Source organism: Crotalus tigris, unplaced genomic scaffold (assembly GCF_016545835.1).
Source record: "Crotalus tigris isolate CLP2741 ecotype Arizona unplaced genomic scaffold, ASM1654583v1 scf7180000023617.9722795, whole genome shotgun sequence".
NCBI lineage: Eukaryota > Metazoa > Chordata > Lepidosauria > Squamata > Viperidae > Crotalus > Crotalus tigris.
Window position 1 is genome coordinate 6,415,208 of NW_024100081.1, and position 72,089 is coordinate 6,487,296.

At 37.9% G+C, this 72,089-nt stretch overlaps 1 protein-coding gene and 1 long non-coding RNA gene across 6 annotated transcripts; one reads left to right on the plus strand and one right to left on the minus strand.

The window, feature by feature from the left end:
- Positions 1–5,679: 5,679 nt before the first annotated feature.
- Positions 5,680–37,714, minus strand: SLC5A9 (solute carrier family 5 member 9). Of its 5 annotated transcripts, none has more exons than XM_039319890.1 (15): positions 37,551–37,714; positions 35,213–35,415; positions 32,226–32,297; positions 25,153–25,257; positions 21,695–21,859; positions 20,954–21,059; positions 20,283–20,363; positions 18,702–18,907; positions 17,228–17,363; positions 16,320–16,427; positions 16,067–16,217; positions 15,111–15,279; positions 13,396–13,611; positions 10,963–11,116; positions 5,680–7,130 (listed from the first exon to the last, which is right to left on the minus strand). In XM_039319890.1, the coding sequence occupies exons 2-15, from the start codon at positions 35,339–35,341 to the stop codon at positions 6,922–6,924; spliced, it is 2,007 nt and encodes a 668-aa protein (XP_039175824.1). In that variant the 5' UTR covers positions 35,342–35,415; positions 37,551–37,714; the 3' UTR covers positions 5,680–6,921. The 5 variants fall into 5 exon arrangements, 4 of the variants coding, with proteins under 4 accessions (XP_039175824.1, XP_039175823.1, XP_039175826.1 ...); XM_039319889.1 differs by lacking the exon at positions 37,551–37,714 and adding an exon at positions 37,463–37,536; XR_005553768.1 differs by lacking the exons at positions 5,680–7,130; positions 37,551–37,714 and adding exons at positions 11,628–11,752; positions 37,463–37,536 and having other exon boundaries at positions 10,979–11,116.
- A 1,746-nt stretch (positions 37,715–39,460) lies between these two features.
- On the plus strand, positions 39,461–53,681 carry LOC120297369. The gene is made up of 3 exons (XR_005553780.1): positions 39,461–39,569; positions 41,342–41,474; positions 51,970–53,681. It is a non-coding gene; the product is annotated as an uncharacterized LOC120297369 (long non-coding RNA).
- Positions 53,682–72,089: the final 18,408 nt, after the last annotated feature.

Consider the following 72,089-nt stretch of genomic DNA (forward strand, 5'->3'; position numbering starts at 1 on the left):
TTTTAGGACCTCTAGAAGTTGCTTTCATAATATGCCTTCTTTCTAATACATGTGTACCCCATTTTGAGATGTGTGTAAGAATTATTCTGGATCTTCTAATGAAACTGTTGGGGCACACTGGTGTGCATGTTGAAGGTAAGCTGCATCTGCACAAAACATAGGAATCAGATTTGGAAAGTCTGCCTGATACATACAGGAAATAAGAGGTTCCCGGAAACTCAGTGATAGGAAGCAAAGAAAAATAGGCACTGATGTTTCAGTATGAACCAAACTGAGAACTGAGATTCTCCTTCCTTCCTTCCTTCCTTCCTTCCTTCCTTCCTTCCTTCCTTCCTTCCTTCCTTCCTTCCTTCCTTCCTTCCTTCCTTCCTTCCTTCCTTCCTCCCCTCCTTCCTTTCTTTCTCTCTCTCTCTTTTTCTTTTCTTCAGATTAAAGTAAACCAAGGCTTCTTCAACTGCTTTTTTTTCAGAATAACCTTTAAAGTTCTCCAAACTTTTTAGCCCTGAGGACTTAAAAGATATTATAACAGTAATCTTACTTATGGCTGTCTGGAAGTCTTCAGAGGCAGTGGCTATAGGTTAATAAAAAATTGAAACCGATACTTGTCAGAGCTTCTAGCAGAATGTTTCTTCTTCCATCAGATGTAAACCATTTTGCTGACAGAGAAAATAACAAGTCCCACATGTTAAGTGGACAGAGGTTTTTTTTGTTGTTGTTGCTCTTGTGGAACTTTTCCTTGCAACTCACATTTTAAACTATTCATAGGGAAAACAAACAGTTTAAATTGATTGGGTATTGCATACACATCTGGGGCAGAAAGCAGAGAAAGCATATTTCTCCTTGCATCATTAAGTCTTTTGTGGAAGAATATGGTTTTGCCTTTTCTCACTTTTGATTGCACTTAACAGAAAGTAAATATTGTAGGAAGCTCTTCTTAAAAATAGTGCTAGGCACTTTGTTCCTAACCCTTCAGAATTGGAATTAAAAATTCAAGGAATCCAAAACTTATTTCTTCTTTTATATCTTATGGAACACCTTGTGAACTGGGATTTTCCAAAAGATGGAGAAAGGGGTGGAGAAAGAGTGAACTGATTTATATTTCTCTGCATTGGAAATGTGGGAAGATGCTTTCCAAACTGTCGAAGAATTCTGTGTTATCCTACTTTTACATTATATCTGATCATTGTGATAAAACAACAAATGGAAAACATCCATAAGTGTAGTATCAACTTGCTCAAATTGCCCACAAGATTGAAGGAAACTTTTCCATCTATTCACATGTTGGAGTTGGTTGGTTGTTTTAATGGACAATCAGAGTTGTAATATGACAATTCCACAGTTATTTACCTTCCTTCCATCATCCTTTGTAATGAGGTTCACTTTAGCAGCACTGTACTACCTTTCTGTCAAAGAATCCCTAGTCCTTTCATTGCTCTGTAGCTGCCTCCCCATTTTGTACAATTTTGTCATAGTTATATAAACAGGTCTTTGGAGAAGTGCACAACATTTATTTATTTTTCTTCTGTGACTGTGGCAAGCTGAACAGAATGCTTTTATGAGCATCATAATCTTCAAACCAAAGAGACTGTTTTATGCACACCTGTGTGTCCCATCAGAAATTGGTACTTACTATCCAGTAAAGTTGATGCAAATAAGAAGTGTTAAGCTATGCAGATAAATTGCAGGATGCAGGAAACAAAATGCTGCGAGATGGTTGCTAAATAGACAAAGAGATATTGGAAAAAAGACAAGTCAGACCTTCCTAGACCTAGGCCAGAGGTAGGCAACCTAGGCTCTTTTAGGACTTGTGGACTTCAACTCCCAGAATTCCTGACCCAGCATGGCTCAGCTTGGAAACTCTCCCTTTCCTCTCAGCATGGCTGACTCAGAAATTCTGGGAACTGAAGTCCACGAGTTCTAAAAGAGCCAAGGTTGCCTACCCCTGACCTAGGCTGTAGGGTATAGTTTAACTAGGCTGAGCATCTAAGGTCAGATAATCACTGTGGGAACAGCAATGAGAAAAAGGAAACTGGTATGTGTGTGGGGGGGTGGGGGAGGAGATGAATAGCTAGCTTAGAAACAAATGAAAGAGCCAAACTGGAATATTGCAAGAGAGAAGAAGGAGCAAGAGAAAGAAGAAATAAAGGATGTTTGAAACCACAGTAGCAGTGTCAGGAACACATGTACTCTCTGCTGATTGAAATATTACACAAGAAGAAGAAGAAACGGAGAGAAAGCACAACCTAAAAGAATTTCAGACCATCAGTTTGCAGCTCAGCCAATGTAGTTCTGTGGCAATTGACATGTTTACCAATAAGGAGATCTCACAATGGATTTGGGATTTGAACAGCCAATGAGAGGCGGAGGGGGGGGGGAAGAAAAGTGGAGACCTGACCTGTGAAGATAAACCCTAAAGCCAGCTAGATAGAATATTAACAAAGAAAATTACGTAAGCATATCTGCAAAGTGGCTGGAGACAGGAAGAGTTGATATGTTTTAAGTCTGTACTGGGCTTTAGAAATGTGTTGTATGTCTTAGAAGCTTGTTCATTGAATAGGTTAGTGTTGTTTAAAGTTCTTATCACACTCAGGGATGTGCCACAAAGAAGAGGGAGTCAAGCTATTCTCCAAAGCACCTGAAGGCAGGACAAGAAGCAATGGATGGAAACTAATCAAAGAGAGAAGCAACCTAGAACTAAGGAGAAACTTCCTGACAGTTAGAAAATTAACCAGTGGAACAACCTGACTCCAGAAGCTGTGAATGCTCCAACACTGGAAGTTTTAAAGAAGAGACTGGACAGCCATTTGTCTGAAATGGTATAGGGTTTCTTGCCTGAGCAGGGGGTTGGACTAGATGACCTCCAAGGTCATGTCCAACTTTATTATTATATAATTAAACCTGGGTTTTCTACTGTTCATGTGTCTGTATGCTGATTCTTAAATATATAATAAAAGTTGTACAAAATCCACAATTAGAGGTGAGATATTATTCCTTTTTAAAATTAGATTTCCCCCAAGGGACAGTAAATGTAATAATAAGTAAATTATCATAACTTTTTGCTGCCAATTAGTAGTTGTTCAGATGTTTCCAGCCCAGATATGGTGCCCTGTGCTCCCTTGTCACTTTATTTTCATTTCTTAAACTTTTATTGCTATGTTGCTCCCCTTGACTTGCAGATACACTTGTGCTCTTTTTTTGCTGAATTCTTGGACTGCAACTGCCATGGGTGCATCTTCTGACTTCAGCTGGTCTCTTCTCCATGGATTTTTATTTTATTTATTTATTTATTAAAATTTATATGCCATCCATCTCACCTACAGGCGACCCTATGTAGTTCACAAACAAGTAAAAGTAACAAGATAAAACATTTATGATATTAAAATAATAAATACTAACATAAAAATAGACTTAAAATTCACATAGACAGCAAGGATGGGAGCAAGATACATGGGGTGGGGGTGGAATAGTGTCTTATCTCAGACCATTAACCACTTCCAGTATGATATACACCCCCCCTCAGGGCCTAGGCCAGGATTAGGCAACCTTGGCTCTTTTATGACTCGTGGACTTCAACTCCCAGAATTCCTGAGCCAGCATGGCTCTTTTGGAAAGCCAAAAGAGTGGGTGTGGATCTTAGCTCAAGGGGTACAATGTTCCCTTGGGCAGGAGTCTCAGCAGAAGAGGCTCTTCTTCTCCTGGAATTTGCAGGAGAAGACAAGACGTTACTTGACCTCATGGAGAATCTCTGTACCAAAACTCTGCACTGCCATAGAGCCTTTACTGCTGGGTTATTATGTCACAAAATATCCCGAAATACTCATAGATATATATAGCATAGCCAATTGCCAATTTAATCTCTGAATAAAACTGAGTATTCTAAAAAAAACTGGGATGCATATCAGTTATAAAAATGGTCTATTAATAGCACAAAGTCTTTTATATTTGAATGAGCGTTGAACACATTTTGAGTACTGGACAAAATAGCTTGCAATGTTATAGTCATAAGCGCCTTAACTGATAAGCTAGTATTTTATTAATTTTCTGCGCATTTAAAATAAAAAACAAAGAGCAATTTACGGACTTGCTCTTCATCTTCCTTATTTTTTTGCTAATTTGTTTTGCTTACGTGTAGTAAAAAAAATTGCCTAACCAAGCACCTAGTTTGAATGAAATATAACACAATAACATTTTAAAAAATTTTCCCAATGAATTAGTGTAGTGACATATTTGTAAGAGGTTTGTTGTTAATTTTATTTCTTTTTGCTCAGTCAGCCTGACAAAAAACAAACAAACCAGCAAGCCATTCATCTTAGTGTCATGGTTCCGACAGATGAAACTCTTCAAAAGAACTTCAAGGCATTGTTTACCTTAAAGAATCTTTTATTAGAGTAGCATAATATTGGCACTACATAATTGAAGCCAAAAACTGAATTCCTCTCCCCTGGGCACATAGTATCAAAGCACAATTCCCTCCTCCAATTAACAGTCATAAATCACATTTCCCAATTAGTTTGAAGTGCGGGCTTCCTCTCCAGTTCTCCAACCGGCCAATTCTTTATCAGCTCTGGGCTCAATAACCTTGATTCTCACGCTAAATTTAGTGTTGTTATGTCTAGCTAGACTCTCAATCACACACACCCCTCCCAGCATCATCTAACTCTAAAAGCAAAAGGGAAAAAGATGGCTACATTTCCATCTGTTGTCAATGCAAAACATCCGATGTTAGCAGCATTGACAGTTTAAAAGAAGAACTTTTTTTCCCGGAGCAGCAACGAATGACCTTGATAGATTAGTCAGGAAAAGAAATGATAATCATTTGTTGATCGACATAGCCCTAGAAGCAATGATTTGTAAAGAAATATAGATTGGGTTCATTAAAAATGTCGGCTGCCTATGGATTCGGTTATCAGTTATAACTCAAAGCACTACAGTTGTTTGCAACATACACGTCTCCTATGCTGTTGATAATTTATTTTCTGAGAAGTATAGAAAAGCATAAATATACATTCAGGTGCTATGATCCACAAACACCTGCCTGCAGCTGGAGTCTGAAAGTAATATGCTGTTAAATTGATAAATACTGAAACATTGTTTGCTATGCTGATACAAGCAGAGCTAGGATTGAGTGCCCTCTGAAAGAATGCTGCTATTACTGCGGCTGGACAGCATGAATCCAATCTATTAACCTTGCAGCATTCCCACATGATTAAAATTTGGATGCTTGGCAACTGGCCTTCATTTATGACAATTGCAGTATCCCAAGGTCATCTGATCAAATTTTGCAATCTACTGACAAGCAAAATCAATAGGGCAAGGGTAGGCAACCTTAGCTCTTTTATGACTCGTGGACTTCAACTCCCAGAATTCCTGAGCCAGCCATGCTGGCTCAGGAATTCTGGGAGTTGAAATCCACAAGTCATAAAAGAGCCAAGGTTGCCTACCCCTGCAATAGGGAAACCAGATTCAGTTAACTACCATGTTACTAACCTCACAACTGCAGAGATTCAACTTAACAAGTGTGGCAAGAAAGACTGTAAAATGGACCAAATTTACTTAACTGTTTTGCTTAGCACTGAAAATCTTGGGTTCAGTTATGGTCATCAGTCAAGGAGTACCTGTAATCACATTTTGCCCTTTTTTAAAGTTATTTTTTTATTTTAAAAAATCTCATCTTTTTTTTTCTTTTTCTTTTTTTCTGCACTTTCCGCACTTTTATTTTTTTCATTTTTCATCTAGCTGGGTTTATATTAGTTCTTACTGTAGTTAGCCACAGGAGAGTAAGCTGGCGTCGCACCAGAGAGCAAGATGAGTGGCTCTCCCTGCAGCATCACCTGAGGCCCCTCCCTTTCTTGAACTGCCTTGCAAATGGGCAATGCAACTGGGAAGGTTCAGAGTCGTCAGGAATCTGCCTGCCTGCACAGAGCACTAACTCAATTTCTCCACCAAAGTGGTCCCTATCTATCTACTTTGCATGCTGTTCAGTGGACAGAAGCTGAGGTGAGTAACAGGTTTAAGTCAAACACCTGTCATGCAGTGCTTGACTTAAACCACCAGAGCTAAAACCATTTTCAGCATCATTAAGCCACTGAGCCACCATGTCTCTGTAGAGGAGTGGTTGAGAACTTACCATGGTGATTCTGGAGACTAAATCAAAAGCTACCCTCAGGTCAGAAATGAGGATCCAAAGCTGTACACAGGAGACAAAAATTTATAGTCTGCAACCTTTTGCATTTGTGTCACTAGCTCAGTAGCAACAATAGGTTTAAAAAATAGCAATGTTACTGCAGTGGACGAAAGCAATTTCATCATACCTGCTGGAGGAAATTCTAGACAGGAAAATATTATGTCACTACGCGTTCCTTCAACTGCATTATTGTAGTTCTTTTTGAGATTTTTTTTCATGTGAGCTTTGTGGCTCCAAGGCAATTCATGTAAATATTGCCTTTATACTACTCTTTATTTCTTTAGAGGAGAGGCTTATTTGTGCCAAAAGGGTTTAGAACAATGTATTACACAATGACAAGAAATCTCTATAAGAACACCTTTGGTATTTGTTTGAAGTTTATCTTGTTTTACAATAACTCTTTGAAGTAAGTCAAGATTGTTTCTTACTTCAACCACAGAAATATGGAGTTAAAAAACTAAAAGCTAAAACTATAAGCTGACATGAACAGGAGAGATTGTTTTTTCTACAAGTCTGAATATTTTGTTTGTAATTTTTTGAAATTAGGCCAAAGGCCAAATGAAAGTAAGGCAGGCCTTGGGTTGCAAATCATTACTAATGGTCCATTTACTGGTCTAAACTCTAAACAACAATTTATAACTTATTTCTTCAAAGTATGTCCATTTTTATCATTTAGCAATGTGCTGTTCTTTTAAACTAAGTCTAATCTTTTGAGTTTCTTTAGGAGCCTACTCAGCTCATCCAAAGTAACCCCATAAAAAGATATTGATAGCTAAAAGAATAACGGCATTGCTATTACAAACAGCTTTCCACACTGTCTCTTCCTTGATGTCGGTGAGCTTCTTCTGAGTGGCTGCTTCCTCTTCCCTTGTTAAAGTGGATTTAGGATTGACAGAAATTCCACAGAACCAGAAATAAAGTTTTTTCCAGAAAGGATGTTTCACTTCTGCAAGAGAGAAAAGAACAAATTAATATGCATTGGGTTTTTTTTCTACATAGTACCACTGGAACAGGCATGCAACATGTATTTGAAAAACAGCATACAATAGCAAAGGATGGATATGAACAGATGAAATTATATGTAGTCCTCAATTTATGACCACAATTGAGTCCAACATTTCTGTTGCTAAGCAAGGCAGTTGTTAAGTGAGATGGGCCCATTTACAACCTTTTTGCCTTAGTTAAAGCAAATTAGTGCAGTTGCTAAGTGAACTTTGTGGTTGTTATAAAATCTGTCTTAAAATTAACTTTGCTTGTCAGAAGCTGGCTGGAAAGGTCACTAATGGTGATTATATGACCCTGGGACAATCCAAAAAGTTGACCACTTCTCCAGAACAGTGTTGTGCCTACTCCATCAGCCTACAAAGCAGAAGGAAGAAAGAGTGGGAGAAAAGTGGTTCATAGAAAAAGGCTCCCTCTAGTTTCTGTCCTGTTCATCATTGGATTGAACCTTCCATAAAGAGCTTGTTGCCTTGACTGATCTTTACTGGAGAGAAAAACACAAACCTCAGTCTTATCCTCTGTAGTACAGAACATATAAGGAAAACCCTAGTTCTGAACTACTTAGTTAAGAAGGGCAACTAAATCCTGGATTCTTGTCATTCAATCTCCTTTCAGCAAATTCTCTCCAGCAAATTAATTGTATTTACATTCTGATTAGTCTCAGCTGCAACTGCTTACAGAGCATTAACTTTGTGTTAACCAATTATGAGGGTCTCTAATTTTCCATGCATGCTGGCTTTGCACAGTCACAAGGGAGTAGGACTGTTGTGTGCTCTCCCACCCTTTGTCTCTCTTGACTCCTGCCCTTTTAACAGTGTCTGCCTGCCAAGAAAAGCCTCATCTGCTGAAGATCTGCATCTCTCTTGGGGTGGGCAGATGAGAAACAAAGAAGCTCCCATATCTTTCCAGAACCATTTATAAGAAGAAAGTTGATTGAATGCAATTCTTCTTATGTGTGCATATAAAAAGGTCTCTTTTCTACACAGCTGCTAAACACAGAGGTTCCTTTACCATCTATCTTATTTAACCTACATATTTCCTACCTAAAAGAGGAGGAAAGAAAGGAAGGAAGGAAAGAAGGAAGGAAGGAAGGAAGGAAGGATATTGCCTAGAAAAATAATGAGTCAACCTATCTTTGAGTCATGGGCTGATATAAAATTGTTTAAGGAAAACTCTATATAATCCTCAGTGATATCCAGCTTTGGGGAATCCCTAGTTATTTGACTCTTAAGTATACATTTGTCATGAAAAAACCTCATATTTCAGCATGTCATTTTTTTCCTGCCTTCTTGCCAGTCTTAACTTCTGGTTACTGTCTGGATAAGTCCAAGCAGTTTTCTTGGCCACATTTTCAGAAGTAGTTTGCCATCCCTTTCTTCCTAGGGCTGAGAGAGAGTGACTGACCCAAGGTCACCCAGGTAACTTTGTGCCTAAGACTAGAAGTCATCCTCTCCTGGTTTCTACTCCAGTGGTCTTAACTTCTACATGAAGCTGGCTCTCTTCTATGGATATTATAATTGCTAATTGTCAGTTTTGTTCTCATTTCCAAGAATCAAGTTCCTCTGCCTTCAAAAGCTGCATAAGCAAGACACTAGAAGCCTCCACTGAGGGATATATATGTTAAAATGTGTGAGTTATCAGGCATAAAATCATGATAGAAGGTCCATCCCTTTTGAAGGTATGCTAACATTGAGTCCACAACCAAAACGGGCAGGACTTTGTAACACAAGACTTTATAACTGAGGACTTGTAGACTTCAGTTCCTAGAATTCTCTACCCTGGTTTAAAATCGTATGATGGAGGGATGGGTACTTACAAAATTTTGACCTGTTAAGCTGCTATAAAAATGGAAACTCAAATGGAGCTTGTAAGAACTCTGTGCGAGACTAAAATAAACACACCCACATACAGTCTTGTTGTAATACAATATTGTTTTTATGAAAAGTTGTTACATTTCTTTTACAGTTGGTGCTAATAACCTAATAATCAAGATAACTGTTGATCCTCAGATGTGAGGACAGATGAAATGGATTATGTGCAAACAAAGGTGACAAATAATTAACAACTTTAGTCTCAACAGCTGCTTCAGATGTGAATTAAAGTGCCCAACTGGAACTTCAGATTATAAAGTCTGGTTTCCTTGTCAAATTTAATTCTTTTGATTCTCCCAAAATGAAGAATTGCAGACTGTAATTAAGATACCTCTTTCTTACCTCACTGTACTTCTGTTAATTTACTTACTTCAAGCAATTGGAATTTAAAGTGTCCATAAACTTTCTTTAGTTCTCAGACACTAAATGATGGGTCAGGGAATTCTAAGTGCACAATTTCATGAATGAAAAGTCACTGGATGTAAGTACAGATAGTCCTCGACTTACAACAGTTCGTTTAGTGACTGTTCAAAGTTACAACGGCACTGGAAAAAGTGACTTATGATCATTTTTCACACTTATGACCAATGCAACATCCCCAGGGTCACGTGATTTACATTTGGATGCTTGACAACTGACTCACATTTATGATGGTTGCAGTGTCCCAGAATCATGTAATCCCTTTTGCAACGTTTTGACAAGCAAAGTCAATGGGGAAATCAGATTCATTTAACAACAATGTTACTAATTTTACAACTGCAGTGATTCACTTAACAAATGCTGCAAGAGAAGTCAAAAAATGGGGCAAAATTTCTCAGCAACATAAATTTTGGGCTCAATTGTGGTTGTAGTATGAGGACTATCTGTATTTGACCATCTAAGATCAGCAAGAACTACAGTGGGGATTGGAAAGCTGTTGTTTTATGTTAAGTGTTTATATACCACCAGCCATTTACTGTATCCTCAATATACAAAATGGAAAACTACATTTGACAAGTAATATAAAAATAATATTTAAAATATGCTTTAGGGTGGCGAAGAAATGAAACATATACTTTCCCATTATCTATTCAATCTATACACTGAATATATATGAAAATGGAAGCTGGGTTGAAAGAAGAAGAACATGGTTTTAAAATTAGAGGAAGAATCAGTAATAGTTTATGCTATGCCAATGACATTACTCTCAGAGCCAAACATACAAAGGATTTCAAGGCTCAAGTAACAAAATAAAATCTACACGAATTGCCATAATTTGCTCTGGATTTGGGCTTTGCCCTATTATGTCCTATATTATGGCTTCATAGGACCTGGGGGGAAAAAACCCCTCTATCCTATAAATCCCTGTGTAATCTACAAATCAGTCCTCACCTTTCTGGCACCTTCCAGATGTGCTATGTAATGCACCTAGAAAAACTTTTGCAATATTTTATTGGCTAATATTATATTTTAACAGATGGGATAAAATTATGGAAATATGCTTTCCATTCATCTTTGGTCAATTGTGTTAAAGAACATACTTCTTGCCTCCTGTGGATTCTGAAAAATAAATACTAGGTATAAGAACATATCACTTGAGATTCAATTGCTATGGGTCCCAATGCCAGGATAATGTCAGTGATTGTCCCTCTGCTTTGGTTGATTTTACCCTGAAGATAATAATTGCCTCATTGTTAATATTCTGGATGATTGTGATTTTTTTTAAAGGGGGATTAAGAGACTGATTAATTTTCAAGATATGTGGTCTCATGAATTAGTGGGGATAAGTGGTTAGGATTATTGCTATTGTTTACTTTTGGAAACGAGTGGGGAGAGGAAGGAAGGAAGGAAGGAAGGAAGGAAGGAAGGAAGGAAGGAAGGAAGGAAGGAAGGAAGGAAGGAAGGAAGGAAGGAAATTTTACATACCACCATGTTCTTTGTCTGTTAAATCTATGTTCTCTGATGATGAAATCACTGAATCCTCCTTTTGGGAAGTAAATTCTGTATTTTGATGGGTGCAATTTTCCATGTCTTTTTCTGGAATTTCACTGTATCTAGTCCACCATGTTAATCTGGCAAGCTGAATAATTGCAAATTACAAAAAAGAAAATAAAAGTTACAGAGCTGTTTGAGTGATGGTTTGACAAGGAAGAATACAACTTAGGTGACTATCATTTTGCATGGATAGGACAGAATATACTTGAACTGGCTTTGTAAATGCTTAAGCATAATCTTATATAATTCTACTGAGTTATAAATTCCACTGAAGCCATTGTCTCCTAATATCAAATCAATGTAAAATTGTATCTTAGAAAAAGGCACACATATCACATTTTTAATGCAAAAATGGGGTCCAAACAAAAACTGTCTGTAGTTTAAACTCGGGCATGCAGACTGGAATTAGGTATCTTATATTTTAACCAAAACTGCTAAGAAAGATGGAAATATAACACGCAAGAATAGTTGATACTATTCTGTATAGCTTTTCAAAAGCATATAACTTTGTAATTTGTTTGGAGTGTATATTTATTTAAAACTTCACCTTGATACATGCATTGGAAACTATTTCTAAAGCTAAGCTATTTCTTTACCTTTCCTTTCTTGGCATTTCTACAGTTTCTAAAATTACTGCTGTAGTCTTTTTATTTTATTGAATGGCCAGACATCCTTATTCTGCCTATTCTTTGCTTCAGATTGCGTCCTCCCAAAGTTGCTTCTGTAAAAATATATGGACAGTGCAGGACCTCTACATAATGAGTAACTCTCAAAAGGTGCCTTATAAAAGAAGAGTAGTTTAAATAGTTTGAATCTCAGGCATAAAATATAGAAGATGTTTCCAGTTGACACAAAAAGCTGTATAATCTTCCAAAGATTTATTTCTTTATTTAAATATTTTCAAGCAAGGTGAGCATCAGGCAAGGCTAATCTTTCTTGTCACATTGTGCAAAATTGCTTTGATCTGATGATTCACATCTTTCCTAAAGAATGTTTTCAGGAAGGCTTTTTTGGGTGTGTGTGGGTGCAATAGGATTAGAATAAAGTGAAGATGGAGGATGTAGAAGGAGCTGAGCAAGAACAAAGGATTAAAACTTTATTATCCACCCAAGGAAAGGTGCTATCCAAGATAATGCACAGAATGATTCTGCGTTCCATTTTCTCTAGAACAACAATCCTAGGAGGACTAGAAGACACAATCTTCCAGTTTCTAGATCAAGACATTAGCCATTACATCAACTGGACTTGTCTGCTTTTATCTTCCCCCTTCCCTCCCCGACTTTTTAGAAGAAGATGCAAATCATTTCATACCAGTTTAAGTCCAACAAATGTTTATGACTGTAAAATACACTTATTTATTCTATTTGCAATAGATTCATGGTTGGTGCTCAGATTAATGGTATAACCTCCCTATATATGGTATCCCCTAAAATTTCCTGAATAGGCATAGACAACCGTTCAGAACAATGTCAAAACTATGAAAGTTTATATTTACATCATAGGATTGTACTCAAGTACATAAGGAACAGAGTTAGCATTACCACTGTAACATAGATTTCATCTGCAGTCTGTTCCCCCCCCCACACACACCTTGACGTTGCCTATGCGGAGAGTAAATATATATTTATTTATAAAACCACTGGTCCCAATTCAGTTGAATCAGGTAGATCTTCTGATTCAGTTTGAGAAAATGTGGCACAATCTGAATGTTCTACTAAGTCTACAGTTATCGTAACAGATTTTCTAATCACTGATAGCAGGATATGGAAGTTTCCTATATTGGAAACAAACATCTAATGAATCACAAACTCACTCCATAAAACCAGTGATATTTAAATGAAATATTTAGGTATTTTCTGGAATAAAACTTTCTGTGTCTATTTTAAAGCAGCCAAAGAAGTAAAATTCTTTGTTAGTAAACTTTGATTGTACAATGTAATTGAGATTGGTTTGGAATGAAATGCTCTTTCAAAATGCCAGAGCTCCAACAATATTAATCTTCTTAGCTCACAAGATTGATGCTGTCTCTACTGAAATACGAAAGAGGGTTCAATTAGAACCATTACATTTTACATTTCCTGCTCAGCTGCCTGTTGTAATATAATTTTTTATCCATTGTCTGCCTCGCTTCTTGATAACATGTGCATTGTGCATTAGTTGCTTCACAATATGGAAACCAGGCTGTTCTCCATTTCCATTTACACACACACACACACACACACACACACACACACACACACACACACACTTTGTAGAGCAAGAGTTTACCAAAATATTACTATCCAAAACACAGTGCTTGCTCTTAAGGCAGCAGAGGTTAAAAATAGATTTGAAACAATAGATTTATGCTAGAATATTACTTACATTTTCTTCTGGAATTGGTGGTGTGCAGAGGCTCACAAAGACTATAACAGCAACTGTGAGTCCAAACAGAATAATAGCAAAGTACAAATAATGAACATCTTTTAATACAGATGGTCTTTGATCCTCCTCACCACATGAGGGTGCTGTGTAGATAAATTCCATAACCATCCGAATAAATCCCACTACTAGTCCAAACATTAAGCCCCAGAAAGCTCCCTAGAAAAAAATACGGGGAGATAATGTTACTGACATAAATCTTGGTAACTTCAAGCTTATTTACAGGCTTCATTACTGAGTTTACAGTGAAAGAGGTCTAAGATTTTCTTTACATACTTATTTTTGGGGTAAATTTGATTTAAAGTGTTTTTATTTAAAATTAAACAAAATTTACAGTGTTAAAATTTTAACAGAGAGATACTTATGAGAGCCACTGTTGTCTCAAAACCAAATGGTGATATATATAAATTTAATAGAGCTTCCAGATCAGGAGTGCAGGATTCTATACCACAAATGTTGTATCTCTTTACTGCCATCTAGTAAGAATCCAGATGTTTTAGCCCAAATATAATAGACGTAAATGTAGAATGACTTCTATTAAATCCCTATTTCTAAGCCATTTATTTAGCAGATTCTTTTATCCATAATTATTGAGAGATTTACTAAATCTGGGTTGCAAAAACTGCATGGCAGCAAGATTATTAGAGTTTTTTATATCATTTGCTGTTATCTAATGCTATTAAGAATTTGACACTCCAAGTCTGTATGAGAGACTATGATAAATTAAAGGAAGATTTAAAAAGATACAACAATAGGTTTTGTTGGAATCTTGATCAAACAACCAGAAAATTACTTTAAACATCTAACAGTAACCTAAAAGGAGGTACCTATCACTGGTTCACTTTGTTCTTGTGTTTAAGTTGTTTCTTTTTGTAATTTATCTTCTTTATCAAAAATAAGACAATAGTTTACTTTTTCCTACCCAGTCTACATCAGCTGGGCTTTATTTTGTGTAGTCAATATTTGATACAGGTTTTTCCCATCTACTGAACTTTTGTTGCACACCATGGGTTTGAGACATGCACAGCTATTGTTCTTAAAAAAACAAAGGACATGTTATTTGTAAGGGAGGGGTTGCATCATGACATAACTGCTTTGTGATTATTGAGTCTCACAGCAAGTTAAGCAGAAATTGACTTGTGGGGAATTATGAACTTAGGTTGACTTGCTGATATAAGGATATAAAATTCTAAGAAGAAAAGCTATTTATTAAGTTTATTGAAAAGAGACTAGTGAAATAGCACTTGATTCCTGTGGATAGATTTCCCACATAATTATATAAGGCTTGAAGTCTCAAATCAAAGGAGATTTGATGGCTGGAAGATTAAAAGTAGGGAAATTCTGTCTCAGAATAAGAATTACTTTCTAAACTTTGGAGGAAAATAATAGAATGTAATTCTTTATAATATTTCTTTCTCCTCCCCCTTTCCATTCCTTCCTGAGCCTGTCACTATTTTCCATTAAACCAGTAATCAAAGTCTTAAGAATCTTTATAAAGTGAAACTGTGCTCTAATGGGACTAAATTCCAAAGATGTTGCATTCAGGAGTCAATATAATTGTAATGAATGGTCTTGTCTGCCCTTAAAAAAACTATGAAATGATGACATTGGGAAGATACTATTATTCATATAAACCTTCTCATTGATTCTGTACTTACTGGCTCATTGATTCTCCTGCAGAAGATTGCTAGGATAAACAGAGCAGTGATGGGTGGCGCTAGGTAACTGGTTATTGACTGAATATAGTCGAAGAGCTGACCGCTATTGGCTGTCTGGATGATGGGGATCCAAAGGATGCTAATGGCAACAAGAATCAGAACAAACACCCTGAGACAACAAGAGAAAATACAGTTACTTTTCCACAACTTGAACAATCTAGTTTTTTTTCACTGCACCTCTTGGAAAATAAAGCAGGAAGGGAAGCATTGCACTGCTGGACAGAAAGACTTGGGGAAAACTGAACAAAAGACTACTTTAAAACTTCAGATACAAAGATATTTCATAGCTTGAAAGGGAGAAAGGGGAGGAATTTTATTAAAAGACATATACAAAGCTACCGTCCAAAATCATTACTTCACATCCCATAAATGTAAGGCATCTGCTGCGACTATGAAAATTTATATACAGAAGTCATTTTCAACCCTGTAGGGCTTTCCCTTAAAAGCAGATAATTAACTTCCCACAATGCAGAACTGTGAATGGAGATCAGAGGTTGTTAGTTCTGGAGGGCAGTGCTTGATATGGTTATCTGCTTCGGGATCAAAGGCTTTGTGGTTCTATTTGGGCTGCTTCAGTTTTTATTTAAAATGGAGCACAAAGCCTTGCTAGGATTTATACTTGGTTCTATGAGAGAGGCTTGCAGTCTTGTCATCACTGTAGAATTATTTAGTCTCCAACAAGATTTTATCAGAAGTCTCTGTGAAGAATATCTGGCAGATGGATACATGAAGCTGCAACAGAAGCAGCGAACCAGATGTGGAAGTATATCATGTGGAGCTGAGCGCATCAAATTAATCTTGTCAAATATGCTACCCTCTAAAAGTTTTGGATTTCAACTCCCAGAGCCCTAACCATTCAGGTAAGTGCACAAAACTCTAGGAAGAGGAAAAATTACCTTCCAACAATCATAAGTTCCTGTTCTGTAGCCTTCTTACGAAACCGCTGCCAGATATCGATGGCAAAGAGAGTGCTACTGCTGTTGAAAATAGAGGTAAGAGAGCTCATCAAGGCAGCCATGATCACAGCAATCATGAGGCCACGGAGTCCTAAGAAACCAAAAAAAAAACCTGAGTTAGCTTCCATCTTCAAGTAATCCCTAATCTAGCCAATTCAGAGTCTCCCCTCTTTGTAAATGAAACGGATCTTACCAACTGGCATGAGTTCCATTACCAGCTTAGGATAGGCAATGTTGGAACATCCCACTTTAGTGCCACAGACTTTTTCACAGATTACTGGATCTACACAGCCCACTTCATCTGCAGTAAGGAAACAAAAGCATTGTGATTCAGCTTTACAAATATCATGGAGAATAAGAGCCCAAAGGACAAAGGTCTTTCATACATTCAGTGTTCAGGCCATTCACTCCATATTCCTTAGCTCAAATGTTATGAGTTTTTCATATTTCTGTCTACAACAGAAGTGGGGAACTCTGGCCCCTTTATGACTTATGGACTTCCAATATTCCTGAGCCAGCATTGCTGGGAATTGAAGTCCACAGGTCATAAAAGAGCCATAATTACCCCCCCCCAACAAGGTGACTACAGATGTCAGTTTATAAGATACTTACGGGACATGCTTGTAATATTGGTCTGAAAGGCTTCTAACCAGAAAAACATTTGTTTATTAGTTCTTCACCTTCCTAGGACATAGTTGAGAGCAAAGGAGAAAGCAGGACAAAAATATTTGGGAAATTTTGATTATGGAGACTTCGTAAAAAGTTTATATTGAACAGGTACACTAAACCTTCCAGGAAGAAATAAAAGTCCACAGTTGAAAATAGCCTTTTATTGCCAAATATTTCTAGTGCAATTTTGGGGGTGCTCTGGAGACTGGATGTGGAGATATGTGAGTTTCCACAAAGCATTTTTTTTGGTTTCTCCCAGGAGGGCCTTTTCTTACACTTTCAGCCAAGTTTGATATTCCCATGACTAAACACCTAGTAATGTTTGCTCTGCCATGTGGGGATCCAATTCTCTAGATTATTGACTGCTGCCCAGTTAATAAAAAATGATGTCTGAAGGCACACATGACTTTCCCACACTCAGAAACATCTTACCTGGAAAAAGAGCTCTGCTAATCATTCCTGGCATGACAATAAAAAACATAGGGAGGATTTTCAAATATCCACCCAATACCGATCCAGCTTTTGCATGAGAGAGGTTCTTGGCTGAGAGTGACCTTTGCACAATGACCTGCAAGGAGAAACTCGGTGGTAATGGTTTGTTTCACAACGAAAACAAACTGAGCTGCCATTTTAATTTAACTAATGGAAAACTGTCCAATCACCCAAATTTAAAAATTTCTATAGAATGCCCTCTGCTTGTGAAAGACAACATCTAACATTAAGAGAAAGTATCTGCCTAATAAATAGGTAGAACATACAAATATTTAAAAACACATCATCAATTCAGTTAAAATGTAGGTAGTCCTCAACTTAGAACCACAACAAATTTCTGTTGTTAAATGAGACATTTGTTAAGTGAGTTTTGCCCCATTTACGACCTTTCCGGCCACAGTTGTTAAGTAAATCACTGCAGTTGTTAAGTTAATAACACAGTGCTTAAGAGAATCTGGAATCGCCACTGAGTTTGCTTTTCAAAAGGTCGCAAAACAAATCACAAAACCCCAAGACCAGTGGTGGGATTCGGTCGGTTTGCACCAGTTTGGCAGAACCGGTAGCTAATTTTTTGTTGCCCAGACCCAGAATGAACTTCCAGAAGCGGCATCCACCCAGAGAACTGGTTGTTCACACATTTGAATTGCACCACTGCCTGAGACACTGCAACCATCATAAATATGATTCAGTTGCCAGGCATCTGAATTTGAATTAGGTGACCATGGGGATGCTGCAAGGATCATAGGTATAAAAAAAGGTCATGAGCCACTTTTTTCAGTGTTATTGTAGCTTCAAATGGTCACTAAATGAACTGTTGTAAGTTGAGGACTACCTGTATACACATTTTAATTTAGCATTTAACTACATATAAATGAATTTGTTCCAAGTGTGAATTTTAACACTCTGAACCGATATACTTGACTTCCCTGCTAGCTGAAGTAGACATTGTTTCTAATAACATCATTACACAAATGGTATTTGGCAACATCAACACAACAGAAATTTGAACCTGAAGTGCACTGCACTAAGGTCCATTAAATCAAGGTTTCACTGTAATGTCTGTTTGATGCAGCTATGAAGATGAATTTGCTTCTTTAACTGTAGTGGTCCCAAAGGTCAGAAATTATATTTTGTATTTCATTGTTTCTCTCTCTTCCTGCCCTGCAACAGAAGGCTTTATCCTTCCTTTTTCTAAAATCTGAGGGATACAAATTATTCTTGGTGCTGTAAGCGTAAGGAAGGAGAGCTCTCACATCCTGCTCATGCATCTTTACTGAGAAATTAAATGGCACTTTGATTCCATTGTAATGTTTTCCATATGTATTATTCAGTGGGAAGCATTGTTAACATCCTTCTACAGAAGTGGATCGTCAATCTAAAGTTCAAGGGAAAGGGAGAAAGAGATTTATTTTACCTGATCAGTGCACCAGCACCAGAGAGCAAGAACTGAGAGGCCAAATAGAAGCCCAGGCCATGGAATATCCCCAGTGATGGGATCTCTCAACATATGGAAAGCATCTTGCCGTGGCAGGTGGCATGTTGTGTTTGGGACAGTGATGTTAGGTATTGCCTGACTGTACTTCTCTTGCAATCCTTCATACCACCCAACTTTCTCAAAACCTGTCAAGAAAAAAAACTCCTATTTTGTTCACTCATTCATTCACTCATTCATTCGTTTATTTCTGTTTTTCCCTCCCTGTGTAATTGACTCTCTCAGAGCCAAAATAGAAGCTAACTTTGTTATACCGTATGGCCTTTTGTGATTAGTTTTTCTTTAATAAATACCTCACATACATGGGGTGATGGAGGGGAGATGTAACCATTTAACTTTAAACTTCAACCAGTTAACTTGAATCTTATCTGCCATTCAAAATGGGAGGCATTTTTGGTGTGATACGTGCTCATTGAAAAGTATGGTTATAGTTTAAAAGAGAAACACAAATTATAAATAGTGCAATATGACACAACAAGCCAAATGTTTAATTTTACACATTATATAAAAGTAACAACATTACAAAAATTATATTATATTAATTTTATTTAAATTACATTTAATTATAATATAATATAATTTTAATGTTTAATATTACTACATTGTTAGAATTTCTGAACTATTGGATATCTAATTGCTACAGTGCTGATAATTGTCTGCAGTCTGAACCATGAGCATAATTTCTTTCCTGACCAGACCTTCTGATCTGATGAATAAATATTTCATGGTGACATTGTTCCAAATTTTGAAGCATTACAGCGCCACACTTGTTTGATCAGTACTTGGATAACATAGGACTTTATACCCATTTAGATCATTTTGTAAAAATGAGGTAAATTAGGCTGAAGGAACCACTTTGATTCAGGTGACCCTGAAGGGTACAGATAAACCCCCGGTGGTCTCAATGACTCTCAGAGAGCCAACGGTGGTGCTGTGGTGGTGCATGGTTAGAATGCAGTACTGCAGGCTAATTATGCTGACTACCAACTGCAAGCATTTTGGCAGTTTGAGTCTCACCAGCTCAAGGTTGACTCAGCCTTCCATCCTTCTGAGGTCAGTAAAATGAGGACCTAGATTATTGGGGGAAATATGCCAACTCTGTAAACTGCTTAGAGAGGGCTTTAAAGCACTGTGAAGTGGAATATAAGTGTAAGTGCTACTGCTATTGCTATAATGGCAGACCGACTTTCAGAGTGCTAACGGTCAGATAACTGCTAAGGAATATAAATTTCAGTCAGAACTGAAGAAGCTTCTTGGATGAGAAGTGAAACATATTCAAGGAAAAATACCGATAATGTCTAGTTGCTTTTTGAGAAACACCTTTAGGACAACCATGACTTGGAGGATTGAGAATCTCCATAGATATTCCAATCAGAAGATGAACTAATTTTTGCATCACATACTGCAATCCTATGATGCCCTATTCAAAAGCAAAACCCAATAAATCTATACTATTTTAGAAATAAGGATAAGAAAGTAAGCAGCACAACTCCTTCTTCTTACTTATGAACATAAGAACCAAAGCACCAAGTACTATGATTACAGTTTGTAGAGCATCTGTGTATATAACTGCAGTCAAACCACCTGCAATATAAAAAAGAGAAACAAAGGACCAATTCAGCCATAAATGCTTCTAAATACTGATGATCAAAGTAGCATATTCACATTAGCTATATGCTATGTACGTTGTAAATAACTATGTACATTCATTTGAATTTACTTTGACATGAAGAAAGCTAGGAAGCTAATATCAGTTTAGTTCCATTATTCTATTCTCATTTACTTTTATTCAGGCTAGGACATCCATGGTAGAGGGTAAAAAAAGTCAAGATGTCAACCATGACCACAAATTGTAATCCTCCTTCTTTTTCGATCATGCAAACACAAACTTGACATTTTTTTTATTGCCATCCCGGTCCAGGGATGCTCCTGAATTCTGGGATAATGATTATGATAGTCTTTCATGGTGACTTTCATGGTGAAAAAAGTAGGAAAATGGTGCATTATTCTGAATTATGTTGATAGCTACTTCAGAACCCGGCCACTACTTATATCTTTTCTTTTTACAGAGTGTTCTCATCCAATGTAACCCTTGGGCTCTTTCATAAAAATAAATTAGTGCTGACGAGGATCAGTTGTTCATGTACTGTTATACAGCTAGGCAGCATAGTTACCTGCTATGGTGTAGATAGCTGTCACTACTAACAAGATGACAGTAGAGAGATAGAGATTCCAGCCTAGGGACACTTGGATAAAAAGTGCACCAGAAAAAATATCTGTCTGAAGCAAATGGAGAGAGAAAGAGGGGGGAGGGAGGGAGGGAGGGAGGGTAGGAGAGAGAGAGAGAGAGAGAGAGAGAGAGAGAGAGAGAGAGAGAGAGAGAGAGAGAGAGAGAGAGAGAGAGATGTTAATTGTGCTCAGTTATTGTAACTTGACTCTTGCAAGTAAAGCAGGTGTTAAAACTAGAAAAAGTGTCACTTTTTATACTGGTATCTGGATGGCATCTGTTTGCTTTGGACTCATCATTGATACAAATAACAGAATAACAGAGTTGGGAGGGACCTTGGAGGTCTTCTAAGGGGCTGCCACAAGGAAGAGGAGGTCAACCTATTCTCCAGAGTACCAGAAAGTAGGACAATGGATGGAATGTAATGGATGGAAACTAATCAAGGAGAGAAGCAACCTAGAAATTTCCTGACAGTCAGAACAATTACTCGGTGGAATGACTTGCCTTCAGAAGCTGTGGGTGCTCCAACACTGGAGGTTTTTAAGAAGAGACTGGACAACTATTTGTTAGAAATGGTATAGGGTTTCCTGCCTGAGAAGATAGTTGTACCAGGGCCCCTTTCAACTTTGCTATTGAGCATTCAGTAAACCATATATCCCAAGGCTATGATTTTCTCTTGGATACATACCGATATTTTGGTGAATGTATACAAAATGAGGGATAATACAGATAGGTAGATTTGAATCCTTTGTCCTCCAAATCTTTTCTTCATATATTCTGGCATGGTAATGACTCCAGAAGAGATGTAAACTGGTACAAATATCCAGCCAAGGACTATCAATGCCCAGGTGGCCTATCAGGAACAACAACAACAACAAAAAGATACAGCATATGCACACAGTGTATAAAATTATTTATTGCTAGAAAATGGCAAGAGAAAAATTGTGAAAACAAATAATATAAATGAGAGTAGGTAGATGGAGAAATTATTTCTTGAATGAATAGCCCATCTTCTAGAACATAAAAAACACTGAGGCTAGGCCAAAAGATCTTAATTAAGTGGATGGACAGTGCCTCAGGAAATCTAACATCAAAATGCATGATCTTGCTCACACTTTTAAAAACACATCTTCACTTGCATTAAACAATTCTTCCTCCTTTTTTCTGTTGATTTTTAGGTACAACTTCTTCTGAACTTTTAATTTATTTCTGTCAGGATTTCAAAATATAGATAAAGGGATGAAGCTTTAACATTGGACTTGGCGGCTTATACTATTAGTCTTAACACCACAAAAGCAGGTAACAATGCCTAGAAAACTTTGCTCATCTTTGAGAATCAGTCAATTCTTGAGTAGAAGAGCCTCAGAAAATCCCCGGACAGTGAGATAGATTGCAGAAGTTGAAAAATACCCCAGAAGATTACAATGTCTTCCATTTTATTGCTATGCTTAGAACTGTGTTGACTTCTGGAGATCCCTTTTTCATTCATTATCATATAAGTTACTGGACTCCAGCCTTGCTTCTTTGCTGTTCTAGTAAGTGTGGCCTTTGCTGAATGAGCAAATGTATTATTGAGTGACCTTTAGCACCAAGAGAAATAATTCATCTTAGAGACAGCTGAGCTCCAGTTTTTTTGGCAGCTGAGAAGTTCATATATCCCTCAGGACTGTGCAATGAGTGAAGTATTGTAACTGCAAGCAATGTCCGTTACTCAAAGTGTGGAACAATCTTGGCCTTCAAATAATTCTAAGACAAAGTTGGCTTTTAAATTTACTTGGGTTACTACAAAGGCAGGGGTCAAGGGTCACAATCTTGTAGGGACTTCTATGCTGGGGCAACACAATTTAACCTGAATTTGTCATGAATTTATGTTCAGTATGTTTTAAAATGCCAGTTTGAGAAGAATTCACGTCTGGCTATTCCGTGGAAAGCTGCCTTTTCTTTAGAATTAACTCTTTTCTTGAATACTCAGTAATTTTTTTTCAACTCAATGAGGTCAATTCTTTCCTTAGTTACCACAGAGACCATATAATCATTATAATCACATGGAATTGATTAAAATTAAACAACATTTGCAATGTGCAAAAGAAATCTTTAGAAAGTTTAAGAACTATGCCTCAATGAATGGATCAGGTCATATCAATCTGTTAAAGTTAATAATCCAAAGATGACATTACTTCTCCATTCAATTACATTAATTGTGTTATTACACTGGAAGCTCTGCCCCCTTTGTACATATTGTGTGACATAACACAATGGATTATATTGTACTGTTTCTAAACATTAGCACATACACTTTCTGAAATGGACAGTGAAACTATAGTACATGTAGTCCTTGTTTAATGTTCACTCACTCAGAAACCATTCAAAGTTATAATGGCATTGAGCAGTGGTACTTATAATAGGTCAGTGGTGGCAAACCTATGGCACGGGTGCCAGAGGCGGCATTCAGAGCACTCTCTGTGGGCACACGCGCCATCGCCCCAGTCCTAGGCCTTCATCTGGGTTTTATAAAACCTTTTCACTTTAGGCCTCCGCCGCCGTGTGCAAAAAAAAAAAGAGGTTCAATCAGTCAATTTCAACTTCTCGTGGGAAAAAAAAAGACCTTGCAAAGTTGGAATTGATTGATTGAACTTTTTAGTCCCACCCAGTCTGCTGTTACCACCACAGCCATGCCCACCCAATGGGCCACACCCACCCAATGGGCCACACCCATCTGGCACCCGACGATGCATATGTGGGTTTTGGGTTGCAGTTTGGCCACTCGGTCTCTAAAAGGTTCACCATCACTGTAATAGGTCCTTGTAGTTGCAGCTGTTGTTACATTCCTGTGCTCAAGTGATCACAATGTACATACTGGTAGGTGGCTTGCAATTACAACATTGTAACATCCTGTAATCATGTGATTGCCATTTGCAACCTTCACTGCCAGTTTCTAACAAGCAGACCAGGGGATCTTAAATGGTGATCCTGTGACCATCGTATGCTGTAATTGGTCCAAGGTTGCCTAAAAACAGCAATTGGGACTGCTGGAACTGTAAGTTGGTGTGGTCACATAACATTGCATCTTACAACTGTGTTGCTTAGCAACTCAATAATTTGACCAAACCTACATAGGAGTGAGAGTGAGCTTGTGGGTTGGTTTCCAAACGTTTCGTTACCAGGCTAGATAACATTTTCAGTAAAGTTTAGGGGATGTCAGTGTCAATGTTCTTCTCTTTATAAGGGCTTCGTATGTCAGTAGGTCTTGTGATGGTGAGATCACATCAGGTGAGACTCCCATCAGGTTAGGGTCTTGTAATGAATCAGGTGTGGGTGTGTCAAGTCAGGGTTCTTGTGGTGGGTGTTGTGATGGGTCAGGTGTGAGTCACCAGTGAGAGTTTTGTGGTGGGTCTTGTGATGGAGAGGTTACATCAGGTGAGGGTCAATGAGAATGCTGGTTGGGGGGCTTGCATGGGTTGGTTGAGGGTTGGGCTGGCTGGTATGTGGTTGATTTGGATTTGGAAGTGTTCATAGGCTGGTTGTAGGTGAATGTGCCATGCACGAGCATGGCAGGTGGTAGCCTGGCCAATGATTTTTGTGTTGCTCCAATCAAACTGGTGTTGTTTGGTGTTGGTGTGGGTAGAGATGAAGGATTTGGGATCGTGGTGCTAACCGGTGTTCGTGGATCCTGGTTTTTAATTGATGTGATATTTGTCCCACATACAATTGGTTGCAATCATTACAGATGATTTTGTAAATTACATCGTTTCTTTCATCCTTCTATATTTTATCTTTGATTCTGGATAATTTCTCTCTTTGGTTCTAGACAATTCCTCACTTGACACACCCACACACCTGACTCATCACAAGACCCATCACAAGACTCTGACCTGATGGGATCCTCATCTGATGTGACCTCACCATCACAAGACCTACTGACCACATGAAACCCTTATGAATAGAAGAACACAGACACTGACATCCTCTAAACTCTGCTGAAGATGTTACCTAGCCTGGTAATGAAACATTTGGAAACTAACCCACAAGCTCGGATAACGAACCTTCACCCTCCTCCTACACCCAAGCTACAGATATTCACCACTATTGCAAACTCACATAGGAGTCCCCCAAACTGCCCATTCATAAAAACCAAAGTCATCTCACATTCCACTCAAAGCCCCCAACTGCCAGTCCTCCTGCAGCTCCAGTGCCTGCTAGACCAATAAATAGGCCACTCCCCACATTGCTTGACATCAGAGATGCGCCGATCTGAAACATAAAATGTGCAAGGATGAGCTAGGAAAAATGAGCATGCATGCAGCAGTGAATAAACATAAAGAAAAATATCCAGGACTGTTCCTCTGATGGTGGACTTTCTCTGTCTTAAAAGAAAATCTGAATAACCTCTTTTGTATATCTTGCCAATCTACGGTCTATTGAAATATAATTCTGTAGTAATTCATTTTAAATCTGGGTTAAAATGAACTAATCAGAGCTAGCTTTGTAACATTCTTTTTAAAAAATAACTTCATTAAGATTTTAATAAGAAAAATAAAAATTAAGAAAAACTAATATTTAGAATAAAGAAAATAAAGAAGTAAAAAAAGAAAAAAAAGACAAAGATAAAAGTGCAGGAGAAAAAAAATGGAAATATTAGGAAGCAATTTTTGATTTTCTTTTACAGCAGTTATAAGGGTAAATGACCCTCTTATAGTATAATTACAGCATGACTCATTTTTCTATAATCTATACTTTTTATAGGCATCAAAACCATTATATCATAAGTTTATTTTTTTCTATTTGATGCAAAAAGTCTATAAAGAGTTTCCAGTCTGCATCAATGTCTTTTTTTCTGATCAAATATGTCAATTTGATTATCTTAGCAAGTTCCATCAACTTCACCAACCATTCCTGGGTTCTGTCAAGCCTTTCCATCTTTCTGCATACAATAATCTCTCTGTATTTATTGTGTATATATAATAAAAAGTTCCATAACTTTTTTTTTCAACTATCAATCAATCCCCTAAAGCAGTGTTTCCCAAACTTGACAATTTTAAGGCATGAGGACTTCAACTCCCAGAATTCCACAGCCAGCAACCCTTAAAATTGTCAAGTTTGGGAAACACTGCCCTAAAGAAACACCTCTGGTTTCAATTAATCTTTAAAATCTTCAGAATTGGTGTCTATAGCTGAGTCCAAATTATTATTATTATTTGCTTTCTTATAAATCTACCAAGCGTGGTAAAATGTTGCTCCTTGTTATTCATCGATACATCCAGATAGTTACCATGAACGAAGTTTAATTGAAAGAAGGTATTATCTTTTATTGTGCTTTTTATAAGGAAGAGCAATAGAGGGCAGTGATTGGAAGAGAACCTGAAAAACCCATGTTCAGGTATACCTTTGATCATGGAAGGTCACTAACTGTCATGGTCTCAGTCCAACATATATCAAAGGATTGTAATTAGGGGCGGGGAAACAGGAGAGAGTGCTATGTATACTACTGTGAAATCCTATATCTTATTAACAATAAATAGGAATGTGGAGTTCAGCTGACATATGTTCTGTTTCATTGCTCCCTTTTACAATTATGTTTGAAGCATATTTTTGGTCTATTGTTTTTTTCCCCATAGGATCTATAGGAAAATTGTCAAATTTGTATAGCTTGTGTAAGGATCTTTTTTTTTTTTAATACACAATCTTGTTTGGTGATGGATTTTCTTTGTTCCTTTCTTTAACTGGTAAAATGCCCCAAACATTGGAAGCGGCATGGCATTTTTTCCAAGAGGGCTTGCTTTAATTATAGCATTTCCTGATTTGTTCCAGCATAAGAACCATCTCATCATTTCATTACATTTTAAAATGCTGGTGGATTCTCTGCCTGCTGCCTATAAGGAGTTTAAAGGCAAAGATAAATGTCCACTGAATTTGGCTTGTGCATAGCATTTAGTACTATTGATCTGTTGGGCTTGATTTATTCTATCTATTCCCAGCAGAACCTAGAAAGCAATTCTCGGACATTCTTATATATAATCCTAAAGATTCTATATAGTCTAAATCACTGGTCTCCAAACTTTCTCGGTTTATCAATGTCATCAATTAAGAAAAAAAAAAGAGAGAGAGAGCATGAATCCCAAATGCATGTGCTCTTATTTATTGATATATTACTTGCACGCACTATTGTATATATATTGATATACTGCATGTAGTGTAAAATATCCCCCAAATACATATATTTTATATATTCAGTTCACTATCAATACAACTTAATTTCCTACTTTTTAAAATATAAACATTAAATGGAAATAGAACATTCTAACATTTTCTTCCTGCATTCCTGGACCATGTATATAAATTTAATCAATCAATAAAATAAATAATTGTACACCCCACTTTGGAAACTATTGATCTAGACAGCTGAAATCAGTATGGAAATTTGTAATGTCAGTTCAAGCACCTATCATGGGCATTTAAAAATTGATTAGAGCCTTTCAAATGCTTCCTGGGTAGCACCCCTGGCCAAATAGAGATGACTTTCAAGATTTCCGTCAATAAGGCACCCCATTCATCAGATTTATAATTCAATTATTAAAACAATTTTGGGGGTATTTGAGAGAAGGGATGGGGATTAAAAAATGTCCACATGGTAGGCTTGATTCTATAATAGAAGCCCTATCCCTTTTACTATTTTGTAGCACACGTTAAAAAGAGATGAATCTTCAATCACATGGTCATGTCTACCATACTGAATTTCTTATCTCCTGCTAGCTATACATACTTTAAAACTGGTTGGCCTCCTAAATATAGAATATATAAAGTCTGGTGCTATCAAACATTTAACAATAATAAAGCATCATTAAATAACACTGGGACAAAGATGGCACAAATATATTGAAAGCAAACATGCTGAGTAATTATTTGGAAACAGAGACAGTAAAACTACCATTTTTCAAACAATCAACAGGCAAGTCACATGACTATTAAGGGAACATACTTTTCAAGTCACTGAAGATCTGAACAGGAAAAATTGGTCCTGCTCAAACCATTTGAGAATTTGACAAATCTGCATGAATGCAGGGTTTCAGTATTACCCAAAACCTAGGTCAGACCAAACCTCATAAGCCAGAGCTGCTCAGAGAGGGAAAAGAACTTGCTCTAAGCTTTTGCAGGATTAGTGCCCTCCTGCCTCCATTTCTGTATATAACTTTTGCCCTATTCAGCAATATCCCAAGAGACCCACCATGATGATTAGCTCCATAAACTTCTTGATGGACCCATAAGAATCAGGAACTTCTCAAGCCAAAATGTTTGTGGATCTGGAAGTGCTACAGTATCTGTTCAATGAAAATAGATCATTGGGCAAATATTTAATCAGGATGGTTGATGCTTCAGTTTGTTCTGCTGTGAAGACAATGCTTCCTTAACAAGTAATAAAGTGTCTAGTTTAAGGAGCAATACAGAAGCATGTCTCTTAATAGTATTGCCCCCAACAATCTGGGTCCTCATTTTTACTGACTTAGGAAGGATGGAAGATTGAGCCAACCTTGAGCCAATGAAAATTGAACTGCCAAACTACTGACAGCTGGCAGTCAGCCAGTGATGGAGCACCTGAAATTTCCAGAGGTAAGCTATTCCTCTTATTAATTGCTCTCACTGTCAGGAAATTTCTCTTCACTTCTAGATTGGATCTCTCTTTAATGGTATTCCACCCATTACTTCTTGTCCTGCCTATCGGGTGCTTTGCAGCATAGGTTGATCCTTTCTTCTCTATGGCAGCCTCTCAAGTACTGAAAGACTGTTATCATATTACCCCTAGTTCTTTTCTTTGTTAGACTCCAGTGTTTCTCAACCTTGACAATTTTAAGGCATGTGGACTTCAACTCCCAGAATTCCACAGCCAGCATTGAGAAACACAGGACTAGACAAGGTTGAGAAACACAGGACTAGACATACCTTGTTCCTGCAAAGTTCATCATATGTTTTAGCCTCCAGCTCCCTTATCATTGTCTCTGCACTCTTTCTAGAGTCTCAACATCTTTTTATATCATGGTGATCAAAACTGGATACAGTATTCCAAGTGTAATCTTACCAAAACAGTATAAAATGATACTAACCCTTCATGTGACCTTGACACTATCCCTCTGTTGATGCAGCCTAGGACTACATTGACTTTTTATTATATGTATGTATACATGCAGGATGGGATATAGGTGTCCATAGGGATGCAAGCATACATAGGGATTTAAAGCTACTTGAAGTTGCTTGGTATGACTGAGGTTGTTTTAAAATGAAAGTTCAGATATTTTGGACAAATGGATTATATGTTGATGCTTACAATGAATCTTGTAAGGATTATCTGTCCAGTCCTTTGTTCAAATGAAAAGAAATATGGCTGTCAGAGATTAATTTGCTTCTTAGAGGTATAGCATCTCATCAATCTTTCATAATGAATAGTTAGTTTTTTTCTTTTTAAGAATTAGAAACACAAAGCAACACTTGGTCTTCTTTAGGGCAGAGCTCAATTAGTTGGGAGAGGCTAAAAGTCAATATAGGGTCTTCACAAAAACAAATCAACATATCTCTTCTGGAACTCTATTCTCATGAAATTTGCCTTTTCCCTCAAGAAATTTAATCTAGCAAGGAAGTTGTTCGGCATAGCTGGCTTCCTGTCAGCCTTTTAAATTTGCCACAATATTACTGTAGATAAACGAGAGTTTAAATATCACTGGAGCATAAAGCACATCAAAACTTTATATATGTGTATACATGTAATTCTGTGTCTATTAAAGGCACGGGGAAAACATTGTCTAGAATTTTCAGTTAATGTAACCCAAAGTTGAAGTTCAAGGCATATTCAGCTTGCAGTTAAAAACTCAAAAGATCTACAGCATTGTATTTTTGAGGGAGGGTGAAAAAGATATTTATCCCACTGACACTTATTTCTCTGGGCCTTTAAATTACTGTTATATTACCTTTTTGAGCCAAAGAAAATGTGTCCTTCAAAAGGTTTATGCCTTTGCAGTGAATCATTTTAGAGATTTAAATCCAAGTGGTTTAGCACAGAAAGCTACAATCTTTATAAAGTTGCTCAATAAATAAAGAAGTTATTAGACAGTGGGAAAAATATATTTTTGACCTCATTTCAGGTAAGAGAACAGTAGCTCTTCTGAACCCGAGGGATGTTTATTTTTATTTTAAAAGAAAAATCTTGAAAATCTCCATTATTCCCTTGTGGCTTTACTAAGTTTCCCCTTATCCCCATTCTTTTTTCAAAGCTATGGTGATCATATTTTAAGAGCCAATAATTCTTTATAAATCCCAGGTGGCATTGTACATTCCTTTGTGTACAAATATGAAATTTAGCTATTTAAATCCTCAGTTGGCTGCCAGCAATATAATGCTACTTGAGATAAAGTTTTTCATTGTTTTCCTTGGTCTTACTGCATTTTAAATAGGCTACTTGAGTGACAATGGATTTGATTTCCCCCCTCTTCCCAGTCTGGACATTCCAGACTGCAACAAGGCTATGATTTGCAGAGTTGAATGTCACTTACTTGCATATATACTATAGCTACTAATATCTAAGTTACCTCTTTTTTTTACTTCTTCTTTTTAATTAGTGTAACATAGGGTTCCCCAAAGTAATTAGTGTAACATAGAGTTCCCTACCAAGCAGCACAGTGACCTACAGGTGAAGATGCTTGCCTCCCACTCGGTAGGTTGAGAATTCATTCCTAGGCAGCAGCAGATGTCTCTCTATCAGGGTGCAAAGAAAAACTATCTGCTGTGAACTCCACATAGGGATCAGGAAGGGCATCCAGTCAGTAAATGCTCAGCTCCATTCAGTTGCCCTGGCTCCACCCCAAATAAAGGGATTAAAGGGGCATAAAAATAGTGATTGATATTGATTCCCAAGGGTCAGTGGAATCATCTGAGGGGGTCAATAAATGTCTGGGAGGGTCAAAAGAGGGTCAGTTAATGTCTGGGTGATCGGCAAGTCATTTATAAATGATGGAAGGTTGATTGGGAGGGTGTCTCTGTAGAGCTCGATGCCAGGTGAGGTCGCTAGCAGCAAGATAGTACTACCCAGGGTTGGATAGTCAACCACTAGCGACAGCAGCTTTAAGTTGTCTCTGTGCATTGTTGCTGACCTTGTTTTTCTATTATTATTATCTGCAGTAGTCTTAGTTAAAGTTGTATTCATTAAATTATTTTCATATACTAGTAGGCTTTATTTAATGACAATTGGGACCAGCAACTCCTTCGCTAAGTGAAGCAGTGGGAAATGACTGTGACTGTACTTTGCTTTCTTCCACTCCATTCCACCACCCTTTGAAGTGTTCAGCCCAGAGAGTCAGCAGGCACACAATGGGGAATACATTTGGCTGTTTGCACAGTGTACTCAAGGCTGCCAGAGACACTACATTCCTTTCAGTGTGTATTGCAATATCCCCATGGTCATCTGATCGTGATTTCCACTGCTCCATCCTAACTTCCCGCAAGCAAAGTCAATGCAGAAGTCAGCTGGAAGTCAGAAGTTGGTCCCACTCCCCATGCTGTTTTGCCCACCTGTGTGTCATTCTATTTATCTCTTTAGGTAAGTAAAAATTGACTTATTAAATTTTGCTTGCCACTACAATTATTTTTCTGTTTAAGATACATACTCTTCTTAGATGATCTTGGAATCATACAATATTGGGAAAAATATGGTCAGCCTAAAATTTAATGTTTTTTTCTGGTCACATCAGATTCCGCTACCTTTCTCTCAAAGGATGACCCAAGAGAACACAGGGTTGTCTAGCTTATGTTAAAGACAGAATCTGAACTTTGAAAAAAAGGTAGTCTGTGAATCTGTTTGAGTTTGTTGTTCTGTTTTCTTTTAGGATTTACCTGTACTGACTGCCATTACTATTTAAATGCATAAAACAAAATTAAAACTATACTGGTAGTTATATGAAGGAAGACTGTTTTTTTTTTTTATCATGTCTCCACCTCTTGTGCTTAGAGTTAGAGCTGCCAAAGAGTCACTTTATTGGGGAGATAGAATGGAATGGAACGGAATAGAATCCAGGTTGTAAAAATCTAAATGACCATGAGGTCAGTTAACACTACTTTTCTGTGTCTCAACTGCCACATGATGGGCATCTAATTTTTTTTTTCGGGGAGGGGGGTAGCCTTAGAATCACAATTCTGATATTTTCAAAAATATGTAGAACTAATAAAGTATTTATACTCACAGGCCACCATGTCATGGATCTTCCAGCCAAGAAATAGCCTCCAATTGTTCCTCGACTGGCCCGAAAAGAAGACTAAAGAAAAAAAATACTGAAATAAGGAAAATACTGGCTTGGATTTTAAAAAAATTGAATGATATGACATTCACTGAAGCAGGAAGGAATTACAATTACTTTTATAAAAGGTTTGAAATCCTTTATGGACTTTTTGCTACAACATGGATAGAAATGAACTGGTGATTTTAGAATTTATTTATTAAAAATGTTTGCTTAAGTAAAGAAGGTGTCAGCTTTCCCAGATAAAGTAGATGAGAAACATGGCCAGATAATCTAATTCTACTTTATTGTATAGCTACATTAATAGGATCTTGCAAGTCTGAAAAGACGATGGTCATTTTTTCAGCCTAAGGGTCAATCCTGAGTCTCTTGCTCTGCTCACTATGCAGCTATGGGCTCTGCTCCCTCTTATCTGACTGTTCCCTGGACAGCATCTCTTTGCTCAGTTTTCCAAAGTTATTCCCATATACCATTACAGAAGGAAACTATATCATATATAATTTGGGTGGGTGAATACGATAATTATGTTTTTAACTGCTGCAAAGAAGATTGGAACTCATTTCCTTAGATATTTTTCTTTTGCTTTTTTCTTTTGCTATCTTTCACCTTTTTTGAATTCTTTTATACCTTCTTTTTTCCAACTTTTCCTTTGTTTCTGGAATTTTTAAAAAACCTTTATAAAATCTTCTTATAATAAAATTACTTCTAAAAAAGGAAGAAATATTTAACAAAATAAGAGATTTATTCCATTCCTTCTCTTTTTATATCCCCCAAAGTGTCTAGGTTGTGAGCCTCTCTGACCAAGGTGGTTGGCACTGGGGCTACATTTAAACATAGATGGGACAGCTCTGAGCTGAAGAAGCTTCTTGAATGAGAAGCAAAACATCTTCAAAGGAAAACAAGAAAGTCCAGTTGCCTTGTGAAAAAGCATCTTTCGGACAACTAGGACCTGGATGACAGAGAATCTCCATAGACATTTTAGGCACCAGTGGGTGGGGGTGAATCAAAAAGATCAAGATGGTGTATGAAACTATGGGATAAAAGCTCCACTGCTTTTTTATGTGCAACTACAACTGCATAGCTGTTTTGATCTCACTGTTGACTTCTCTGGCTAAGGTGATGTTCCACAAGTGTCACAAGTGAGATTTTTTTCTTTATCCTCCTTGGAGTTGGATTTTTTTACTTTTTAAAATCCCTGTTAAGTTTATTGTGGTACTAAAGACAAAAGGGATATAGATATTGAAAATAATGGGATGGGGGTATCATATGCAGCTTGGAGGCTTAACCCTTGCTGTATAATCACCTTCCTTCCCCAAAGAGACTTTTCAAAGGGTATTGGCAGTACAAGTAGAAACAAAGATAGAAAAATATTTCTGGATGAAATTCTCTACAAGGAAGAAGTGCAGAGAAATATATAGAACAGAATCATGTGTTTGTTTTACCTGCTCCACCTTTTTCCTTAAACTTTGATCTATTGATTTATTTATGAGTCTTTTATATAGTCTCAACTGTATGCAACACAAAGCAGGCATGCTTCAGTACCTAGTCCTTGCTATGGACACTGGCATTCAAGGTTTTATGCCAGAACACAGCGAACCTGAGAGCAATACTGTCTTCAAGACTGGCATACAATACATTCGTTATGTAAGGAATTAATAAATTCACTACTATAAGTTAGCATAGATGGATTGTGATTTAACCACTTCAAAGTTTGTATACTAAATGCAAAGTTAGAGAGAGAAGGTTTGCATTTATCAGATGCTGGATATGAAAGAGACAGATATGGCTGCTAATACTCTGAAGGCAGAAAGTTGGAGTGATGGATTCAGAAAAGGGCAAGGACAGTCTTTCAATGACAGAATATCTCATTTGTATGTAGAAGCCCTCAGGCTCAATTGCCCAGCATTTCCAGATAAGAGTTGATAACCCTTGCCCCAAAACCTTGGAGGCTATTGTTAGTCATTGTCAGCAATAGGCTAAATGAATTAATGGGCTGATTTGGTGTAAGGCAACTTTTACTGATCTCATCCAGGGCCAGCAACTGTTCTGAAACATATTGTTACTATTGTGATTGCTTGTATAAGGTTCTAGAGCAGTGGTGGCAAACCTATGGCATGCATGCCAGAGGTGGCACTCAGAGCCCTCTCTATGGGCATGGACACTCTCTCCCCAGCCCCGCCTTCCCCTGTGGCCCCCTCAACAGCAACCCCCCTGGAGGAGAGTTGCCCTAGGGCATGGCCCGTGTGGAGCAGCGCAGCCAAGGACATGGCAGTTGGGCAGCAGGGACAAGACTCTATCCTCATGTCCCATTGAATGTAGATGATGCTGTGGCCACCATGGTGCTGCAGGGCCACCTGGGCAATCTGCTGCAGTGGGCTATGGAGGCGGTGGGTGTGAGCAGGTGGGGTGGGGGCGGGCGGGGCGGAGCAGTTTTTGGATACTTGGTCTCTAAAAGGTTCACCATCACTGTTCTAGAGCAACATCAAGTGACATGTCGCAATGTATCATGACTTTTTTGCCATTGCCAGCAATGGGGTGGGTGTGGTTTTGCTATGATGCATCTGGCCCGCGGGCCAGCAGTTTGACACTCCTGTTCTAGAGGAACAGTGAAAATAAAGAACACTGTGGAGAATATTCAGCTATCTTTCATATCTGTGGTATCAGGAGAAAGGTGTATAAATTCACCTGTGAAACAAAACAGTTGTCTATGCAATAAATAACATAAATAAAAAACCTCCCTTTTGCAAAGAGAATGATTTCTTTCCAGCTAGGGTTTGTGTTAAGAAGGGAAAGTCATCAACCTTAATGCAGCTATCAGGCCCAAAAAACATCAGGAACAAGAAGCTGTGACTTTCTGCATAGTATTGTCCACCTAAAGGATACAGACAGACAGAGCTTCCCTTATTGCCAAAATGGCCATTTAGAGGACTTACCCATATTCCTACAGCTAGGACAAAGATGAAATAAATGACGACAACAACAATGTCAGGAACTCCAAACGCAAAAGTCTTTTCTTCAGACTTGTCATTGAGTGGCTTAGATGGGGCTGGTGTCTGGCTCATGATTGTCGAAAAGTGTTGGCTGTTGCCTCGACAGTTTAGACTGGACTTTGGCACGTTTTTCTTTATTACTTTCCCTTAATAAATATTAACAGATTTGAGAAAGCAAAAGTGTTAATGAAAGAACTAGGAAATCTATCCAAACATATCAGTTCTGGGCATTTGACAGCCTTCAGCTTTACTGAGCCCATGATACGGATCTGGGTTATGTTTCTGGTACTTCTGTAATGTGAGGATTAATTGTAGAATTTTTTTTAACAACTAAGAAAATTGCCCACAACTCTATCTTGCCTTATGTGATAATATGTTGGCATTTCTAATATGTTTTAGCAGTTGTACAACCTAAGTTTCTAAAGCAATGTTGGAGAAATTAACATTTGGAAATATTTAAATAGGGAATAATGAGGGGCTCAACCATGGAAGTAAATCCATTCAAAGCATGGTTCAATATTTGAAATGAACCAATAAATTAACCTGCTTCATTCAAGGAAATTAAGACATAATGTATTTTTTCTATTTTGCTCTTTCCAGACATCCCTTTTTACAGGGTTAGGATTATCCCACTAAAAACAATGAAGAAAAATTCCACAGTTTGTACTGGAAATGAAGATAGATAGAATGCTGACAAATGAATTATACTCAAATTCTGAAAAAAAACCCTGCCGACCATTCAAGATGATAGCTATGTAAGGGATTGTGAAGATCCTTTGTCACATACAGTGGCATGGTGATGTGTAACTAGTCAGATCCAAAACGGGAGACTTTGAAGGGGAAGGGTGCTCAGTGCATCTTTGGGCACCACCTTAAGCTTGTTTCTGGGTTCATACAGCAGCTGAACCAGCAACTCCCCCAAAACACTGCTTTGGATACAAATAGGTGCATATTCCTACAGTGGTGCAAATGAAGCATTTCTCTTCAAATCATTAAAACAGTTCCACTTCCCCCTCAGGCTTCTGCAATTATTTTGGCAGCTGTTCCCAAACAGCGGGCATGGTCACTTTGCTTTTCATTTATCCCAGCCTTCTTGAACTCACAAAGTTATATTGTCTCATTGAACTCAGTGGGATTTGATTTGTAGTGAATAAATATTAGAGGAGTAAGTTATAATGTACCCATCCTAATAAAACAATTTCAAGAAACCTTTTAGCAATGGTGCAACAAAAAGCCGTATGCATTAAGATAGCACCATCTTGTGGGTGTAAAGCAGAGAAAAGAAAGTTTAATATACAGCCAGAATTACTTTGCTTTGGTCAGTAAAACATTCATGTTTTTCTCTTGTATTCCTGTGTCCAGAATTAATGGCTATTGGAGATGTGTTGAGGATTTTTTCCATTTAATCTTTAACAATGTTCACAATAATAGAAGCACATTACCAGCTGTGGAAAAACTGGCAGTGAGGGAAGAGACAATCTACAAATTCAGCAAAAATAAATGCGAGTAAGCTGAAAATGATCTCATCCTGACAGCCTATGTAGCATCAAACTGGCTTATACCTGTCATTATTCAACTATCCACTTTTTTTAGTACAAGAAAAATAACCAAATGTTTAATCTTTTTCTCTCTCTCCCTCCCTCCTTCTCCCCCCCCCCAAACTATTAGATTTTTAGGAGAAAGATACAGTTTTTAGCCTCTTGATATCTGAATCAAAAACAAACATTCTGCAAAGTGTAATAAAAAAACAGTCAAGTTGGCAGCTGCCATAGTATGATTAAAACAACACATAAAATACAGGTGAAGTCACAGTTGCCATCTTGGTGTTTGGTGCTTACTGGTATCCTGAAGACAGTCCTGAATTTAATTTAATTCTAGAAATGACAGAAAAATTTAGAACACTATTTTTCTTTTGTGGTCTTCTCATTCTGCCCTTCCAAATGCATCATTAGAGATACAGAAGATTAACTGAGACCCATCTAACTCACCTTCATATTCTTTGTATAGTAGAAATGACCCTAAATCTTTGTATCATCCTACAAAGAATGCTATTAACTAAAGTATACTATAATCCTGGGACATTTGCAACTGACCCTTCCAGTTTGTTACAATGATAAAAACTTAAATACCATTCTTAAGCATAACAGAAACATGAGAACTGTATGCTTTCTTTAAGAAATTGAAAAATCCAACCTTTCATCCTGACACTTGCTTCATCATCATCATCACCACCACCACCACTACCATCATCATCACCATCTGTTCCTGACTAGCACAATACCTTGATCTCTTTTCCTTCCTTTGCTTGGATGTTTTCTTCTCAGTATTATGTCTGTCTTGCACCATCTCAGTTTTGGTTCATGACAAAGTGAAAGTAAGCAATAAGCTGGCCTGGGAATCCACCTTTACATTCCAGGTTATGCGCTCTCCTTCCTGGTACACCCTCCTTCTCTCAGCTGGGTTTCACAACTTGATACTTGGCTGAATGACATTTGCTTTGGCTTGCCTTATTTATCATACGGTGCTAACTTCTGTCAAAATCACCCACCCAGAAAAACTGGCCCTTGATCATTTCAGTCAGTGTGCTCCACCTAAGACTTTCAGCTTTGCCTGGTTGCATTTTATTTCAAAATAGTAAGAGAGCACCTTTAAAATGAAAACATTCAATTTAAATGTGATTCTAAATAAACAGGCAAAATAGTTGAGATTGTCTTAGAATTCAAAGCAAGTTTGAGACATTTGTATTCTGGGAGAGACAATTCTGAGAGTTGAAGTCCACGAGTCATAAAACAGCCAAGGTTGCCTACCCCTGCTCTAGTGCATGGGTGTCAAACTCGATCACATCACATTACGTATCCTGACGCATCACAATGTTTTTTACCTTTGCAGGGCTGGGGTGGGCGTGGACTGCTCGTGACACATCGGCCTGCAGTCCTCCAGTTTGACACCCCTGCTCTAGTGTAATACTTCAGAAATTGGTATTACAGTCAGCAAACAGCTGTTATTAGTAGAGTATAAATACAATACACACAGTTAAAAATGAAGTTACAAGCAGTATTGACTGCAGTATTCAGAAATATTGTTAAAGCAATGTAACATAATACAGAGTAGAAGGTGTACGTAAAGCCTGTTTCATAAAGCATGGAATAACATTCTATTTTCATCAGTGCTCTACAATATCTCCCAAGAGAAAGCGTACATTTCTGAACTAAAATGGAAATTCCCATACAAAATGTCTCTTAGGTATTCTCAGTGTTATGGAAAAACTGAATCAAGAGTTAAGATAGCCAAAAGAACATTTTTATAAGCAACTGAGACTCCGAGAAATCCTTGCCTGGCTCTACTGAAGCACTGCAATATACTTATCCTAATATGAATTGGGTTAGGGAGACACATTGGCAATTGTATTTGAACACATAAATGGATGATGTCGTCTTGAGATTGTCCCTGATGCATCACGAAAGCAGCAACTTGTGTTTTTTTTGTTCCAGTTCTAAAGTGGTGTTTTCAAGCATTTCTGGCACAAACTGGGCCATACAATCTATAGCACTACATATCTAAGTATTCCTTGGTGCTGCTTGGCTCCTATTATCCCCTGGAGACCACTATGGTTATTTCTCCACCTAGTCTCTGATTTTCAGGGCTCTTGGCAATGGGAGAATCAGGACTCACCCACTGAGCTAAATAACTCCTCTTTTCTACTGCTCTTGCCAGACCTAATAGCAGATACCTCAGTTATCTAAACTTAGAGGAATGTCAAGAGAAGTTGTGCATCTTGGGTGGGGAAGCATCTCTTTAGCCATTAGTAATTCTATCTGACAATAACATTTTACAAAATCATGTAACTTTCAAAGGGAGGAAGTGGTATAGTACTTGAATTTGTGATGGGGATTCTTTGATGAGAAACAGGGTATAAATATTTTCCATCAAATGAACAAATAAATAATTGGTACTATCAGTCGGAGGATTTATACACAGTTTCAGCCACTGAAATATATAGCTATTCTCAACTGATTTCGTGTGCCTACTTATAAAGCCAGGATGTCAACAGAGTCTGTTCTTGTTTTTCTGGTTTCTCCTGGAAAGGATTTGACTATAGCTTATGAGGAAATATGCTCCAGTCAAAATCACTTCCTGGTAAAGTACAAGAGTGAAAGAACAGGTCTGCACGTATTATTTAATGCATTCGCCTTTTCAGCCTCAAGGAACTCATAACAGTAATTTAATAACTCTCATATATTCTTTTCCCTCTCTTGCTCTCTCCATTTCCCTCATGGATACACAGAGGCAAGTTCTATAGGTAAGCAGGGATATGAAAACTGTTTCTCCAAACAAATCCATTTCTTAAGTCTCTACACCACATTGGTTTTGATTAAGCCTAACCCTAACTTTAAGGTATATCAGGCAGAACAAAAGAAGTCTAATAGTAGTCATCATTTTGGTTATTTCTAATGAACCATCTCTTGATTGTGTAGATAATAAGCCAAAAGAATCCAAATATCTATCAAATCAGGTTCAAAAAAAGCTTAATGATGTTCTAATGTAAGATATTCCAGCCTATCTTTGAGTGGACTTTAAAACATTGTCCTTTGATGTGCTTAATTTATAGGCAGCTTTGTAACTTAACTCAGAATTGCCAATTGCAAAAAAAAAAAAACCTCAAAAGTTTAACATGTTCTTGTTTGTAGCAATTCACAAGTCTTTTTCTGAACTCTGCTTTTTGGCTTTTTCAATTGTTAAAATTTATTATAGTATACTTGAGTTTATGGTTTTATTTGCACTGTAAGTGTTACATAATAAGAGGAAGGCATAAGAAGAGTTTTGCTGGATGAAGAATTCTCTATAGACAGAATGTCCTTTTTGAGGTAGCTGGTACTTAAATTATGCTGCCTGTAATCCAGAAGGCAATATTTATCTATCGTCCGTGATTCAGAATCCCCTATTGACTCATCCGCTTTTCACAATTCTAAATTATCAAAATGTGCTATCATTTTTTTTTTAAAATAATAAAATCCATGTAATCTGTGATCTTGTATTATGCATGTTTGTATATGTGCGAGTGTAAGTTTATATACTGAAAAGTGAGGATTGGAAATGTGAAAGGTTTCTGATAAACCCAACCAATTATCACATAACCTTAAGAAATAGCATGTAAACATTATTATGCTACAAAAGATTCATTTTCCTCACAGGGAAAAAAAATGATAGTGCTGTAAATCCAATTAAAACCAAGGCATAGCCATTCTGCTCCACTGAAATCTCAAGCTTGTATGTTCTAATGACACTTGGTTCTTTCTCTGGAACTTGATTTCAATTGCATAATTATCGCTTTCTTTCTCCATTGAGCAAGAAGCAGAGCAATTTAAAATCAGAATCCCAGCCTGGATCTGAAACCAAACTACTACACTGAGCACCAGTGAGAATGAGGTGGAAATTAATTCATTTAAATTCGCAGCAATTTCAAACTGAGACCAAAAGACCCCCATGTGAGGTTCTGTGCCACTTTGTAGCATAACCTTTATTAATTTTTTTTCCTTAAACAACAACAAACTGTGTCTAACATTTTCTTCTTTTGCCCAAGATGCCACCTCATTCTCAGCATGCTTTAGAATTTTCTTTTAATGGAATTGCTTTCAGCAAGCTATTTAAATTTTATCACAATATAGTACACTTTTTCTTTTACTTTTTTAAACTTTCTTCTACCACTCTCCCACCTTCTTGGCTGTGCTTGCTTTCTGAAGGTAACTTTAAAGGAGATTTTGCATGTTTTGTTTTCCTTTCAGATTTAATTTAACCAGTTTGGCTGCCGATTAATTGAGTAATGACTGTACAATTAAAAATCAAACAGTCACTCTTTTTCTGCTCTAAGATTAAAGTAAGTTTAAGGAAGCCACATTCTACCTAGGAGAAATTTTCTATGAATTTCTCCTAGGTAGGATGTGGCTTTCTTAAATTTACCTTAATCTTAATCTAGTTTTCTATCAAATTGATGAGGAATGGATTAAAATGCAGAGTAATGTTTGGCATGTCATAGTAGTATATTTATTTCCTTGTGTTTCCTTGTCTTCTTAGTGAGTTCCAGAATGTATGGATTCTATATGCATCCCAGGATTCACAAAGTTCTTTAATTCTGGGCCCCCAAATTATGCTTAAAATGAAGACATTATTGCAAGCTCTTCCTTCCATTGGTTCTGTCCTCACAAAAGTAAGTTTGAGAAAAGGATCTTTAAAAATGCATTTAAACATATTTACACCATAAGAGCCCTGGTGGCACACTGCTTAGAATGCAGTACTGCAGGCTACTTCTGCTGACTGCCAGCTGCCGGCAGTTCGGCAGTTCAGTTCTCACCGGCTCAAGGTTGACTCAGCCTTCCATCCTTCTGAGGTCAGTAAAACGGCCCAGATTGTTGGGGGCAATATGCTGACTCGGTAAACAGCTTAGAGAGGGCTGTAAAGCACTGTGAAGCGGTATATAGGTCTAAGTGCTGTTGCTATTGCTATAAAGTCTGGAATGGCTGCCTAGATATTTCATACACACTGTGGCATTTTTAAAACTAACTATGCTTTAAGAAATTGCTTGGGTGCAAAATGGACCACTGCTTTCAACAGTCAGTTAAGCTAAATGGATGAGATAATCCTGTTGAGGGATCATGTATGTAACAGTGGATTCTCCAATCTAACTTACTTTGCTGGTGCACTGCAAATTTTGACTCACTGATAACATAACAGCCTGACACAAATCTAAAAAATTATAATGCTATCAAGTGAATTTGCCTTGACTTGTATAAAAGTACTGGGAGTCAATTGGAAAATCTGGCAAATTACTAGCTTCAGGCTCTAGCATAATTATCACACTAGGAAGATGATACTGGCTGAAGACATGTCACTCACTGTCTCTCACACAAAAGCAATTAGAGCAATTTAAACGATTTCTCTCAGCTCTTTTTTCATGAGGACATGTTCTAACTGGGGAGATGACAGAGAAATCCTACCTCTGGATAAACAACTACAGGATTTCTTGGCACCATATGTCTCTGCACCAAATACACACATAGTTAGCATGAGCATGAAAATGGCAAAGACTAATTACTATCTTGCCAAGTGAGATAGGGCAAGACAGATACCCATCATGATTTGGGATTTAGCAGAAGGCTAGAAAGCATTTCTCTCAAGGCTAAAAGACACTTTTATCTCTAATTATTTCTAACTATATGCAGATGAATATATATGAAAACAAATATTTGTGTCAACTCAGGCACCATCCTTCTAATGGCATTCTTTGCAAAAGCCTTAATGCTCTATTTCAGATCTAGAGATAGCATTTTCCAAGGTTGGTTTATGCAGCTGCCTTAGATCCAAGAAAAGATTGAAGTGGGCAAGCAAGAGCATATCTCCACCAATCTGCCTCTGAGAGGGTATTATGAATTTGCCTTGAGCTGATGGGATTTTTACATAAGCAGGTCTCCCAAAGAGTTACATACCTCCATGTTAATAAAGGTAGTTCTCAACTTATGACCACAATTGAGTCCAAAATTTATGCTGCTAAGTAAGACTATTGTTAATTGAATTTTGCCCCATTTTATGACCTTTCTTAGCACAGTTGTGAAATGAATCTGGCTTCCCCACTGACTTTGCTTATCAGAAGGTTGCAAAAGGTGATCATCCCAGGACATTGCAACCGTCATAAATATGAACCAGTTGCCAAGCATCTGAATTTTGATCACATGACCATGGGAATACTGCAATGGTTGTAAGTGTGAAAAGCGGTCAAAAGTCACTTTTTTCAATGGTGATGTAACTTCAAACAGACACTAAATGATCTATTATAAGTCAAGGACTACCTGTATACAATTAGATTTAACCAATGTGGTCTTTTGTTAGCCAATTGGATAGCTTGGTCTAAAGGGAATATTACTGCATGATGATGTTTATATCTACTCCTTATAAATACCTATGTAATTTTTTAATCCAGGTTCTGTGGATATTCCTTTTTGAATACAGAATTGTGCTGTTTTTCTGGAATCAATTTGCTTTGCTAATCTGAAACACTCCATAGGGGTGGAAAATTCAAGCTGGGTATTGCATTGGATCTCTTAATTCTTAAAACAGCCCCGAATTTTCCATAAATCAGTGCTCTTCTTGAATAAGTGAAAGGCATATGCCCACCACTGTGTTAAAATACTGCCATCACCTTCTTCAATCATAGAAAACAACATTAACATTACATTTGTTGTTCTGATTTTATTTATTTATTCTATTTGGTTTATATGACTGCCCTTCTTACCTAAGTGATCCTGGTTGGCTCTCAACAGTTAACACCAACAATCTAATAAAAACAGATTTAAATAGATGTACAAAGATACCAAACCACCAACAGCTACATTAAAATAACCTTGATCAGTGCAAAATCCAGTACTGCATCAAACTCAACAGAGCATTGTAAAAGCTCTCAACTATTACAGACAATTGTCAGGCATGATGGCACAGCCAAGTCTTCAGGGCCTTTCTTAAAAGCCTGGAGAATCAGGCTGTTCTAAGATCTGGAGGAATAATGTTCCAAAGAGTGGGCACCACAGCAGAAAAGGTTCTCTTCCTGAATTCCACCAAATGATCCTCCTTTGGACATGAGACTCATAAAATGCACTTCCCCTGCTGGACCTGATGGGATATGTAATTGGAAAGAAGTAGTATCTCAGATAGCCTGGTCCCAACACATAGGGGGCTTTATAGGTTATTGCCTCCACCTTAAATTGAACCCTGAAGCATAGTGGCAACCAAGCCAGCTCCCAGATTAGTATAAGCATATCCTGATCAAATGCATATAACTGCCCATGCCACAATATCCATTATCTCTATTCTCAGTAGTTACCTTTTACCCTCTAGGTGGGTAATGGATTAAAAAAAATCTAAAGTGTTTAAGCACTGTCTCTGGATAGTGTCCCAATAAGTGGAAAATATAATACCAGCACATATCTTTATTATTTAACATATTAAAGTTATATAGCTGTCAATCTCACATTTGTGATTCTTAACACTATTTGATTGTTATCAGTGATATCACAACAATGTCATGGGCACGAGGATGACATTACTATAAGAATTGCTAGGCCATAATAGTGCCATGGTTAGGTGGGTATGGTTAGTGTTAGTGAACCGAAACAGATCCACTGAGACACATGGTCTCTTTTATGATAGATTGAGCCTCCAGCATTCCATGCTTGTTCAGAAAGATCATGGGTTGATCGGCATTTATTTCTGAGGTTTTTATTTTAGAGGTGTGAAATCCAAAACTAATGATTTAGACCTGCAGATGATCTACAGCATCTTAAATGGAGCAAACCTGCAAGTTATGTAATCATTATGTAAATAATGTAACAGTTAAATTATGTAAATAAATAAACAGTTAAAAATTACTCAGGAAGTAGGTATACTTGTTGAGCTTTTTTCAAAGAAAGTACGGCAGGCAGGCAGGCAGGCAGGCAGGCAGGCAGGCAGGGAGGGAGGGAGGGAGGGAGGGAGGGAGGGAGAGAGAAAGAAAGAAAGAAAGAAAGAAAGAAAGAAAGAAAGAAAGAAAGAAAGAAAGAAAGAAAGAAAGAAAGAAAGAAAGAATAGCTACAGCGTTCTTTGTATCTGTAAGGCTTGCTCTGTTTTGTTAAACAGCAGCCAACACAATGACCATTTATTGGTTCAGTATAGTAATGTTGAGAGCAGACTAGTTTTTCTTAAAGGTTAATGATTTGATACTTCTTATCTAGTATAAGATCCTTTCAAAACAATTAAAAGCCATTTTTTTTTAAAAAAAAACCCATCCAACCTGTATGGGCTTGAACTGAAACAATATCTGCTAGTTAAACATATGAAATCCTTATGTAAGAAGAAGGAATCTAGTGGAAAAGCAGTGGAAATCAAAGCACTCAGCATCAGGAACTAGAACTGAGAATATCTCTTTCCATCTACAGTACATTATGGAGAGATTTTAATTATCATCTCTTTTCTGCTGCAGAAGAAAGAGAAATAGGAGTGGTTTTCTTTGGTGTTTTTCCAACAATTCCTCAGCCAGCCAAATACTAGGGCAATCCATTTGACAACTGAATTGTTAGTGGACAATAAGGATGATCAGTAAATCTAAAAGTCTTGTTTGAAATGAGTGTTGGTGCCAGATCATATTTTCTGAGTAAGCAGTTTCTGGCAATAAACTTGTTCAGATTGATTTATACAGCAAATAAGAAACATTTGAAAAAAGTCCCGTTTGTTTCTAGAGTCCAAAGGTAATTTTCATTTGTGTGTGCATTTTTGGGGAAGAAAATCCTACCTCTGGATTTGTATCCTTTGTATCACATGAATCTGTAGTTTGTGCCATAAGCCAGCTGGTTAAAAAGAGTTTCCATTCCATTCAAAGCCTATGTTGGTAGTTCAGCTAATCTCAGATTTAATCCAAACTGCTTCAGAAGCATGCTGGTTCTTCACTGGATCAAATCAGAATTTCTCTGCAGAAAGCCAACGCTTTGCAATTTCTGATTATAATTCCTGGAGACCAAGAAATATTTATTTATTTTATCAAATTTATATGGACAAGTATCCCCTGGAAAGTGCTCTGGGTGCTGTACAACAATCCAATAAGCAGCAAAACAAATAAAGCAGCCATTACATATATCCATTGTATAATAATTATTATAAGAGCTTTTACTGGTATAAAAGCAGAACCGGGAATAGGGAAAGAGAATAGTAGATGTTAGTAATAAACAAAACATATAGTTGTAATATGTTGTCTGCTTGACCAAAGTGTATGAAATATAGGTAAATAAAGCAGCCAATCATAAATGACTAAATGAGAAGTTTTGCTTGCAAGACAGATTTGCCTTGCTAGGGGTTCAAATAGTGTTCACTTCATTTTGATTCTTAAAAAGAAAATGGTGAACTTCTCATTTTGCCATTTCTTGGCAGAACTAAAGGACCTTTTCAACAGGGTTGCATTTTAGGGAGAGAATGATGCTTGCCAAACTTCAGACAGGGGCAGGAGTTCTGAATTTGGAGATTTTCTAAGATAAATCTGTCTCCTTCTAATAACAGAAGTCATAGCTGTGCCAGGAGACCAACAGTAGCTCCTTCCGATTAATTACAGGCCCAGGTATTCCAGCCATCAGGGCTAATAATAAGGTGACCAACCGTCCTCCTTTTGGGAGGACAGTCCTCCTTTTTTGAGTTCTGTCCTCCCTCAAAAAGTGTCCTCCTAAATGTCCTCCTTTTCCATATACTGTCCTCCTTTTGGGAGGACAGTCCTCCTTTTGGGAGTTCTGTCCTTCCTCGAAAATGTCCTCCTAAATGTCCTCTTTTTCTATATTTGAACACTTATCTGCAGGGCTTTTTTTCTCTCATAGAACGCTCAGAAGGCGTTCCGGGACCTTTTTTTGATGTTTTTTTTCAACTTTTGCCTGAGCTGTGCTACTCCCCCTATTGGCTTTTGAAAGCCAATAGGAATTGCTGCTGAGCATGCCAAAACACCCGGGCGTCAAACTTTGCACGTGCAAGTTGCAGGAACTTTACACCCCTCACTGCTAACCAATTACACCATCTCCTACTTAGTTCTGCAGATAACTGGAGGAGACTGGAGTGGTAAGTTTCTCTTGATCTTCCCTGTTTGGTTCTACACAGGGATGCACAGGGTAGGCGGTGGTGCTGGGGGGCGGCTGGGGGGTGGCTGCAGGGCTGGAGCCAGCGCAGCTGGTGCTTTGCGAGCCGCAGGGCCAGCTCTATGGGGATGCGCAGGATGGGCAGTGGTGCTGGGAGGCGGCTGGGGGGCGGTTGCAGGGCCAGAGCCAGCATGGCTGGTGCTTAATCTTTGCAAGCCGAGGGGCCGGCTCTACAGGGATGCGCAGGGTGAGCGGTGGTGCTGGGGGATGGCTGGGGGGGCTGCAGGGCTGGAGACGGCTCAGTTGGTGCTTTGCCTTTGCAAACTGCATAGCCGGCTCTACGGGGATGTGCAGGGTGGGCAGTGGTGCTAGGGGGTGGCTGGGGGGGTGGCTGCAGGGCTGGAGCCAGCGCAGCTGGTGCTTTGCCTTTGCGAGCTGCGGGGCCGGCTCTATGGGGATGCGCAGGGTGGGCGGTGGTGCTGGGGGACGGCTGCAAGGCCGGAGCTGGCTCGGCTGGTGCTTTGCGAGCCGCAGGGCCGGCTCTCTATGGCAGGGCAGCGGTGCTGGCGGGGCGGCTATGGGCGGGGGTGCAGCGGGCAGTTGACCTTCCATGGGCTGCGCCAGCTGGTGGTCTACACAGTGCTGACCTGCGCTGCCACCACCTCACCCTGTGCACCTACATGGCCATCCTGGAGCGCCTGGCTCACAGCACCTGCCTCCACCGCCCACCCCCGCGCAATCCAGCCGTGTAGATTTTTGGACAAGTAAGAAATCGAGATTGAATGTTGATACTCTAGCTGCAGCACTTGCCGTATAATTCAATATGAAGGATATTTCTTGTTCAGATATTTCCAATATATTGTTAGAAGATGATACATTGACAAAAAACATTCATTCAATGGAAAAGTACTCATTTAAATAATTAATAGGCATGTAAGCATAATTACAATATAAAATGTTATTGTTACAAATGTTTTTTATTATGCATTTATCATATTATAGTGTATTCTGTATTATTTTTGCAATAAATACAATGTTTATTTTATTTATGATATTTTTTTCTTCAATTTATTCATGTCCTCCTTTTTGTTGTAAAAAAGTTGGTCACCTTACTAATAAGACAATTATCGATTTGGTGAATTTCTTACAAGAATATGTCTCTAACATAGGCTTCAGTTTTTGTTCAACAGAGACTCTAGAGTGATAAAAAGAAAGAGGAAGAGAAAGGAAAAGAAAACAAAAGCACAAAATGACAAAAAAAATTAAGATGGCAACTAAATCTGCTAGATAGAAGCCCTGCCCCTGCATGGCATATAAAGCCATGGTGGCACAGTTGTTAGACTGCAGTATTGCAAGTTGACTCTGCTCACTGCCAAGAGTTCAGTCCTGACTAGTTCGGTTGACTCAGCTTTCCATCCTTCTGAGATCAGTAAAATGAAGACCAGGTTGTTGGAGGCAATTGCTCTGTAAATTGCTTAGAGGGGGCTGTAAAGCACTATGAAGCGGCACATAAATCTAACTGCTATTGCTATAAAAGAGGTGGGGTGTCAGTCACATAATTGCATTTGCTATCTTGATTTTTTTTGACCTCTCCATCTCATAGGGGCTACAGTACAACTGAATGGCCAACAACTGTCCACCATTGGACTTTTCCAGGCAATTGTTTCTCTTCCTTTATTCACTGAAAACTAAGAATCCAGCAGCAATTGCTCAATGTCATATTTTGTATATCACAACTGAGCCTTCTTAGTGGTGCTTCTCTTTTATGGAACGTCTAAACCAGGGGTGTCAAACTCAATTTCACTGAGGGCCACATCAGCATTGTGGTTGTCCTCGGGAGGGCTGGGTAGGTGTGGCCAGGGTGGGTGGAGCCTACTGGGTGGGCATGGCTGGAGTGAGTGTGGCCTACTGGTGGGCATGGCCAGTCTTCATCATTCGCATCAAGGGTGCCTGTGGGGGCCTGGGCAGGAGTGAGACAGATATGAAGGTCTCTGACAGAAGGGGATGGGACTGGGGCAAGCGCCAAGGCATGGTCCACTGGAGGAGCCTCACTGTTCTTCTCAGGCCATGCGAGGGGGGGCTTTCCGGAGCCCTGGGCAGCAGAAGTCAAACACTCAGCCTGGCCCTCAAGCACCCACGGCACCAAGCCCAGCCCCACTTCCCCAAGGGAGCCCAGCTGCACTTACCTCCTCCTCAAGGCTGCTGCTGCTGTGCTTGCTCTCCTTAGCCAGGTTGTTCATGATGTGTATGAGGGCAAAGTCAGAGGGAGGCCCATTCCCTCTCCATGGGAGGAGACCCAGCTTTATATCCAAAGCTTCCTTAGCAATAGGATGGGAGACCCACAGGATAGGCCAGGAAGAGGGAGCAAGGGGATGGTAAAAGGGCAGCAGGGTAGGACTCAGACAGGACTTCCCTCCTACCCTCCCTCTCTTTCCTTCTTTCTTTCCTTCCTTCCTTCCTTCCTCCCTTCCTTTCTTCCTAAGAATAGAGTGGTGGGAAAATATTTGAGATGAGGGAGGGAGAAAAACAGGCAACAAATGCACCTGGGAGGTGTCACCCTTTGTGAGGAATGAAAAAATACACCATTGTCTGAAAGTGGCCAGCACATGGCCCTTGCCTACTTCACATATCTGGCTTGGTGGGCTTTGGGGAAGGGGAAGCCATGAGCAATGTGAGAGCCGATGTTACCTGCGCAATGCCGCCCAGCCCCTAACTTGCCTGATTTCGGCAGGCAGCGAGGCGCTCTCCTCACAGTGCCAATAGGCTGAGCCAGGCAGCGCGAATCCGAAAAGAAGCACGACGCCACCCTGCCCCCAGCCTGCCCGGTTTCGAATGGCAGCAGGGCACTCTCCTTACAGCGCCAAGAGGCTGAGCCAGGCGGTGCAAAGCTTGCCAGCTTTGCACCTTGCTGCCTTCTGAAATTGGGCAGGCTGGGAGCTGAGCGGCAGCATGCTTCTTCTTGGATTCCTGCCACTTGGCTCAGCCTCTCGGTGCTGTGAGAAGAACACCCTGCTTCCTGCCGAAACCCCTCCCCTGGAGCCCATCAAGCCGGATATGTAAAGTAGGCGAGGGCCATTTGCTGGCTACTTCCAGGCGATGGTCCATTTCTTCATTCCTCACAAAGGGTGACACTTCCCCAGTGCGCACCCAGGAGGTGAGGCCAATGCGGCAGGGGCTGGTTCCTCGCTGTTTCCAGACGGCCTTGTGGAGCTAAGACTGAATGCGTTTCAGCATAGATGGCCACCACATTGGCTCCTGGGCGGCCTGGGCCAGGACCAAGGCGGAGGGGGCCATTCCCTCACTGTTTCCAGGATGGCTTTGCGGGCCACATGAAACCACATCGCGGGCTGCATCTGGCCCCCGGGCCTTGTGTTTGACATGTCTGGTCTAAACTATCACTTTCCTGCTGGGTTTTCTTAGAGCTGTAAAACATGACTGTCTGACAGCATAAGAGAAACTCTTAAGGTTTGATCTTATGGATAATACTGCTATTGGTTTTTTGAGGTTAACACTTGGATGCTTTAATTCCTTTTTCTGATTAGTGTACACTGTTTAGAGCCTAACAAATGGAGTGGGGAGGAGAATGTAGAAATTTTAACAAGTTTGCAAACAAACAAAAGGATTAGAATCTATATGGGGAAAAGATCCAGATTCAGTTAGAACTATGGCTCAGTCCATAAGATTTGCCTTTCTCAGGAATATTCATAGTCTAATGATCCTTAATGGCATGTATGCAAAAACCAAAGCCAAAACCAAACCAAAACGCTAATGACAGCAATATTGAATGACGCTGCTAAATATCTCTGTGGAAGCTCAGAAAAAAAATGTATTTTAAATGTTTTCAGTAAAGTTAGAGATCTATTTCACTCACAGCATAGTTCTGTAGGATGCTGTGCTGACCTTATTCCCTGGATGGCTGAGCAGAGATGATTGCATGCCTTGTTGCTTAAAAGTCAGGTAATTAAATCAATGTTTGATTCTACCTTGAAAGAATGATGTGCAGATGAACTCTCTGTGAATTGCAAATTGCTTAAAATTAAACAGTTGCTTCTTGATACAAATACTTTCGTGCCTTGAAATGATTTTATTGTGTAATTAGGCAAAAATAATAATCCGACAGCTATTTCTTTGACTTGGAAATGGCTTGGAATATTTTTTTCCCCTAAGTTCACCAGAAATAAAGAACATTGTATGAGCATTAGTATATAGTTTCATAAAATGAAGCTCCATGTTCTATATTTTCATTGTTTAGGATTTCAGTGTTCGGAAAAGAGTGGCTCTTTAGCTAATATCGGCTAAGGTAATACTAAAATCAAATTTAATGACTTATTATTTGAAGTTCTTGGATTAAGAAAACAAATATTTGATATCACTTTCAGTTTTATGTCACAGGGAGACTAGCCTGGTTTTTCAATTAAAAAATTGGACTCAAGTCTAAGGACAGAGGTTCTTTCAAACTATCCAAATCTTTTAAAAATTCCAACTCACTTTAAGATACAAGCACAGCAAAGGATAGGAAAGGAAAGAAAAAGAAAAGACACTCCACGGTGATGATTCTATCCCAATCTGTTTGGTAATATCATCCATATTGGTCTATTTTGCCACAAGAAAACATTAGGAAATCCTTTCATTTACATTTTTGATCTCCAAAGCATTGGGTCTCGTGCCAGAATGGATCCCAGTTTCCGCATAGGTAGATTGTGTTTCTGGGTTGAATGGAATGCTCCAGAGCTGGACTGTTCCCACCTGGCATGTTTGACACGTGTCTAGGAATAAATGCATTCGGAATTCTTCATTATCCTGTTGCCTGTTTCTGTCTTGTGTGCAAAACACTGTGCCTGTTTATTTTTGTCATATGCTTCAGTTCATTTCTCCAATTCCACTATTGTTGAAAAAGTAAACACTAAGTTACACCACAAGGTAATAGAGATAAAGTGAGGCAGCTTCTCCTGGGCCTTTTTCTGTAGATGTTTGGGGAAAGAAACCATGGTTCTCCTGTGACCTTGTATTTGTTTTTCTGTTGAATATAGAATTGTGGATAATATCATCTGCCTTTCTCTTCTCGCCTAGATGTCATTGCCCTCAGATGAGGTGGAAGATGGCTTCTACCAGAAACCTGAGAACTCTCTAGTTGGTTCCTATATATGGAAAAAATACAAGGGAGACATCACCTGGCATTCTGCCTCAGTCATCAAAATATCACAAGATGCCTTTGGACAAAAGAAATGGAAAGCTTCAGAAAACAATGCATGCTTTTCAAAATTAATTTTAGAAATGTTTATCCTTAAGTGCGGCAAAAATGTATCTGAGGAAATCCTTAAGGGAAGAGGTCTGAGGTTGACAACTCTATAATGTGTCTTGTTCTTGTCAGCTCCAGAGATTGGAAGTCTCAATCCTCCTAATGGTATTTCTATTCCCGGTGCTAAGAAAGGATTAAAACTTCCTCATACTCATACTTCAGTAAACTTACTGTAATCAAAGCTACAGTAGAATTGAAACTGATTCTATAATGATTGGATTGCAGACTTAGAAAACTTTTGGGATGGATGGATGCATCAACACTTGGCTTCAAATAGGCATAAAATTTCATACTCATCCCCTGCGGTACCTTTTGTTTGTACAGCAAAGAAACCTAAAAATATTTCCAAAGTGTGCTTTGGGGCATTTTGCAGCCTTCTGCTTATTTATTTTTCTGTGTTGCTGTTAGTTTAATGTTACTGACAAAACTGCAGTAAGTACAGGGTTGAGACTGATATCCGCCAGGGCCCTTTGCAAGAAACAGAGTGGGAGAATTTTTTTCAGCTTTCCCAAGTTTCTTTCCTTACATTTTAATTCTCTGTGTGAAGGTGGTCCTTGACTTATGACCATTTATTTAACACCTGTTTGAATTTACAACGGTGCTGAAAAATCTGAGTAACAATAGATCCTCACACTTACCGGTTGCAGTGTCCCCATGGTCACCTGATCAAAATTTAGGCACATGGCAATTGGCATGCGTTTATGACGTTTGCAATCATTTGTGAACTTCTCAGGGTGCTTCCAACAAGCAAAGTCAGTGGGGGAAGCCAGATCTGCTTAATGACTGCAAAAAATGTCATAAAATTGAGTGTGACTCACTTAACAATTTCATCAGTTAGTGATTGAAACTCCAGTCCCTATTGCGACCATAAGCGAGGGTTACTTGTATGGATGTTTATTTGTCTGCATTGTACCTGATTGTGAAGGTCAGTTTGTGCAACAGAGCTATTTGCCAAAAAAGATGGTCCAAATAATACATATTTTCTGTTGCTCTACCCTCTAATAGGAAATTTTGCCCTGTCTTAATTTGCAATATTATGCTTTTATGCTGAAATCCTTTTAAAAAAAAAACTTAAGATATTTCTAGAATGTTGCCTTTTAATCCCATATTATATCTTTTCTACTGACAGTATTTATTTATCTATTGATTAGCAGTTATTTTGATAGAATGATGAGCATGTAAATGTGTGTGTTGCTGATCTTAAGCACAAATTTTATTATATGCCGATGTATCAGAAAAGTATGTCCTAAAGCCTGCAGTTACATTTCATCCAAATTCCTGTTCCCTGTTTTTTAGGAATGGCTTGAAAAAAATATATACTATTGATGAAAAATGAAGGTGCCAATAGCAAAACCGATTTTAGAATATATAGAAAATACATTTTAAAACCACAGTATCTTATAATTGTCCCTGTAATAGGGAAAATAATATGTATAAATGGAATAATTAGAAATATGTCTGCAAAATATATTAATTTCTCCCATCTGCGACCTCTACTTTTAACATCCGAATGGAAGGCAGAAACCTAAGACCTACACTTTTGCCAACATGGAATTGCAAAAATAATTGAATTTATATTTGCTAAGTTGAGTGGAAAACAAGAGAACTGTGTTGTGTGTGCATGAGGCAATATAATAACAATAACAATAATAATAAAGTTGGAAGGGTCCTTGGAGGTCATCTAGTCCAACCCCCTGGTCAGGCAGGAAACCCAATACCATTTCAGACAAATGGTTGTCCAATCTCTTCTTAAAGACTTCCAGTGTTGGAGCATTTACCGCTTCTGGAGGCAGGTTGTTCCACTGGTTAATTGTTCTAACTGTCAGAAAGTTTCTCCTTAGTTCTAGATATCAGTCTCCCACTGGCATTTTTTATTTAAAACTTCTTTTATCATATTTCTTTTGTACTCATATCTTCCTGTTTCAGGATAAGCTTATTCAGACTACAATAAAAATGTGTCTTCTCCATTAAAACAATTTGTCAAGATTTGTCAGTAGCATTGCTGAAACATCAATGAGGAATCCTCATTGTAAATCCTCTGATTTTTTTACAGTGTTTAAACAAGGAATATAAAACTCAAATCTAACATTTCCTTGCATTTTCTTTTTACTTGTACAACATAATTTTAAACCTTCAACATAGAAAATACCTGGGAGCAGTATTTTATCATGCTTATAGCAGAGATTTCATTGCTCATTTTATTCAGGGAAAATATTCAGATCCAGGGATTTTGCTGAGTTTCAGACATGAGATATGATAAAAAATGTCCCCCAAAGTGTTGGATTAAATTGGGAGAGAATCAAGAATTCTGAAATTTTTCAGAATTGTCGAATCAGTAAGCTGATTGAGAATTTCCTTCCTCCCTCCCTCCCTCCCTTCCTGTCCGTCCATTCATACATGACAAAATATTGAAGTCTTATCTAGTAATTTCTTTTCCTTTTATAGTCACTATACAATATAGCCTAATTTGTGTGCCAGCAGATGGTGCTAATGTTTCATAAAGTACATATCTGTTAAAGGAGTACTGCTATTCATTTTTCCCTCATATAGTAGTAGGAGAAATAGCAACATATTCTGTGTTGTGTGTTCACATGATGCAGTGCATAGACTTGGGTTTTCTTCTCAGAGGATTCACTGGATAATGTTTATGACCCTACCTCTCTTTTGTCCATGCTTACAATTACATGGAGTTGCCAAGTCTGGCAACTTGGAGGAGAGAAGCAAGAGTCGAGAGCTATTTGCAATCAGAATTCATCTGAGGAAAATCTCCCCATTCTCTTTCCCACATAATTTAATATCCCTTCTTTAAAATATAAAACAGAACTGAACTGCACTGCACTCTTTGAAGCTTGAGTAAATGCAAGAAATCTTAACTCGTAAGGAAATCACAGATGCTTTTGAACAGTTGGAGCTGAGGTGGAGCCGAGGTGGCGCAGCAGTTAGAGTGCAGTACTGCAGGCCACTTTAGCTGACTGTGTTCAGCACAACGGTTCTCAACCTTTCTAATGCCATGACCCCATAATACAGTTCCCCATGTTGTGGTGACCCCCAACCACTTATACATCACCGGGTGCCAGGGCATGGTCAAAGAAAAGGGGAAAAAAATGGCGGACAGCCTTGTTTGGCGACCCCCGTGAAATGATCATTTGACCCCAAATGGGGTCCCAACCCACAGGTTGAGAACCACTGGTTCAGCAGGTCAGCGGTTCAAATCTCACCGGCTCAAGTTTGACTCAGCCTTCCATCCTTCCGGGGTAGATAAAATGAGGACCCAGATTGTTGGGGGCAATGTAAACATATATATACATTGCTTACTGGTGTACACCGCTTAGAGAGTGCTTGCACTTAAAGCGGTATATAAGTCTCATAAATAAATATAAGTATATAAGTCTCATAAATAAATAAATAAACAGCTCACCTTTTAAGCACAGGGTTCAGCCTATTATAAACTTATCAGTTAGGTTTGTGCAGCATTAGAGTCAATGCTATTTACCTTCTTAAAGTACAACAATTATGCTATTCTCATTAAGGCTGATCTCAGGCAGGCTCACTGGAAATGCCAGAAGGCATTTTGGCACGTGCATAGTACATGTATAGAAGTCTCTTCTAGTTCCGGGACATGTCAAAAGGAGTCATTGGAATATGACATCGGCTTTGTTTTACTCTTTCGAAGTTTGCTGAAAGGAATAGTATTTATTAGATACCTTTAAGGGGAAAAGAAGATATGAGGCACAAGTATCTATCCTATCCTATCCTATCCTATCCTATCCTATCCTATCCTATCCTGTCCTGTCCTGTCCTGTCCTGTCCTGCCCTAGCCTAGCCTAGCCTAGCCTAGCCTAAACTAGCCTAGCCGTACACCCGCCCGCCCATCCACCCACCCACCTATCTATCTATCTGTCTGTCTGTCTGTCTGTCTGTCTGTCTGTCTGTCTGTCTGTCTGTCTATCTATCTATCTATCTATCTATCTATCTATCTATCTATCTATCTATCTATCTAATTTAGTTACTGGCAGTCTCACTCATGGAGGGTACTTGGTAGAAAAGGGCCTTACTCAGAGCCCTGAAGACAAGAAGAATAAACCAAGGTTTGTGATCTAATAGTTCTATCCCTATTCTAGAAAATAGTTCTATCCCTATTTCTCATGACCTGATTTTCAAGAGGAATAATTAAGGAAGAGAGGGAGCAGAGGGAGACATTTAACTCTAATAAACTTCCTAATAAAAAGCTAATTGTAAGACTAAGTATAATCTTCCTTCTGAAGATGGGAAAGCCTTGAATAGTCCACAGAACAAGTAATTGCATTACATCTCATATAACCAATTCTTCCAATGGACACAATTCAAGCTTAGAATATAAAGCAGCTTGGATAAAATCATGTTAATTAGAACATTTCTTGATCTGATTATTAACATATAGAAGCTCATTGTGTGAATAAAAGATAATTTGGTAGAGGCACTGAATATTTTTCAGCAAATATCAAAACAGAGTTCTGTATGTTTCTGATGACAGCTGCACAAACACAATTTAATTTAGTCGATCCAACAATTAAAATCCGGCGGCCTTCATTGGAGAGAAAAATAAACACAGGCCCAGTGCTATGTGAGTGGTTTTCAAAAAGAATCAGTCTGAGAAGAGACAGCCTTTTCAATTCATTGCAACCCCAAAGAGGAGAGAGAGAGAGAGAAATTATAGCCATTTTGTTAGTGGCTCATTGCTGACTTCTCCCTGCAGCTGACCTAGTCAGAGGAAAGCACAGGTGAGAAACTGTGGAGTGAAACTACAAAAAGGAATTATTTTTATTGCCTACACCATAGATGTATGGGAAGTCAGCCCCCCCCACAAAAGGAAATATTTTGTGGAATATTAAAAAAGAATATTATATTTCCCCAAAAGATCTTAAAGGCAGAAAAGCAGGCCCTTTTTTTAAAAAAAAAAAAAATTTTTAACCAACAAGACAAAACAGAACAAAACAAAACACAACACACATACACACCATATATATATACTCCTCCTTTTTTTACAGCAATTACATAACGGTAATCTAATATTTACATTTCCCCCTTATTCTTCTTTAGAATATTTGTCCTTATAGCCCCGTTATTTCTTATTTACATTTTTCTTTCTTCATGTTCTACTTCTTACTAGGAATAATTCATATTATTATTATTATACATTATTATACACATATTTTCACTTTTGACCTTTCCATATTTATTCTCCTCTATTAATTCTAGTCTCCAACCAGACATACAACTTGTTCCATACTATATAATACTATGTGTCTTCCTTTTCTTTTATCTCTTTTGTTAATTTGTCCATCTCAGCACAGTCCAGGATTTTTCTTATCACTTCTTCCTCTGATGGTATATTCTCATTTTTCCAAAACTGTGCATATGCTATTCTTGCCGCCGTTATTATATGTAAAATTAAGTACCATATTTCTTTACTATATTTTTTATTTAAAATATCCAACAAAAAGATCTCTGGTTTCCAGTCTACGGGTTGGTCTATTATTTCTTGGATCCATTTTCTTATTGTAGACCAGTATTTTTTTGCAACTGGGCATGTCCACCATAGATGATAATATGTTCCATATGCTTTTTTACATTTCCAGCATGTTGGCGAATTGTTCTGGAACATCTTGGCGAGCTTAGCTGGTGGAAGATGCCATCTGTAAAACATCTTCAACTGGTTTTCCTTGAATGCCGCCGACATAGTCAATTTTATATTTATTTCCCATATTTTTTCCCATTTCTCCAATTCTATATTATATCCGAAATTTTTTACCCATCTAATCATTGTGTCTTTGACAACCTCATCTTCCATTTTATATCTCAATAGGTATTTGTATAAATTGCTAATTAATTTTATTTCTGTTCCATGTATAATTTTATCCAATTTTTGCGGCTCTTTTTGGATTTTATATAATTTTTTGTCCTCTTTATATTTAGATTGAATTTGTGTAAATGTCCACCAATCAATCTCTCTGCCAATGCCTTGTTCCAATTCTTGTTTTGTTTTCAAATTTCCCTGTTCATTTACTAATTCCTTGTATCTAATTATCTTATTTATATCCAGTAGATTTGGGTGTTTCAGAGCTTCTGTTGGGGATAACCACATTGGAATTCTTGTATAATGTTTTTGTTTTATTTTTTCTCAAGTCTGTAGCAATGCATTCCTAATTATGTGTCTTTGAAAATATCTGTGTATTTTATGTTTTTCGTCCCATAGGAATGCATGCCACCCTGCTTGCAAGTCATGTCCTTCTATTGTTAAAACTCTAGTATTTTTCAAATCCATCCAATCTTTTAGCCAAGTTAAGCTCGATGCTTGGTAATATATTTCCCATTCTGGTAATGCCAATCCCCCTTTATCTTTTGTATCTTGCAAGAGTTTTAATTTAATCCTGGGTTTTTTCCTTTGCCATATAAATTTAGTGATCAATTTATTTAAATCTTGAAATAATGTTTTCCCTAATTTTATTGGAATAACCTGGAACAGAAATAATATTTTTGGCAATACATTCATTTTGACCATAGCGATCCTCCCTAAAAATGAAATTTGCAAATTTTCCCAATTTTCTAAATCTTTTTTTATCTGGTGTAGTATTTTATCATAATTGTCCTCCTTAATCAAGGGACATTTCGCTGTAAGCCAGATCCCTAAATATTTTATTTTCTTGGTTATACTTATATTTGTTTTATCTTCCAATTCCCTTTCTTGTGCCTTTGTAAGATTTTTTGTTATTAATTTGGATTTATTCTTATTAATCTTAAGTTCGGCTACCTCACCAAATTCTTCTATTTTTTTAATCAATTTAAAGCCGGTTTCTAATGGATTTTTCTTAATAGCCCCAAAGAGAAACTAAGCAGGCCAGCTCTGTAGAAATGCAGATTTGATAATCCCATTCAGAAAGACTGAGGCCCCATTCACGAGCAAATACCACCTGCAGAAGCTCATTCAAGACAGGATCTTTTGAAATCCCTTAAAGCAAGATTTGATAGCTAAACAACAGCAGAATGATAGGATTAGAACCAGCAACCCCTCACCCAAAAATCCAACACAGGACATAGTCATCAGCCCCAGCCCCAAAGAAGCAGGACATGACCTTTAGCACATAATAGGTTTAACCCACCACCATTAGAATACCAAAAGGGCATACTGAACCTCAGATCAAAGTTCATTGCACAGGAACAGGATCAACCTCAAACAGGAACAACTCCAAACACAAAGCCCAAAGAGGGTATAAAACCCATCACTCTCAGCTCCATTTTGTCAGCCATCCCAGAAACGCATGCTGTGTCACTGAAGTTTCTGGCAACTTAATAAACTGGACCTTCTTTCCTAAAGCAGTCTCCATTTTCTTATTCCTGGCTTGGACTAGATTTGAAGATTTTTCTTTCTTCAGGTGATCTACCCAGGAGGGTCACATTTTAAACAATCATGAAGTGATCATAACTGAAAAATCAAATCTTTGAATGAAATAAGTGGTAGAAGATCAAGCTTAATTGGCCACAACACTAGAATTTAGGGAGAGATTTTTTGCTAGGCAAGATTGATTAACCTGCTATTCTCTCCCACATAATAGTTTATGATATTATAACTTGGCAGATGTCATAGTTCAGGAAATTTGAATGCAGTAGATTAGAAGAAAGATCATAAATAGGTATTGAATCTCATCCATTTTGGAGGCAGTTATGGCGATCATTTTTATTCAACAGTAGGGCCCCTTTAGGTACATTTAACTACATTTAATTACTCTAACTACAGTTTGTTGTGAACATACTCCCAATATTCCTGTAGACTGGTGCTTGTGGACTGGGAGACCTATCAGAATAATTTATGGCCTAAATCCCACAATAAGTCTGAAAGAGTCTGCCAAAATCAGGAGTGTGCCTTGTAGAGCAAAAACATTATTTGCTATGATTCAGGCTTATAGGCTACTTAGTCTCTTTCAAACATTATGGCTGGATACAATCCAGTTTTCTCCTGTGTGCTGTCATTTACACATCTTGTGAATCTTTTTAAGATTCCTTCAGGTGTCTGGTTTTCATAAAGAATTGGGCCTAAACATTGTGTCTTGTAACTGACAAAAGCAGAGTATATCCACCATTAAGACTTTCAGTATACCACTAGGTATGATTTCAATAAATACTTAGGTTTGCACTTTTAAGATCTAACACTGGAAAACTGGGTTGTTAGTTTGGTAGGTGATATGCTTGTATACTGTTTGGATCACACCAGAATCCTAATGCAGACATTTATTATTCCAATGCATGGATTCCCAGAGGGAATGCCCCCCCCCCTTTCAATGTTGTGCAAAAGGAAACTTTAGCAGGTGAAATTCAGTCATGAAGGGAAGTGGAACAGCTGGCATTCCTTTTTCTACATAACTATTAAAAATTCATGATCCTTTTCCTCCTGGACAATTCATCACTCTCTCTAGAGAGGGTTAGGTTACAAAGTAGGAGGCTACTCATGATGACCACCATCTCTCTTTGCAGTTCCACCTCCAGACCTACATAGCTGCAATTCCATAACCTAGATATCTATGTCTGGAGAAATGTCCTTCAGTCAAGTGATTTTACTGGGCAAACAGATGTGCACTTAGAGTAAAAGCTATTTGCCACTCCCTCCTACAACTGATAGAGAAAATTAGGTTGACATGATGTTCTGTTCTGTTCTGTTAAAGAGGAGATTGTTGTGAGTTGAACTGAAAGCAAATAGATGGGCCAAGGTATATCATCGGATGCCCTTTCAATGCTAGCATTTGCAAGTTACTTTCCGGCATTTCTATATATACTCACACCCACATATGTACCATTCTCATTTTGATAGAAAGTGCAAGGGCATGTGAATAGTTTACCTTTTAAATAAAAACACAAGAGGATATACGCTAATTTTCCAAGGTGTCCTGTTCAATAATTTAAGAAACTTAAGAAAAACCTAACTTAGAACTTAAGAAAAAGACCCCGCTTGGGCTATTGGCTAAGGTACCAGGCTAGAAAGTGGGAGACTGTGAGTTTAGATCCCACCTTAGCTATGAAGGTTGGCTGGATGTCTTTGGGCCAACTCTCTCTCAGCCCAACCCACACAAGGTTGTTGTTTTGGGAAAAATAGGAGAAGGAAGATGTATTGGATATGTTTGCTGCCTTGAGTTATTTGTAAAAATAATAAAGGCTGGATATAAATAAAAAAATAAAGAAAACCTCTAGTTAATTAACATCTGCAAGAGCCCATGTGCAGAGTTCAACTATAAGTAGGTTACAAAGCATGAATGGCTCAGGATTGTAATCCAATTCTCAACCAACATAGCAGAACAGGGATTAGCCAGACTTTTTGTCAATTCTTTAAAGTATGGTTAGCAAGTTCAATAACTCACAGATTTCCTCATCCCCACATAACCGTTTTTTTTAAATCTGCAAATGTAAACATACAGAATGAAATATAACTTGCACAGGATTTCTGTCAGCAGAAGATGAACACAGATTTTTTTTTAAAAAAAGATGTAGAAAGGCCTGGGGGACAGAATCCACTTCCGTCTTTTTATTGTATTCTGTGTTAAATATTTTCCTCCAGTGACTCAGTAAATGGGAATCTATGGGGAACCTCAACATTTTGAAGGAACTATTTGGAATTATTATGGAGGAAATAGATGACATCAGTATGCAGAGCTTCCCTTCTCAAAGATATGTCCCTTGGCATCATCTCATTTGGCCTCCAAATAAGATGGGATGAGATTATATTCAAGTGTAGAAATTAGCAAGTGAAATATATAACTATAACAAAGAGGTAAAGCTCAGAGTACACATAATGACATTTTAAACAGTTTAATAATATTATCCAGATGTGGTTCAACATTGGCTACATTTCCCCACCTTAGCTGAAAATGAACATTTCTGATCATACCACGTACTGCATAGTTTTTAAAAATAGGTAGTAAGTACATTCTTTACTGCATGGCAGCCTATATGTTAGTAGAACTTTTTATATCTTTTCTATTTTCCAATAGGAATAGTCTGTAACCTACTTGTGGTTTGTCACTCTACTAGTAAGTATCTTTACATAATACATACATTAATATAATTAATATAAATTGCTGATTAGTTTCAAAATCTGTTTAGTTTTATGAAATGCCCAATGGCATCTAGTATGAATTCAATAGAAATAATTCTTTGCATAGAAACAAATACTGGCCTACTGAGGGACATGTTATTTCTAATGATGCCATGCCAATCTCAAGGAACAGTATGAGAAAAAGAATGGACTTGATTCCAGGGCAAGATTTCTTTGCTTTTGCGATTTGTTCTGTTTGGTTTTTCCCCCATAATGGAAGTAGAGTTAAGGAAGATCATTAAAAATAATACCGAGTGAGAAAATACATTCTCTCCTTCAGTTCTCTGCTGGAAAACTAGAAAGGGAAACCTGACCTGTTGTTTCCACACACCCCCAAGCAAGCAGATGGAATTGGTCAGTGATGGAGAACCTTTTAGAGACCGAGTGCCCAAACTGCAACCCAAAACCCACTTATGTATTGTCGGGAGCTGGGTGGGCGTGGCTCATTGGGTGGGTGTGGCCAATTGGGTGGGTGTGGCCCATTGGGTGGGCGTGGCTGCAGTGGTGGAGTAAAAAAGTTCAATCAATCAATTCCAACTTCGTGAGATCTTTTTTTTCCTGTGAAAAGTTGAAATTGATTGATTTATTGAACCTTTTTTTTTGCACAGGGTGGAGGCCTAAAGCAAAAAGGTTTTATAAAATCCAGCTGAATGCCTAGGACTGGGGCGACGGCACATGTGCCCACAGAGAGGGCTCTGCATGCCACCTGTGGCACCTGTGCCATAGATTCACCACCACAGGAATAGGTAGTGCTGGAAAAGATAAAAGAGCAAAACAGAATCAATCTCTTTTACAGTAAACTAAATCTGAAGGCATCTTGAATGAGCTCTATCAGTAAATTACCTTGGTTAAGCAAATACACCACCCTTTAATTCAGACTTGATCTGAGAATAAACCTAAACTGGAAAGCCATATCCAAAATTCAGTGAGGGTCAACCTGAAACGTTAAGACTCGGGTAAATTTTAGCATCTGGAATATGTATAACGATTGGTGTTTGGGTTTTCAGCCTTAAAGTTTCCCTTCTCACCTCTCTCTCTCTTTTTCTTCAATTTCTTTAAATAATCTTAAAAAATATAATTTGTTCCCATAAAGAGAATGGTACTTGGCTATTTGAATAACTATTCAAAACTAATGAGCAGTAGTTTTAAGGATGGATATGTAAGGTGCCAGTCCCAGTGGCAACCTTGTGCCAAAGTTTTTGCTGATTTTAGTAGAAGCTAATAATAACCTAACTGTTACAACACGATTAAAGATATATATACATATACATATACATATACATATACATATACATATACATATACATATACATATACATATACATATACATATACATATATATATATATATATATATATATATATATATATGCAATGATATTGCTTTTTTCCTAATTTATCTGGTTATTTTTATTTGAGAAAAAGCAAACAGACCAGAAACCAGGGCAGTACATAGTGTGCTAGTGACATACATGCTGTGGGCAGTCAAAAAGGAATTTGAAATTTGGTATGGAGGAACCCATAATGCTTGTCAGAAGAATGGTAATTAAGTGAGAAGGACTATTTGAATGATTTAGTTCAGATGGAAAAGTGTGGTTATAAATAAAACGGAAGCGCTATAATGGTCCAAATGCTATTATGCAGGAGAGGAGAAAGAAAAATATATAAGGTGATCAGCAGCAGGAAAATAAACCACACATGTGCATTTTCAGGTTTCTGTACTCAAATATGTGTTGACACTGGTTATGAAAAAGGAGAACTTTCTGTGGGGAATTATGGACCAGAAGATCTTTGGTGTCTGGGCCTTTGCCATTAAATTTGGTGTAAAGTTTTTGATGGCATGGTTCTGTTTAGTTGAGACCTTCTGAAGTTAGGAGGCAATTTAATTCAAGAGCTGTTAGCTCCCGTTACTCTAATCCAGGGGTCTTCAAACTTGGCCCTTTTATAACTAGATATATAGAATCAAGATCACGTGAAGTATTAATATCACTTTACAATGCCTTGATAAGGCCACACTTGGAATACTGCATCCAGTTTTGGTCACCACGATGTAAAAAGGATGTTGAGACTCTAGAAATAGTACAGAGAAGAGCAACAAAGATGATGAGGGGACTGGAGGCTAAAACATATAAGGAACAGTTGCTGGAATTGGGTATCTCTAGTTTAATGAAGAGAAGAATGAGGGGGGACATGATAGCAGTGTTCCAGGATCTCAGGGCTGCCACAAAGAAGAGGGAGTGAAGCTATTTTCCAAAGCGCCTGAAGGCAGGACAAGAAGCAATGGGTGGAAACTAATCAAGGAGAAAAGCAACCTAGAACTAAAGAGAAATTTCCTGACAGTTAGAACAATTAACTAGTGGAACAACCTGCCTCCAGAAGTGGTGTATGCTCCAACACTGGAAGTTTTTAAGAAGAGACTGGATGGCCATTTGTCCGAAATGGTATGGGGTTTCCTGCCTGAGCAGTGGGTTGGACTAGATGACCTCCAAGGTCCCTTCCAACTTTACTATTATTATTATAATAATAATAATAAAGTTGGAAGGGACCTTGGAGGTCATCAAGTCCAACCCCCTGGTCAGGCAGGCAACCCTATACCATTTTGGACAAATGGCTGTCCAGTCTCTTCTTAAAAACTTCCAGTGTTGGAGCATTCACCGCTTCTGGAGGCAGGTTGTTCCACTGGTTAATTGTTCTAACTGTCAGGAAGTTTCTCCTTAGGTTGCTTCTCTCTTTGGTTAGTTTCCACCCATTGCTTCTTGTCCTGCCTTCAGGCGCTTTGGAAAATAGCTTGACTCCATTATTATTATTATTATTATTATTATTGTTGTTGTTGTTGTTGTTGTTGTTGTTGTTGTTGTTAATTATTTGTGGACTTCAGCTTCCAGAATTCTGGGAATTGAAGTCCACAAGTCATAAAAGGGCCAAGTTTGAAGACCCCTGGTCTTCAAACATATATGGAGAGTTTATTTGTCAAAAACAGCTTTTTGCCCATTTTGCAAATATATCGTGGGAATTTAAAGTTGTATTACTTGTTCTTAGTGCTGGAATAAAGATTGTAATAATGTAGTAATAATATGGCACTGATACTGCTTTGTTCACACTGGTAGATTTCCTACTTCAGAAAATAGGTGGGGAAGAACAATGGTGTGCTCAGTAGCATCGGCTCTGGTATTTTTTCTGGGCTGTACAATGTGGCTGGGGCTGGAGGGCACTGTTTTCATTGATTCTGGTTCTTTCTGGTGAGACTTGCTTAGACTGTGGAATTAATGTTCAATAGCTCCTGTAGATCATTGGCTGATAATGTTCCACAGGGTTTTATTTTGTCTCCTATATTCTTTATGAGGTTCATAAAACTGTTGATGGAGGTTCTTTGGAACTTTGAAGTGGGACATCACTGATATGCTGATGACATCCAGTTGCATTACTACTTAACATCCAGCTCCATGGAAGCAGCCAGTACCACAAACCATGGCCTAATCTTTTATCCCCCCCCTTCTCTTTACTGTATTTTTATTAAGTATTATTAAGAAGAAGAAAAGGGGGAAAAAAGATACACCAGGAAAAAAGAAAAAAAAGTAAATGTGAATAAATGGGGAAGTTCCAAGCATCACTAAATTAGGTTAAAATTTAACTGATTCACTATGAATAACTGAATAGGTTATATCATTTTAAAAACTGCAGATCACTCTTAAATTCCGGGTATATACTGCATATCAGCAGTAATATTTAGTACAGCATAAATAATAAATGATATTAAGAATTAGAGTAATTTCTATCTAAGCCATCGAGGACTTCGCATTAAGAGAAATCCAAATTTTGTGGTTCCAGCCTGTATATACAGTTATATTCCAAAAATAGTTTTCAAGTTGAGTTAAATTCTGTGTTAGATTTACTTTTGCAACACAAAGTTATTGTGGATATCATAACATAGTCTCACAATTTAATTACTCTTTTTCTGTGGAAAGCATTTTGTATACTTTGCAATAGGAAGTGTGACATATTCTTTCAGCAGTTAGAAAAACACTGACTACTCTTGATAATTTGCTGAATGAGACACAAACCAAACTGAAATCCAAAAACAAATTGAAAAGCAGAAACAAAAAAGCAAAAAAATAAAAATACGCCCCCCCAAACCCTGAAGTATGAAACTAAGCAGTTTACAGACTGAAAAAAAAATCTTGACACCCCTCCCCCCAATTGCTGTAGTGTCTTTGGCAACAAATATGTCTGCATAATTATGACAATGTCAAAATCAATTTTGTTTATTTCCAGTCCCACCATGACTAGTGTTGCAACTGTGAGTAATAATTATCAAAATCCCAGTTACTATCCATCTTACTAGTTGACGTTTGCACATGTGAAAGATTTGTACTGGCGTTCAATTGCTTATCAAGCACACTCCGATTGTTAAGTTCTAAGTGTCTTAAGACCTAAATATCTATGGAACCATTTATCCAGCCATGAAGGTGCCAGTTGCTTAGAACAGCAGAAGCCTTTCTCTGTTGCCAGGAATTCAGATTCTCTGGTCTTGTTCTCAGGCTATAAAATCTTCCTAAGATGATCTGTTTGGCTTCCACTCAATTCCAGAATTGAGAAGATAGTTGGCTTTATTTTGTTTCTTTTTAATATAAATATATATTTGACTTACATACTTGGTTGTTGAAATAAACAGAAAGGTACACTATAAATTAAATAATAAAATAAATCATATGTACTTTAAAAGTACATAATATTTTGATTTGAGTAATGAATTCAATGAAGCAGACTTTCATACAAATTTTATACAAGAGTAAACATATAACTATTGTATCTTTACTCTTAACCTGTAATAATTTGATGTTTCCCTAAATGTTCTTATCTATCTAGGAATAGATATCACAAAACTTGAATATAAACATTAATGCTTATACTAACAAGGTGGCACTGCAGGTGCCTAATTCAGCATTGTTTTTGTTATTTTTAACTTTAAATAAAAACAAATATTATAAAACAATAGTGTCTTTGAATTACTGCTCCTTGATGCAGTCTCAGCTGGGATGCTTGCATCTGTAATTTCCATTGCTCATCAAAAAATCTAGAATCACACAGAAAGGGGAATATGTGTTAATAAAATACATACTGCAAACTAGTCACTGTGTAAATAAACACAAGATTTTTAGAACATAGAATAATAATGGAAGGGACCTTGGAGGTCTTCTAGTCCAACCTCATGCTCAAGCAGGAGACCATGTACCATTCTGGACAAATGGCTATGCATCTCTTTTTGAAAACCTACACTGATGGAGCACCCACAATTCTGTGGATTAATTATTCTCCTTAGATCTCCTTAGTTCTAGAAAATTTCTCCTTACTTACTTCTTTAATGATATTCCACCCACTACTTCTTGTCCTGCCTATCAGGTGCTTTGGAGAATAAGTCAACCCTTTCTTCTCTATGACAGCCCATAAAGTACTGGAAGACTGCTATCATACCTAGTTCCCTCAAACGTTCATCATATGGTTTAGCTTACAAACCAATTGTCATCTTTGTTGTTCTTCTCTGCACTTTTTCTGGGGCCTCAACAGATGTTTTTTGTATTGTGGAGACCAAAACTGGATGCAATATTCCAAATGTAGTGCAGTATGAAGTAGTGCAGTATGAAGTGGTACTATCACTTCAGAAGATAATGAATCTGTCTATTTATGCAAGCTAGGACTGCATTAGCTTTTTTTTTTTTTTGCAGCACATTGTGAGCCCATTCTTAACTGATGGTCTTATAGGACACATAGACTGCTCCCATAGTTACTACTGTTCCACCAGCTACCACCTATTCGGTAACTGTGCATTTGGATTTTATGAACTATCATAGGACCCTATCCTTTCATCTAATTAATTTAAGAAGATGTTGAATAATCATGAATCTAAGATATAAACTTGGGTATCAAGGGTCATTTCAAAAGTATTTTACTAAAAAATGAAGACTAAGCAGGCTCAGAAAGTCAGCACTAACCTGTTTTCCCCTCAGAATTCCAAGGGAATCTAACCCAAACCCTAAGTGGATTTTGCCCACAAAGGAATTTTCCCATGTATTTTATCAGTAAATGTAGAAAAGTCAGCCTAGAAAGGTCAGCACCACTCCACATAGAAAAACATGCTACAAATCTCTTGGTGATTCCATTTTACTCATCAAATTCATGGAGACCTAACTCTAACTGAATTTGTTCTCCTATGGGGTTTTCCCACCTGTTTTACCAGGAAATGTAGATAAGGTGGGCTGGAAAAGGCAGCATGCTCTTAATCATACACTATGAATCCATTGGAGAAGTCAATTTTGCTCTCAGAACCATACCAACCATAGGAAGACTTGCTCCCCAAAGGGATTGTCATATTTATTTCTCTGGGAAATATAGAAAAGGCAGTCACAAAAAGTCAGTACCGCCCTACACAGATCAATGCACTACAAATTGGTTGGCAATGTCCATTTTGCTTTTCAAATCCATGGAGACCTAACCCAAACCCTAAGTGGGTGTGTCCCCCAATGGGATTTTCCCATGTATTTTACGAGGAAACGTAGGCAGGGCAAGCTCAAAAAGTGTTCTTCCTTCTAAGCATATTGATGTGTTATGAATCCATTGGCAATGTCCATTTTGCCCTCCAAATTCATGGAGACCTAACCCTAATGCTAGGTGGAGTTTCTTGGCATGACTCCCCTGTTAGTTGTTTTGAATCCTATAAACCAGACCATTTGATCAACTTTCATATTGTTACAAACAAAAAAATTCTTCAACTTTCTCTGTGCTCGCTTTCTCTCTCTTTCAGAAGTTCTGGTGCTACTTTTGGGCTATAGAGATTTTAACTGGCTCTTAGCCAAGATTGCAAGGTACGATGACATACATTTGCATGGTGTCATGAGCAGGCCTCTAACAATAGAGCCGGGGTGCTCTAATTTGATATGTCACAAACGTTTCCTTTGTATTAGGACTGCAAAACATTTCTGAATGAAACCCAGAAAAGGTTAGGAATAAGATGAGGATTGAGCTTAATTATATTCTGCTGCAATTGCATTTGACTATGTCAATAACCTGTTTGCTGGAAAGATGGGAATCAAGCCCAGGTTTTCTTCTTCTTTCTTTTCATAAATGGGTGGGACTTTCCACATGGCCATTGTTAAGCTGTGATCAACAACATCAGTGAGATTAAGCTAGTTGGAATCAAAGTAACCTTTTAAAAAGATCTGCAGAATAAGATGATGTTACATGCCTGAAATACCACCTAAGATGTTTCCATAATGCTGTTTGTGAGTGATTCTAGAGCCTCCCCCCTCCAAATCAGCTTTACTGTGAAGCATTTGGCACACACTGCAAAATTAAACCAAAGTAGATCATGTTAAATTACAGATGACTCAGTGATGTCATTATCTTTAAAGCGATGTTTACAGTCTAAAATTTCTCTCTTCTGCTAAATTGTGTAAGACAGGAATTATCTGATGGTTGATTCTGTATGATAAAAAGTTAGGTGGATTTCATATGCTTCCAACTTTTAGAAAAATATCTTTCTTAATCATATACACAAAATATATAGACAGACAAGAGTCACACATATATGCTGTTTTGAATGGAATTTCTTTCCAAGATTCATTTTGATAATTCGTGAGTTGAAAGCTGGTAATAAAATGCCATGTTACAGCCTGTAGAAATACTTGACAAATACAATTGCTATATTTTACATTTTACTGGGATGAAATTACAGAGCAATCCTTCAGTTTTCAGGGAAGAAAAATCCATCATTAGATGTGAACAATTTAAATCCTTGCTAGATTTTTTCAACAGGATCAAAAATAAAGAGGATGGGCATTTGTATTTTTTGATGCTGTGCTTTTTCTTTATATTCTGTGCCACCACCAAAACAAATTATACCAAAATTGGTTCTACAAACTGTCTTATTTCTATCGTGGAATGTCTTTCCTTTGCATTTACTGTGTTGTTGTATTGCATTTCCACGCAGGAAATGTTTCATCTCCTGCCTATAATCACCTATATATTTTCATGTGTTACTGAAAAACACCATTGACTTTTATTGACTCAATATTGGAAAATAAATTAAACCCTCCAATACATTGCTTTTATCTTTTCTGTGCAAAAAATTGCCAGTAGATATTTTGTAGTTGCCCAATTTTTAACATTTTCAGTGGATCAGATGATATGAAACAGAAAAGATCAAAACGCAATCAAGTGAATGGACTTTGAATTCTAGTCCTCTTTTGCTTTTATTTGTGGCATTATACAGTAATTTCTTCTATGCTAAGAAGATATAGTTGTCACTCCTACTATTCTTTCTATATTCTGAACTGTTGAGGTGCTGACCACTTTTACAAGCTGATCAGTGCAAGATTGGCCCTCTTCTTGTCCTAAATGGGCTATGAATTTTTCTTTTTTCTTTTCTTTTCTTTTGCAGTGATTTATTTATTTATTTTAAAAAACCCTGAATGTCCACTTTGAGGGAAATTTGTAAAGTTGCCGTCTGATCAGTAGTGGGATTCAAATATGCGAACAACCGGTTCTATGCGTGGATGCCGCTTCCAGAAGTCCATTTTGGGCGTGGACAACAAAAAAATAGCTACCGGTTCTGCTGAACTTGTACGAACTGGCTGAATCCCACCACTGCCTCTGATCCATTTTTAAAAGAGCAGTGAAAGGTTAGATTAGTACCATGTACCTTAATCCCATCTGAAAAGAGGAAGAACAAAAAAGCCAGGAAACACAATGTGAGACTCCCTACCAAGGGAAAGTACATCTCCCCCCCCCTTCAAACTGGGCTCTCCCTAGTATTCAACAAATCTATGTGTCAATCTCTGGATCAGCCTGAATAGCAGATGACCAGCAATGGTGTCAAGAGGCCACATAGCATAGTGGGAAAGGCAGAATAAGCTCCCCATACTTGTCAACTACCATTCAGCCTGCATTTTGAATGCAGGATTAGTATTCTTCTGGAATTGTGCTTGACTCACATTCATCTCCTTTTGAACATGGGTTTAGAGCAGGATTGAGCAACCCATCGCCTACGGGCCATATGTGATCTTGGGCAGCTAGTAATGTGGTCCCAGAATATCATACACTTTTAACATTATTATGTGATTTATATACATTAACTATATTATGTATTTTATATGTGGCCCAAGACAATTCCTCTACACTCAGTGCAGACCAGGCAAGCCAAAAGATTGGACATTCATGGTTTAGAGCTTTTCCATAATAGCAATAAACCACTTCTAGATGGAGCCCAGCTTTCAGCTGATATCAGGTGACAGCTAAACTGTCTTTGAAAGCTCCTGCATAAACACATGCATAAAATCAGAGCACCATCCTCATCAGAACTGCCTCCTCCATTCACATTAAAAAGACTGATTTGTAGATATTTCAGCTCCAGCTGGTAGCTTCTAGTGCAAGGGGTTGGAAGCCTAAGAAATCTTACAATCCCTATCTTTAATATCCCCTATATACTGTAACTAATGACAGGATCATTTCCAGGCATCATTGCCTGTGGCAGAATAAGAATTGCCAATAGCGGCAGCATTTTTTTTTCTGGTTTAATTTTCTGCCTGCTAAAGGGATGGTGGGAAGCACTTTAAATCAACCATGAAGAAGAACATTAAGAAAAATTGTGACCCTTTTGTATTACTTATAATTGTTCCAGCAAAAAGATATCCTAATTCTACAAGATTCTACAAAATAATAATAGTCACAAAACAGCATAACACATTTTGTTTCCTGTCTTCAGTTTCTGCTGTTAAA

Coding starts and splice junctions, on each gene's coding strand:
- SLC5A9 (XM_039319889.1), bottom strand. Junction 32,298..35,212: donor TCCTAGCTGTAGGAATATGG/GTAAGTCCTCTA, acceptor TTTTTTCTTTAG/TCTTCTTTTCGGGCCAGTCG. Junction 18,908..20,282: donor TTTGGTTCTTATGTTCATAA/GTAAGAAGAAGG, acceptor TTTTCTTGACAG/GTTTTGAGAAAGTTGGGTGG.